Source organism: Microcaecilia unicolor, chromosome 8, assembly GCF_901765095.1.
Source record: "Microcaecilia unicolor chromosome 8, aMicUni1.1, whole genome shotgun sequence".
Lineage (NCBI taxonomy): Eukaryota > Metazoa > Chordata > Amphibia > Gymnophiona > Siphonopidae > Microcaecilia > Microcaecilia unicolor.
Window position 1 is genome coordinate 231,387,421 of NC_044038.1, and position 72,089 is coordinate 231,459,509.

Genomic DNA, 72,089 nt, shown 5'->3' on the forward strand with positions numbered 1-72,089 from the left:
GGCCACCTCCCCCCCCCCCCCCCCCGCGAAAGGACACACCTCCCCCCCCCCGGCGAAAGGACACCCCCCCCCCCGGGTGCATTTTTACCTGCTGGGGGGGTGCCGCACGCCTGTCTGCTTCGCTCGTTTCATGCTCCCTCTGCCCCGGAACAGGAAGTAACCTGTTCCGGGGCAGAGGGAGCACGGAACGAGAGGAGCAGACAGGCGCGCGGCACCCCCCCCCCCCCCCCCCCCCCAACGGCACCCACCGCCCCCTCCCCCCTAGGAACGCCACTGAGCTCATGTCGTGAATGGCCTATGGTTAGCCAACAGATTCAGGGTACACTACCAGTCTCTTCTACCCTGAACTGGATGCAAAGTATTAGATTTTCCAAACTCACAGGTGAAAGGAGCAAATAAAGAACATGAGGCCTCTCGTGAGGATGAAAAATATTATTAATAAGAATATGAAATAAAGCATCCCAAAATGCGATGTTCTGTTCTCCAGAAAGTCTTAAAAGCTAAATGCAATGAGAAGTTGTACAGTTGAAAGAATAGCTTGATAATTACCAACAGTTGGATTCAAATGTAAATTCATCAATTTTAAAATAAAGAGCACAATAAATTAATTGTTTTCATTGCAGCCTTGCTTGAATCAAAACAGTAGAAGAGTGGAATGGCACAGCAGGCAAACGCAGCTTAAACATAACACATCTTCTGTCCATAAGCCGTGGGAATATTGAGCAGGAGACCTTTCTAAAAGAAAGAAAAATACCATGTTTAAGTGTAACTCTCCTACAGTGCTGAAGTTTTTCTGTACATCGTTTTGTCATTTTAGTTTGATTTCTATCATTGTACGTGTTTACCAGAGGAGAAACGAAAGGGATCTTTCAGAGCTTCACAGGAAATAATTATCTCTGCATTTTCATCCGTATGTTGACATCTAGGGGGCTAATTTTGTAAATACAGGTCCTAATATTTATATGCTGAATACGGATATGAATGATTAGAATACCAGCATTTATGCGTGTAAATGCTATTCTGTCAATTTCCCTCTAATTCTATAAAAGTCGCCAACCATTGTGCATGCGCCCAATTTGCACGCACAATTTAATTCAATAACAACCTAATTACTACCAATAATTGGCTTCTTAGCAAGCACTTATTGGCACTAATTAGAATTCATTGGAATTTGCGCATATAAATTTAAGCACTGGATCTGTGCCTAAATTTTACACAAGTAAAAAAAAAAAAAAGGGGTGCGTAAATGTGTGGGTCATGAGTGGAATGGGGGCGTTCCTAGCATTTACATGTGTTGCTGTAGAAAAACGGGGGACACAGACCCAATGTAAGCATGTACATTTGCTTCACATTTCAGTTGGAGCAAATGGTCACTCCAAAGTTAGATGCAATTCCCGGGCGTAAGCACTATTCTATAAACCGTGCCTAACTTTAAGCATTGCTTATAGAATAGCGCATTTTTCAGCGCCAAAGTTTTTGGTGCCATATATAGAATTCACTCTTATGTGTATTAGAGAGTTGCACGGGGACAGAAATCTAACCCGTCCCTGCTGGAATCTAACCTGTCCCCACCCATCCCCACTGGAATTCTACCTGTCCCCACCCATCCCTACTGGAATCTTACCTGTCCCCACCCATCCCTACTGGAATCTAACCTGTCCCCACCCATTCCCACTGGAATCTTACCCATTCCCACCAGTCCCCACTGGAATCTTACCCGTCCCCACCCATCCCCGCAAGAATTTAACCCATCCCCACCCATCCTTTCAAGAATTTAGTGGTACCTAAAGAAAAATTCTGGTCGGCTCTCTGTCTGAGTTCGAGCCGCACCACTGCAGGCAAGGAAGGAATGGAAGTTGGAGTTGGAACACTCTGGTGCGCACATGTAAGACTCGTCTCTGATTCGCTGGCACTGTGTGCTGAGAGGTTGTCACATGCACATGCCAGTGGGTCTGGTGACCTCTGATACCCAAGCCTGTGTCAGAGCTGGGGACTGGCATCAGCCTAGGAGCAGAAAGGATTAATGGAAGACTTTCCACATCTGCGCTGTTAAAGTAAGGAGAAGGAGAGGCAGCACTCAAAGAACTTGGTACTTGGTAGGTGAGAGGCTGTGGTGGAAGTGCAGCTTCCATTTCCACAGGAACCCTGCAGGGACCGCTTCCATCCCCATGGGAACCCTGCAGAACTGCTTCTGTCCCCAAGGCAAACCTGCAGCCCTGGCGGGGATTCATGCAGATTCCGCAGGATTCCCAACGAACCCTGTTCCCCTGCAAGTCTCTAATGTGCATATCTTGCACGACACATATTTTACAGGTGCATAGATATACACAAGGGAGGAGCCTGAGCAGAGCACGAGCAGGACTCACTCTTGTGTGTATAACTTATCTCCGGCATTTAGGTGCGTTCACTTATGCCAACTCCATTGCTGGTGTTACTGCTTGTACCTAGATTATAGATGCTAGTATTTCTATAAAGCAATGGTGCTCAAAAATGTTTGGTCTTCAAGGTCTGCAACCCAGTCGGAATTTCAGTATTTCCCCATTGAATATGCATGAGTTCTATTTTCATGCATTGCATCTATTGTGTGCAAAAAGATCTCATGCATATTCACTATGGACATCCAGAAAACCTAACTGGATTTCGGCCCTTGAGGAATGATCCCGAGCACCCCTGCTGTAAAGGAAAGTAAGTACCTAATTCTCTTATAGACTAAGTGGCATATGGGCACACTCTAGGCACTTTAAATATACATTTTTAGAATAGCTCTTTCTGTTGTGCACCAAAGGCTATGCATTTTTCTTTATAGGGAACATATGGGGCATCTTCTAGCCTTCATAAAACCAGCCAATTTTCAAACATGTTTATATGTTATTAACATGAGCTGTAAATCAATGATATTGGCTATACTGAGCCACTCTGACCAATGTTCAGCAATATTTAACTGGCCTGGAATGGCTCCAGGCCAATTAAATAGCACTTAACCGGCTTGATAGCCAGTTATCTCCCATTGAGTATTCGCAATCAGTGGCTAACCAGCTATATTGTGTGATATAACTGGCTATCCGTGAATATTCAGTGCTTTGCCGGCCGAGTTATGTGGCCAAATTGGCCTGCCAAAATAGCAGGTCTATCTTTGGCTACTATAAACTGTGAAGAATAAGGGGCTGTCCCATCCTGGGTAGGCCACTAGGTGGCGCTGTTCCCATAGAAATGGGGGGAAATGCCCAGGATGAGTCACTAGAGAGAGCCAGTAGGGGAATGTATAGTTGGAGGTTGCTAGGACCATGGAGAGTTCTGGGCTGGAAACAGGTGTAGGGGGTTATGGGCTGGGTCCTGCATGGAATTAGGAGGAAGAGCCTAAAGGGATGGAGAAGCTAATCAATGGGGGAAAATGGAGGAGTGGCCTAGTGGTTAGAGTGGTGGACTTTGGTCCTGGGGAACTGAGTTTGATTCCCACTTCAGGCACAGGCAGCTCCTTGTGACTCTGGGCAAGTCACTTAACCCTCCTTTGCCCCATGTAAGCCGCATTGAGCCTGCCATGAGTAGGAAAGCGCGGGGTACAAATGTAACAAAAATAAAATAGATACTATTGGAAATTCTACATGGAATGTTGCTACTATTGAGATTCTACATGGAATGTTGCTGCTATTCCACTAGCAACATTCCATGTAGAAGGCTGCGCAGGCTTCTGTTTCTGTGAGTCTGATGTCCTGTGCAGGATGTCAGACTCACAGAAGCAGAAGCCTGCGCGGCCACATTGGTGATCCGCAAGGGCCGACTTCTACATGGAATGTTGCTAGTGGAATAGCAACATTCCATGTAGAATTTCAAATAGCAGCAACAGTGGAGGAGTAGCCTAGTGGTTAGGGTGGTGGACTTTGGTCCTGAGGAACTGAGTTTGATTCCCACTTCAGGCACAGGCAGCTCCTTGTGACTCTGGGCAAGTCACTTAACCCTCCATTGCCCCACGTAAGCCACAGTGAGCCTACCATGAGTAGGAAAGCAAGGGGTACAAATTTAACAAAAAAAATTAACCACCTTATACCTGCCTGACTGGTGAAAGAGAGGAGAAAAGAGCTGGCAGCTGGAGAAAGAAAATCCCCTTGAAGGTACTGGCTGGATTCTGTGGACTTTTGATGAACTGTGTGTAAATAGAGCTATTTATTAAGAACAAGGAACTAGCAGCCAGGGGCTGGAGGACAGAGTTGTACCCTCAGAGTGAGGGAAGAACATCCTGTTCAGGCCAGAGGGGCTGTTAGCACTGGGCCCAGGTGTCTGTGTGTGAGGGCTCAGTGGGGAGATCGCTGTGAAGGTGTTTATGCTGGAAGAAGTGTGCCCAGGGGGCTGGAATAAAGAGCTGCCTGATAAATATGCTGTTGTTGAGAACTGTCTAATCTACATCTATTTTGCATATTAAGAACAAGGTCACCCTGAGTGAACAAGGGACCTAGGCTCCTGAAGGTTGGTGTGTCCAGGGTGCATCTCGGTTCATATTGGGCAATCAATTTCTTATATACTTGGACATTGCATTTTAAAATACAAATCTGTAACAGCCCCTTTTCATCTTTGAAATTTTACACCTCTTTATGAAATAGAAAATGCCGACGATGGAGTGAATAGAAGCAAAAACACAGTAACTTCAATCCAGGTCAATATTCTGATCATAAAACATGGTCTGACTTACTGGAGTATACTGGAGAGCTCCATTTGGACCAAGTGGGAATGTAGCTATATGGAGAAAAAGAAAAGGCATTAAAACTAGGAACAGACTGCAACTGCTGCATTGCATTTACTAGAATCCTTAGGTATTATAATTATTGGGATATTGCTTGAGGGGAATCATTTGAACAGATTAGGCAATGTGATTTTATCTTAACTATTACTGAGGAGTATAGGTGACATTTGTTCTCAGTAACAGTGGCATAGTCGCGGGTGAACGTGGGTCGGCAGAGGCCCACCTACTTTGAGTGGGGCCAGGGGCGAGCCCATCCAGCAGTTCCACACACCACTGGAGAAGCTGGCAGGGATTCCCAAGCCCCGGCAGCTGAAGACCTCCTCCTCCAGATCCCCCAGACCGTCTGAATGCTGTGGCTATTGGTGGCCGTGCTCCCAGCTGCTGACGCGGGCACCCTCGCACTTGCTTATTTCTTGCACATGCTCAGTTCATGTGTGAGAGCTGAGTATGTGCCGATGCTGGCATCAGCAGCTAGGATTGTGGTCGCTGGCTGGCACAGCATTCCGATGGAGGAGGTCTTCAGCTGGCGGGACTTAGGGATTCCCACCAGCCAAGGTACTCATTTTTTACTTTTGGAAGGAATTGCCATCCATTCACTCTGTGGGCCCACCTCTTCCACCCGTAAGTAATATATTAATATATAGCAGAGAATGGCTAGTCTACCCAGCAACATGGCTAGAATTGTACCTGCCAGGTTACCTCTTCTTGCTAGATAGAACTTCAGTTACTGTTTATGTGTCATGAAACACTTTGTAAAGTTTAATTTACCTTCACTCCTTATCCCTTTTTTTTTAGTAAAATTTCTGTTTTATTCTGCTTTTTATAATAATTATCAAACAAGTTGTTTTTCTCTCTAGTTAAAGGTCACATAGGTTGGATTGTTATAAGGTTTAACCGACAATGTTCATGAGGTAACTAGTAAAACCTATCCTTGCTCTAAGCTCTACAAATTTAACGGTTGTACGGGGCTCATTTTCAAAGCTCTTATAGGTTACTATGAAACTTTGTAAGTCTAAGTGCTTGGAAAATACGCCCAACATTGGTTTGATTTGGTAAACTATACCAACACCATTAAGAAGTCTTATTAGTAAATAGGTCCCATTGGATAAAATGGGACCTGCGATGAATAACATGTATTAAAACATGTTTAGATATGTCCTGCACTAGCCTTAATTGTACAAGGTGCTGAAGAGGCACATTTATAAAGCTTTTCGACTTACAAATTTAGCTGCTGGCTAAATTAGACCCAGATATTCAGTGTCAGACCCTGTCTGGATTCCAGCACTGAATATCTGGGGTTTTGGCATGCCCAAAAGCTATCCAGGCATGCCATACCTGCATAACTGCACAAAGTGGAGGGACAGTCAGTCCCTACGTGCGTCAGCACGAGAGAACCCAAGGAGTAGGGTAGATTGGTTCTTCTAAAATCCCAATGGAGACACTTGTTCAAAAGGTGATCTTTATTGACATAACCCAAAACGACTCAACACAGCAGCTCTGTTTTGGCATCGAAACGCCTGCTTCAGGAGTCTCGCGGTGTCCGTTGTGCGAAGCAGGCAGTAATACCAAGATCACGTACGACCTTAAATGAATAGAGTAGGTCCAAAGTTTGTGAACTCGAATGGAACTTCTGTCAACTGGAAGCCAAAAGAAGTTACATGCGAGTTCACAGGCTATGGACCTAAAGTTTAAGGTGGTACGTGATCTTGGCATTACTACCTACCTCTGCACAACAAACGCCACGAGAGTCCTGAAGCAGGCGTTTTGATGCCGAAACACAGCAGCTGTGTCGAGTCATGTTGAGTTGTGTCAATAAAGATCACCTTTTGAACAAGTGTCTCCCTTGGTTTTGGAAGAGCCAATCTGCCCTACTTCTTGGATTCCCTCATACCTGCATAACTGACCAGACATAGTTAAGACTTGCTCCATGGTGACGTTATCCACTTTAATTTGTTTCTTCTTCTATGCTGGATTTTTGGTGTCATTTTTGTTGCAAATAAAAGTAATACAAAAAAAGGCTGTATTTTATTGGCAGTGCTGGTTCTGCCCCTAGCACTAACCAGAGAATGCCGTGGCAGTCAGAACAGAAATTCAATGGTGTTGTATGGTTAAGTGCACATGAATTTCAGCTCCTGGAATGGTTAGTACAATTTACCCGGGAAGGAGCTTCTCCTGCCAGGTTCAATCTCTTTGAGTATCCACCTGAAGAACTTTACATTATCTTCTGTTGTCTAGCAAAAACGTTCTAGAATTGTAAAATTATTTTTATAATGCATTGTCTTACATCACATTCAAACAATAGGCATATATGAGACAAGAAGAGTCATCGTTTAACGCCTCCATATCCTATAACATTCTAAAACAGCAACAAACGATATCTTTGATTTTGTGTAAATATTCTTTCTTAGGGTTTGAAAAGTGGATTTTGAAGGAGAGGTTTGTCGTCCACACTTCCTTTTTTTTTTTTCTTTCATGTTGTTAACTTTTCAATTTAACATTAATGATGGACAATAACTCAACTATGTCTGGGCACCATTTTTCTTAGCCACTGGAGGGCTGTATGCAGGGCCGTGCCTAGGGTCTCCGGCGCCCCCCTGCAGTTGGCGCCTCCGGCGCGCCCCCCGTTGGCACCGCGCCGCTCCCCCCCGAAAAGAATCGCTACACTGCCCGCCCTCTTCTCCCCAGATCCTTTTCCTTTTTTTTTTTGTTTAAATTTACCTCTGTCCAGCGGTGTAGCGTCAGTGAGAAGGAGGCAGCGCTCCCCCGCCCCGACGTGTCTACTAGACTTCTTCCCTTCGCTAAGTGTCCCGCCTTCTTCTGACGTCATTTCTGACATCAGAAGAAGGCGGAACACAGCGAAGGGAAGACTAGTAGACACGTCGGGGCGGGGGAGCGCTGCCTCCTTCTCACTGTTGCTACGCCGCCGGACAGAGGTAAATTTAAACAAAAAAAAAAGGAAAAGGATCTGGGGAAAAGAGGGAGAGGTAAGCATGGTGCGGCGCCACCCCAGAGGATGGCGCCCTCCTGCCATGCTTACCTCGCTTACCATGTTGGCACGGCCCTGGCTGTATGATTCCTTTCATCTTATGTATTCACATTTGCAAAGACTGGAATGAATGGCCGCTTAGAATGCAAGTCTGTACTAAAGAGATATACAGCAGAATGATAAATCACAGAGGCTAAAAGAAGAGCATGTCAAAGTGAAGACCATACCGCTCACAACGCTCAGCATTCCATTCAGGAGAGCAACCATGATGTCAGTCACTGGGCACATCTGCATGAAAAGAGATTGTAGTAAAATCAGGGGAGTAGCCAGACTTCGGCGGGAGGGGGGTCCATGGCCCGAGGTGAGGGGGCACATTTTAGCCCCCCCCCCAGCGCCATTGCCATTGCCGACCCCCACCGCTACCGCCAACAACAACAACTTTGACCCCCCCCCCCACCGCCGCCCCTCTCGACCCCCCTCCTGCCGCTGCCCCTCCCCCGCCTACCTTTGCTGGCGGGGACCCCAACCCCTGCCAGCCGAGGTCCTCTTCTTCCCGCAAAATGGCTTCGTTCAGTTTCTGAGTGACCTCCCGTTTCGCGGGAAGAAGAGGACCTCGGCTGACGAGGGTTGGGGTCCCCCGCCAGCAAAGGTAGACAGCGGGTTGGCGGCGTGAGGGGGGGGGTCGAGAGGGTCATCAGCAGGGGGGTCCAGGGTCAAATCTACGGGGGCCCCACGTAGCTACGCCCCTGAGTAAAATGTTCCATCGATGAGACTATAGACTTTCGAATGCCCCATTAATAAAGTTCTCTGCATCAACAGGCCCTACAAAGCAGTGGTAAGCCCAATATGGGCTTACTAAATGCTATCCCAGAACTACTGCCAGACCAACGCAGCCACTGGCGATAGTTCTGGGTCGAGTGTTTACCATTTCCGGCATGCCGGGAAATTTTTTTTTGTAGTGTGGCACTAACCTGGTGCTAATCGGGCATCGCTGGGTTACTTCAGTGGGTGGCGGTAAGTGCTTCCCGCCACGTGGTAAGAGTTATCTTATCACATGGCTATTTTTTTTTTGTGTGTAGGGGGGCATTTTACCTGTTGCAGAAAAAAGGGCCCTGGTGCACAGGAGAAATGGCCCTGCACCATTACTACAGGGTCTGTTTTCCCACAGCTTAGTAAAAGGACCCCCTCCTGATGAATTTTGATTCTCTGAATATATTAAGGCTTTCCGATTTATGGTTTAATTAGGCTGAGAGAGTTTCAGCTTTCCTTGACAATATCATATGCTGCAGGACGACGATTAAGCATATTTCAACCTTCCAAGTCAAACCAAATCCGGAGGGATTTTCTCCATTTAACAATTGGATATACACTCTACTGATAATAGAATGTTTTTTAATGGATTTACAGTAAACCATATTGTAAAGGGAAATCCAGGAATAGTCAAAGAGGGTCATAAGCTACTACAGTAAAAATATATTAGTTTATAGTGTTTTGAGCCTCCTTTAGTAATGTGTTAACCAGTGACCCCTGGATTCTGTAAATGGCGACTAAAGTTGCGTGCGCAAATCAGTGCATGTAGCTGATTTGCGTGTGTAACTTAAATGCTTAACAAGCCAATCAGCACCAATAATTGGCTGCTATCAACTAATGAAGATCCTATTATGACTGTCTGATTTTATAGACCTGAATACATTAGACCTGAAGTTGAGCGTAAATATAATGAGTAATTGAATGCTCCCTTCACTATTTGAAATTATAAGTTGCTGTTGTTGACTTGATCAACTAATTATTGGCATTAATTGGCCTTAATTAGGATTTACACACAGATTGTATTCTATAATGATCCGTGCGTCAATCCTAAAATGTGTAAATTTGGGGGGGGGGGGGTATAGCTAAGGGTGTTCTGGGGGCATTCTAAAATTTTCTGCACGTAAATACAGAATTCAGCCAAACCATGCCTAAGTTAGTTGCCGGCATTGATTTAAGCTTTTAGCAGGTATATTTTCTGGCACCTGAAGTTAGGCGCAGTTTATTCCCTAAGTGCTAGTCTATAAAGGACGTATACCCTTAATAGAATGGTACTCAGCATATAAAATGGTCATCAAAGATTTTTAGGCACCACTTATAGAATTTACCCCCCTAACATCTTAACACACATTAGTCTAGATCAGGGGTTCTCAACCCAGCCTTGGGATACACCCATCCAGTTGGGTTTTCAGGATCTCTACATTTGCATACAACAGAGGCAGTGCATGAACATCTATCTCATGCATATACTTAATGGAGATCCTGAAAACTTGACTGCCTGGATGTGACCCGAGGACTGGGTTGAGAACCCCTGGTCTAGGTTAATATGAATTAACACATTTTAAATAATTTAAGGCTGTGAACTTAACTCAAATTAACACGAGTTAATGAGCATTAACACAAAAGAAGGCGCTTTGTTAAACTTGGTTACATCGATCTTAACTTGGCACTGTTAAAAAGGGGTGGTTGAAATGGTTTTGATTAAATCAGAAATTAACTGGTGCAGAGAGGAGTTTGGATAATCAAAGCCAAGCTAAGGCATGGTCAATGCAGATAAATTTAGACCATCTTTCATTCAAGTTTGCATATTTGTAACAGACGTCAGATGCCGCTATACACTCATTTCCGGTTATATGAATTTATCAAGGTGAATATCCACATAATCCAATACAAAGGAAATTTTAATATAATAAAAATAGGTTCTATTTAGATAAAGGTGGAATGAATGGCAACGAATATCAGTGCACATGTTCACAGAGCGTAACTTGGATTCAAACTGGGTTACAGACACCCCATTCCTGTCCGGGAGGCTTTCCTTTTATTTCAGAGAAGATGAGGACGAACTTACCACCTCTGGCAAGACCTTATTAAGAAGGGGCTGCAGTAACTGTGGAACATTTCCTTGCACACTGTATAGAAAAGTAAAACAAGGGTCAAAACGGCAGGTGGAAAATGTATAAAGCCCAAAGAGCATAACTGGGTTTCTTTATGCACTATTTCTGCTTCCATCTGAACAGATAACTTACACCGTTGCATTTATTTATTTACAGGCATTTGATACACCGCTAAGCGCAAAGAAGCATCAAAGCAGTTAACAAAATACAATTTCAGAGAGAATAAGGACATAAGAATAACCATACTGGGTCAGACCAATGGTCCATCTAGCCCAGTATCCTGTTTCCAACAGTGGCCAATCCAGGTCACAAGTACCTGGCAGAAACCCAAAGAGTAGCAACGTTCCATGTAGAACCCCAAACAGTAGCAACATTCCATGTAGAACCCCAAAGAGTAGCAAGATTCTAGAATTCTAAAGAATAACAAGATTCCATGCAGAAACCTAAATAGTAGATCACCCAGAACCGCACGTTCAAGTATCTTGGATAGGAAAGGGAGGAGGGAGAAACAGTTTATGCAGGACCCTGCTGAATATTGGCCAGGACTCACATAACTTTTTTAAAAAAATTCCCCAAGCCTCCTCACACCCCTGAAACAGCCCCCTCCTTCCTGTCCACCTCCTCCAGCCCATGAGCCAAACCCCCACCCCAGAATGGCTCCCCAACTCCCAATCAAGATGAGTCCCCTTGGGCCTACTTGTATCTCTGGAGGTCCATGTGAGGTCAAAGGGGGCAGGAGCAAAGTCATTAAGAAATGACTGCCACGACTTCTCACAGCAACTTGAGGTACTACAAAAGTACCATGAGAGGTTGCAGCAGCCATTTTCTTATGCAGCTACAAGGGGCAGGAGCGAGTAGGCTTCGCTCCTGCCCCCTTTGCCCCACTTGGACTACCAGGGATACAGGTGAACCTGGGGGGTGCCTATCTGGACCAGGGGTTTAGGGGAGCCATTCTAGTGGGAAAAGAGGTTGTGACTCGCAGGCTGGAGGAGGGGTCAAAAAAGGAAGGGTCTGCTTCAGGGAGGCAGAAGGAGGCTCAGGGAATTAAAAAAACAAAAAAGAGTCACGCAGGTCTCAGCCAATATTCAGTGCCAGAACCCACGTAGTTAAACCAGCCAAGTGAGGACAGCTAAGTTTAGTTGTGCAACAGATGATATTTAGGTGTGGGCCTTTGACATGGTGTAAATGCTCGCCCCTAAAGTTAGACGCTCAAATACCAACTTACGCTAGCATTATATAACGACCTCTGTTCCCAACTTGTTATAGAATTCTTGCTTAGTGCTCAATTTTTTTTGCAATCAACTTTTGGTACCCTTTCTTGAATCTACCCCTAAGCAACTTGTGCACATGCATTATTAGAATAATGCTGAGTCCTCACAGAGCATTTACACACGCATAAATGCTAGTATTCTAGAATTCAAATACATATTTGCCCTCTAATTATATAAAAGTCTTCAATAATTACACACACAATTTAATTGAATAATGAGCCAATTAGCGCCAATAATTGGCTTTTTAAGGAGCAATTATTGGTGCTAATTGAAATCAATGAATATGTATGTGTGTAAATATAGGTGTGTGATCTGCACCAAAATTTTACGTGTCCCGGAAAAGGGGGCATGGAAATGAGGGGATCATGGGCATCTTGGGGTGGAGCATGGGTGTGGATTCGAGTTACGGGCACAATTATAGAATAAAGGAGTTCCGCACGTAAATTTAGGTGGAGCACTTGCACCATGTTTTCTATAGATTTGAAGGTTTGCATAGAGTACCATCTTTGAATATTTCTTAAATTTGACTTGATTGAATATATTCCAATCCCCCCAAAACCCAGTTTTGTCTAGGATCATCAAGCTAATAGAACCCTGTAGAAACAGTACCTATCTAAAGCAGTTGTCTTCATTAATTTTTAAGCTGGGGGTGACTATCCAGCTTATTTTCGAAAGAGATCGCCGGCCATCTTCCGACACAAATCGGGAGATGGCCAGCCATCTCTCAAGGCCGGTGAAACCAGCATAATTGAAAGCCGATTTTGGCCGGCCTCAACTGTAGTCCATCGCGGAGCCGGCCAAACTTCAAGGGGGCATGTCGGAAGGGTAGAGAAGGTGGGACAGGGGCGTGCTGGGGCGTGCTTAAGAGATGGCCAGCTTCGCCCGATAATGGAAAAAAGAAAGCCGGCCCTGACGAGCATTTGGCCGACTTTACTTGGTCCCTTTTTTTTCAGGTCCAAGTCTCAAAAAAGTGCACGAACTGACCAGATGACCACCGGAGGGAATCGGGGATCACCTCCCCTGACTCCCCCAGTGGTCACTAACCCCCTCCCACACTCAAAAAAACAACTTTAACAACATTTTTGCCAGCCTCTATGCCAGCCTCAAATGTCATACTCAGGTCCAGCGCAGCAGTATACAGGTCCCTGGAGCAGTTTTAGTGGGTGCAGTGGACTTCAGGCAGGCGGACCCAGGCCCATCCCCCCCTACCTGTTACACTTGTGGTAGAAAATGGGAGCCCTTCAAAACCCATCCGAAACCCACTGTACCCACATGTAGGTGCCCCCCTTCATCCCTTAGGGCTATGGTAGTGGTGTATAGTTGTGGGGAGTGGGTTTTGGGGGCTCAGCACCCAAGGTAAGGGAGCTATTCACCTGGGAGCTATTTTTATTTTTTAATTTTTAGAAGTGCCCTCTAGGGTGCCCAGTTGGTGTCCTGGCATGTCAAGGGGACCAGTGCATTACAAATGCTAGCCCCTCCCACGACCAAGTGCCTTGGATTTGGCCGGCTATTAGATGACCAGCCTCGGTTCCCATTATCGGCAAAAACTGAGGCCGACCATCTCAAACCCGGCCATCTCTGACATTTGGCCGGCCCCAACCGTGTTATTGAAACGAAAGATGGCCAGCCATCTTGTTCAAAAATACGGTTGGCCCCGCCCCTTCGCAGCACCATCCTCGGAGATGGGCGCCTTTAGAGATGGCCGGCCCCATTCGAAAATGCCCCTCCACGGATACAAACAGAAGTATAGCTGCCAAATATTTTCCCACGTGGGGCCCATGAATCTGCCGACCAGCATATGCCCATGATATTTAGTCCACCTTGAAACGTTTCATGGTTGATTAAATATCATTTTTATTTTGCTGAAGCATCATAGATTACATGACTCCTGAAGCAGGTGATTATTCGCTGAAACACGGCCCCGTGTTGTGTCTTGAAATACCATTGACACACACTGGTCGGCAGTGTCACCTCAAGGAGGTAGGTCTTTCCAAATGCATTCTCTTTTTCAAGCATTGACCTTCCAGCATACAGTCCCCCCCCCCCCCCCCCCCCCCCATTCACTTCTCCCTTTCTGTCACAAATTTGGGTATAGAGGCAGAATAACAAAAGAGAAAAGAATTAAATAATACTGTAGGAAGGAAATCTCTTCAGCCCACCCATTCTGAAGCTTGACGTTAATGTCTCCAAAGGTAGCCTGACAATTCTCCGCAATTAACTTGGGGCTTCCGTCTTTGTCTGTAGTCATGTGGGTCACTGCTGTAATGCTTACACCCACTGAGGTATGCAGGTTCTGACCCATAGGGCTGAAAGAAGTAAAAACAAAACAAAACAAAAATCAAGTTAAATTCTCTTTTGTTGACAATGACGACTTGACAGCTTAAATCAGTTTGAACAAACACTGGACCGGTAAGCAAGGCTTCCTATTGAATGTCTATAGGATTTCTACTTGGATGTCGGGACTAATTTTTGTAAATGGACAGAGATGGGACAAAATTCAAAGAGGACTGAGATAAATAAGGCAAAAGGATGGGATCAAAGGAAAACATCACATAGACGGGTTTCATCTGCATGGAGGGACAGGAGCCATCCTAAACAAACCCATAGAGGAGGTAACCTGCATGCTTGGCACGGACTAGATGGACCTTGCTGGTCTTTATCTGTCATTACTACTACTACTGCTTATCATTTCTATAGTGCTACTAGACGTACGTAGCGCTGTACACTTGAACAGGAAGAGACAGTCCCTGCTCGATAGAGCTTACAATCTAATTTCTGTTACTATGGGGCATAAATATCTGGGGATAAAGTCAGCGGTGACCAGAAAAACACAGATTGCCACCGGCTGAATATCAATCCCTCCATTTTTTAAATTTCTGATTTAATTTTAAAGAACTGAGAGGTAAGCACAATTGCCACCTCGGTCATTCATCCAAACTTTAGGTCAAAGCAAGTAGTTACCAGGCATTTATGCTTTCCTCAAAATAAGCGCTAATGCCGATGATTAGATTTATATTTTTTAAGTACGTATGTATTACCATTGTAAAACTGGAAATATGTGCATTCTTTTCTGGCCTATCCAAACAAGATGTAGAAAGGTAGTGGGAAGTAGGCCTTGAACTCAAGAGACCAGGACAATAATGTTAGGTCTTAAAAAATCTTTATTAATCAAAGACTCAACACAGTACCTGCCTCAGGAACCTTTTCTAATGAATATTTATCAAAATTTCCAATATCGAGTCTTTCTTGGGCAATGGTACAAAAGATTTGTCTTTGACAGATGTTACTGATAGCGTTAAATTGTGCATCTGTTTATGAGACATACAGATTTAATGCTATCAGTAGCATCCGTCAAAGGTCTTTTTCAAGATTCGATATTGGAGATTCTGACATATATTCATGTAGGAAAGACTCCTGAGGCAGGCCAATGGCCAAAACATGAGCTTGTGGTCTACTTCCTACTACCTTTCTACTTCTACGTCTCTCTCATAGGATTTTAGTGTTCTTCTGCCGAGGTACATTTTCACTGGATCTATCCAAACAAGATCCATAACACACCCCCTTCTAAACCATGCACGCTATTGACACGTGTAGGGCATTAAAAATGTGAATATGGTGCAAATGAACTCCTACACTACTCACTTCTGGCCACCAACCTCCATTTGACTTTGTAGAGACAGCTGCATCCTGTTGCCAAATAAAGGTATCAATGACACTTTGGGTGCCGTAATATCAAGGATTTTTAAGCTGAATGAAAAAAAATTGGAAATGTAAAAAGAGAAATGAATTCATTGCAGTAACTTCATGAACATTTATAAGGTGCATTTGTTTGTTACACTTGTATCCGGTGCTTTCCCACTCATGGCAGGCTCAATGCAGCTTATATGGGGGTATGGAGGGTTAAGTGACTTGCCCAGAGTCACAAGGAGCTGCCTGTGCCTGAAGTGGGAATTGAACTCAGTTCCTCAGGACCAAAGTCCACCACCCTAACCACTAGGCCACTCCTCCAGTGTTGCTGCTATTGGAGATTCTACATGGAATGTTGATATTCCACTAGCAACATTCCATATAGAAGTCGGCCCTTGCAGATCACCAATGTGGCCGCGCAGGCTTCTACATGGAATGTTGCTAGTGGAATAGCAACATTCCATGCAGAATCTCCAGTAGTAGCAACATTCCATGTTGAATCTCCAGTAGTATCTATTTTATTTTTGTTACATTTGTACCCTGCGCTTTCCCACTCACGGCAGGCTCAATGCAGCTTACATGGGGCAATGGAAGGTTAAGTGACTTGCCCAGAGTCACAAGGAGCTGCCTGTGCCTGAAGTGGGGATGGAACTCAGTTCCTCAGTTCCCCAGGACCAAAGTCCACCACCGTAACCACTAGGCCACCCCATTTTCCCAATGACTGCATTAATCTGTATACTGTAGGTTCCAGAAATGCAACATTGCTGTGGCACTTGATAATTGGAATTCACTACTCTTATTCTAAGATCTGATCTAAATGCTTCCACACAGAAAGAATAGTGAAGTAAACTTAGGAACCCTTTTACTAAGCCGTGTTAAATGCTAAAGTGTGCCTAACCGCGCGTTAATTATTTTTCTTTTTGCGTATATGTGGGGGCATGCCAGAGGCAGAGAGTAAGTGTTCCTGCACAAACCAGCTACCCCGGATTCTATATATGGTGACGAATGCTGCGTGCACAAATTGGCACCAATTTGCCTGAGAAACTTAATTGTTTCCTTTGGGCGCCATGGTGGCAGGCAGCCGAATACGACAGCAATAAGTTTAAAGTGGTTCCTCCTGAGGAAGTGTAGAGAAATGCGATCCAGCATTGAGGAACCATGCTGTACATGAAATGAAGTTTTCTGCCTGATAAGGTGTTAACATAGTAACATAGTAGATGATGGCAGAAAAAGACCTGCACGGTCCATCCAGTCTGCCCAACAAGATAACTCATATGTGCTACTTTTTGTGTATACCCTACTTTGATTTGTACCTGTGCTCTTCAGGGCAGAGACCGTATAAGTCTTCCCAGCACTATCCCCGCCTCCCAACCACCAGCCCCGCCTCCCAACCACCGGCTCTGGCACAGACCGTACAAGTCTGCCCAGCACTATCCCCGCCTCCAAACCACCAGTCCCGCTTCCCACCACCGGCTCTGGCACAGACCGTATAAGTCTTCCCAGCACTATCCCCGCCTCCCTACCACCAGCCCCGCCTCCCAATATTGACTAAGCTCCTGAGGATCCATTCCTTCGGCACAGGATTCCTTTATGCTTATCCCACACATATTTGAATTCCGTTACCGTTTTCATTTCCACCACCTCCCGCGGGAGGGCATTCCAAGCATCCACCACTCTCTCCGTGAAAAAATACTTCCTGACATTTTTCTTGAGTCTGCCCCCTTGTTTGTTCGTGCCGCTTTCTTCCTGAAGCTACAAAGTGGCTATACATTTAAGTATTTTCAGCGTCGTCCATGATTGGAATTGGAACATAACAACGGAGAAAAGAAACTCACTAACTCTTGGGATGTATTACTAGTGACAGTGAGAGATATTAGCTTGGACATTTCTTGTTACAGTCCTTTTTTAAGCAAGGAACGACATTTGAATATTTTGTCTATATGAAATATCTATGATATAAGATCTGTGTTTAGATATCATAGGATGTTGAACAATATTAGATAACCGCATGAAAATCAGATTGAGTTCACATACATTTTTTTCATATTTGTAGCATGGTATGTAAGTGGTATGAATGGTGTTGAATGAGAGTGGTTACTTATTAGTAGATGTCATTTTGGTGACATATTGAAACAATAAAATAAGATTTTTTTAATATATTTGTTTCACTAGAGTCTTTTTGGTAACGCAAAACTTAATTGTTTAACAAGCCAACCAGCGCCGATAATTGGCCACTAACAAGCAATTATTGGCACTGCGACCAATTAGAATTTACGCATGCAACTTTCTAAGTATATTCTAAAAAGTGGTGCATGCAAATTATAAAATATGATCTCAAAGGGGGTATGGCCATGGGAGGGGCATGGCAGGTCATGGGCATTCCTAAAAATTACGTGCATTGTTATAGAATATGCTCGATCTGCACCTAGGTTAGGCATGGGCTTTACACCAGGTTTTAGTCGGTGTAAATAGCCACACCTAAATATTAGTTACGGTGATGAGTGCTACATGTATTCTATAAACCACACCTAACTTTATGTGGCTTATAGAATAACATTAAGCGCATTTTTTGGCTCTGATTTTTAGGTGCCCCATATTGAGTCTGATCTTTAGTGCATGTACATTACTATGAGCTAACTAGTTAGTGAACAGTTAACGTGAGTCCTTACCACCTCCTAAATAGGTAACATTATCATACGGCCATTAATGAAAGTAATAGAAATAAGGAGTTTTTACGGTCTTGGTAAAAATGGACTAAGCACATTGGAAAGACCCATGTAAAGACGCCCTAAGGCTATTTTGTTACCTTAGCTTAGTAAAAGGCCCCTTCATTATCACTGAAATAAACAATAATTTAGTAGGGATGCTTGGTAGAGATGTTTTGTGTTCTTTCCTTTGGTTTTTATGTTTTTTTAGTTTTCTATTTCATTGATTTTTTTTTGTTTTGTTTCAGTTTTTGTTCTATCAAGAGATTAAATGAAAAATGAAATGACATTGTATTACGTAATTGTATTGTTTTGATTTCCTACTTTTTCTATTAATGGCCATGTGCTGATGTTGTCATTAGCGTGTGGCCATTAAACAGAATTACCGTGGGAGCTCTTACTGACACCTATTTTGTAGGCGGTAAAAGCTCATGCGGTAATCCTGCACTACCCCACACCCTCCCCCAGCCCCCTTCCCCGGAACTACCAAGAGCAACTTTGGCATTCAAGTGAGACCTGGGCAGCAGTGATCCCCATCTGCTGCCATCCTGGTCAGAGCTAGAAATCAAAATGGCAATGATGACCCTTAGCAGTGGTTTTGCAATATTACTTCTAGGGGGGTCATCGTCCATATTCACTTCATATATATGAAAAGATATCCCATAGCAGCAGTACCACAAGATTACCTCTAGGGGTCATCAGCACCATTTTGAAACCTATTGCCTACCTAGATGGCAGCAGAGGGAAATTGTTCCTGCCCTGCACCCACTTGAACATCAATGCTGCCCTGCTAGATCCTGGGAGTTTCAAGGGTGTGTAGAGGTTAGAGCACTGGGCGATGGGGTTTCACTGCAGGGCAGGGTTTGGAGTCAGCAGGCAAGGTGTTGTGTCTGGGAGTTTGGGTTTGTCTGGGGACTCAGGTTTGTTTATCTGGGGGGGGGGGAGTGCTGTGGTGTTGATCAGGGGTTGGGTTTGTCTAAGAGGTTGGGTGTGTCTAGGGGGTTGGGTTTGTTTATCAAGGGATGTCTGTGTGTTGATCGGTGGATCAGGTTTGTCTGAGGGAGCGTCGGGGTCTCAGTCAGGGGGGATGTTGTGGTTTTGATCAGGGGATTGGGTTTGTACGGGGGAGGGTCAGACTATTGATTGGGGGGTGTTTGGTTTGTGGGAAAAGGGCGCCTGATACTGTGGAGATAGATCTGACCTTGGGAGAAATCAGGAATGGGTGGTTCAGGTAGCTGTACAGCCTTTTAATGCACTGCCACAGTGTTACATGGCTGAGCCAATAGCACGAATGGTCTATATTATCAGCCCAAGCATATACTTGCCTAATTTAGGCGCATACATTTGCACCACATTTCAGTTGGGACAAATGGCCATGCCTAAACTTAGGCACGATTCTCCGGCATAAGCACTATTCTAGAAATCACGCCTAACTTTAAGCATGGCTTATAGAATAGCACTTTTTCAGCACCATATATAGAATTCATTCCATAATCTGTATATAAATGTGAGCACCTTGGTTACAGGATTGTCCAGGAAGTGCCCAAATTCTTTCTTCTCGAGTCAGTCCAGAAGGCGGCTACAAAATTGGTAAGTGGTCCTGGACATAGAACATATAGGGACAGGCTTATGAACCTCAACGTGTATACACTGGAAGAGAGGAGGGAGAGAGGGGATATGATAGAGACATTTAAATATCTTGGGGGCATTAATGTAAAGGAAGTGAGCCTTTTTCAAATGAAGGAAAACTCTGGAACAAGGCGGCATAAGATGACGCCAAGAGCAAATAGACTTAGGAGGAATCTAAGAAAGTATTCATTCATGGAAAGGGAAAGGAAGCATGGAATGGCCTCCTGGTGGAGATCGTGGAGATGAAGATTGTGTCAGAATTTAAGAAAGCGTGGGACAAGCATGTGGAATGCCTTTGAAAAAGGAAGAGTTAATGGTTACAGAGGATGGGTAGACTGGATGGAGCATATGGCCTTTATCTGCCGTCATGTTTCTCTGTTTCTATGATATGTGCTAACCCATCTCACAGAAGTGATTTATATAATGTCAGAAAAATGTTTTAATACATAGAGGAACCTCATGCACAAGTTTGGGGGTGTGTTTAGGTTGAGTGCCCTCCCAAATGTGTGAGGCAGCCCACAATGATTTGAAGGTGTAAAATATTGTGCTTATGTCAGTCTAGGTAGCCGGAAGGGAGATGATAGCTTGCTCCTGTTGACTGGAATTCAGACAAGATGCCATGCTTGTATCGACTTCTGCAAATTGCCCTCCCTCAATGCGATTAAATTTAAGCAAATTGTTCCACAACACACTAATTGGAGTCATTAATGGGTGATACTGCTGTACTAAACCAGTTGCCGCCATCTGCGTGTTGAACTGAATTGCTGCTGCCTTATTTGGATAATTGGATCATCTCAAAGAGACTTGCACGTGATCACTGTGATTTTCATTGTAGACCCCCTGACGCAGCCAGTGAGCGAGCAAAATGGGGGAGATTCTATATATGGCACCTAAAAAATCCATGCGGAAAACATTGCAGACTAAGAGTATTCTTTAAGCAGCGCCAAGATTTAGGCACTGTATATAGAATACACCTAGTTAATATTACAGTGCCTAAAACTATTCGCCTCCATTTGCAACAACAAAAATGTGGCGTAAATCTCAGCATGTAAATGTTACATACACTGGGCCATATTCTATAACTATGTGTAAATTTCAGAGCACCAACAAAATGCTTGATTCCCCGACCATAATCACACTCCTTTCTGCCTGCGCACATTATAATTTAGGCGCAGTACATTATAGAATACGCTTAGGGAGTTGTGTGTGTAAGTTCTAATTATTTTCAAATTAGTGCTCATTACTGCTTGTTATGTGCTGTTAACAACGCTGATTGGCTTGTTAAGCCAATTAACTTGCGCATGCTTTTGCAGAATATGCTTGGATTTTGGAGCAGATCTCTAGGTGCGCTATATAGAATATGGGGGAACGTGACCACATCAGCCAATTTTTATGCGAGACTATAGAATCTGGGGGAACGTAACCACATCAGCCAATTTTTATGCGAGACTATATAATCTAGGGGAGCGTGACCACATCAGCCAATTTGTATGTGAGACTATCCAGCTTATAATCGAACGAGAAAAACGCCCAAGTTCCGACCTAAATCGGGAGATGGGCGTTTTTCTCACAAAAACAAATAAAGCGGTATAATCGAAAGCCGAACTTTGGACGCTTTCAACTGCACTCCGTCGCGGATGCGGACAAAGTTGACGGGGGCGTGTCGGAGGCGTGGTGAAGGCGGAACTGGGGCGTGGTTATCACCCGAACAGAGATGGGCGCCTTTCGCCGATAATGGATGCGTTTGTAGCTAGAATTTAGGGCACTTTTCCTGGACCCTGTTTTTTCACGAATAAGGCCCCAAAAAGTGCCCTAAATGACCAGATGACCCCCAGAGGGAGTCGGGGATGACCTCCCCTGACTCCCCCAGTGGTCACTAACCCCCTCCCACCACAAAAAAATGATGTTTCACAACTTTTTACTTTCACCCTCAAATGTCATACCCTCCTCCCAAGCAGCAGTATGCAGGTCCCTGGAGCAGTTGTTAGGGGGTGCAGTGGACGTCAGGCAGGTGGACCCAGGCCCATCCCCCCCTACCTGTTACAATTGTGCTGCTTAATGCTTAGTCGTCCAACCCCCCCAAACCCACTGTACCCACATGTAGGTGCCCCCCTTCACCTCTTAGGGCTATAGTAATGGTGTAGACTTGTGGGCAGTGGGTTTTGAGGGGGATTTGGGGGGCTCAACACCCAAGGGAAGGGTGGTATGCACCTGGGAGCTCTTTTACCTTTTTTTTTGTTTTTGTAAAAGTGCCCCCTAGGGTGCCCGGTTGGTGTCCTGGCATGTGAGGGGGACCAGTGCACTATGAATCCTGGCCCCTCCCACGAACAAATGCCTTGGATTTATTCGTTTTTGAGCTGGGCGATTTCATTTTCCATTATCGCTGAAAAGCAAAAACGCCCAGCTCACACCTTGGCGAATAAAACATGGGCGTCTATTTTTTTTTGAAAATACGGTTCACTCCGCCCCTTCACGGACCCGTTCTCGGAGATTAACACCCATGGAGATAGGCGTTTCTGTTCGATTATGCCCTTATATATAATCTAGGGGAACGTGGCCACATCAGCCAATTTTTATGCGAGACTATAGAATCTGGGGGAACGTGTCCACATCAGCCAATTTTTATGCGAGACTATAGAATCTGGGGGAACATGACCACATCAGCTAATTTTTATGCGAGACTATAGAATCTGGGGGGAACGTGACAAAATCAGCCAATTTTTATGCGAGACTATATAATCTAGGGGAGCGTGACCACATCAGCCAATTTGTATGTGAGACTATATAATCTAGGGGAAAGTGGCCACATCAGCCAATTTTTATGCGAGACTATAGAATCTGGGGGAACGTGCCCACATCAGCCAATTTTTATGCGAGACTATAGAATCTGGGGGAACGTGACCACATCATCCAATTTTTATGCGAGACTATAGAACCTGGGGGAATGTGGCCACATCAGCCAATTTTTATGCGAGACTATATAATCTAGGGGAACGTGACCACATCAGCCAATTTTTATGCGAGACTATAGAATCGGGGGAAACGTGACCACATCAGCCAATTTTTATGCGAGACTATAGAATCTGGGGGAACGTGGCCACATCAGCCAATTTTTATGTGAGACTATAAAACCTAGGGGAACGTGGCCACATCAGCCAATTTTTATGTGAGACTATATAATCTAGGGGAGCGTGACCACATCAGCCAATTTGTATGTGAGACTATATAATCTAGGGGAACGTGACCACATCAGCCAATTTTTATGCGAGACTATAGAATCGGGGGAAACGTGACCACATCAGCCAATTTTTATGCGAGACTATAGAATCTGGGGGAACGTGGCCACATCAGCCAATTTTTATGTGAGACTATAAAACCTAGGGGAACGTGGCCACATCAGCCAATTTTTATGCGAGACTATAGAATCTGGGGGAACGTGCCCACATCAGCCAATTTTTATGCGAGACTATAGAATCTGGGGGAACGTGACCACATCAGCCAATTTTTATGTGAGACTATAAAACCTAGGGGAACGTGGCCACATCAGCCAATTTTTATGTGAGACTATATAATCTAGGGGAGCGTGACCACATCAGCCAATTTGTATGTGAGACTATATAATCTAGGGGAACGTGGCCACATCAGCCAATTTTTATGTGAGACTATATAATCTAGGGGAGCGTGACCACATCAGCCAATTTGTATGTGAGACTATATAATCTAGGGGAACGTGACCACATCAGACAATTTTTATGCGAGACTATAGAATCTGGGGGAACGTGTCCACATCAGCCAATTTTTATGCGAGACTATATAATCTAGGGGAACGTTACCACATCAGCCAATTTTTATGTGAGACTATAGAATCTGGGGGAACGTGACCATATCAGCCAATTTTTATGCGAGACTATAGAATCTGGGGGAACGTGTCCACATCAGCCAATTTTTATGCGAGACTATAGAATCTGGGGGAACGTGACCATATCATCCAATTTTTATGCGAGACTATAGAACCTGGGGGAACGTGGCCACATCAGACAATTTTTATGCGAGACTATAGAATCTGGGGGAACGTGTCCACATCAGCCAATTTTTATGTGAGACTATATAATCTAGGGGAACGTGGCCACATCAGCCAATTTTTATGCGAGACTATAGAATCTGGGGGAACGTGACCACATCAACCAATTTTTATGCGAGACTATAGAATCTGGGGGAACGTGGCCACATCAGCCAATTTTTATGTGAGACTATAAAACCTAGGGGAACGTGGCCACATCAGCCAATTTTTATGCGAGACTATATAATCTAGGGGAGCGTGACCACATCAGCCAATTTGTATGTGAGACTATATAATCTAGGGGAACGTGGCCACATCAGCCAATTTTTATGCAAGACTACAGAATCTGGGGGAACGTGACCACATCAGACAATTTTTATGCGAGACTATAGAATCTGGGGGAACGTGTCCACATCAGCCAATTTTTATGCGAGACTATATAATCTAGGGGAACGTGACCACATCAGCCAATTTTTATGTGAGACTACAGAATCTGGGGGAACGTGACCACATCAGACAATTTTTATGCGAGACTATAGAATCTGGGGGAACGTGTCCACATCAGCCAATTTTTATGCGAGACTATATAATCTAGGGGAACGTGACCACATCAGCCAATTTTTATGTGAGACTATAGAATCTGGGGGAACGTGACCACATCAGCCAATTTTTATGCGAGACTATATAATCTAGGGGAACGTGGCCACATCAGCCAATTTTTATGCGAGACTATAGAATCGGGGGAAACGTGACCACATCAGCCAATTTTTATGTGAGACTATAGAATCTGGGGGAACGTGACCACATCAGCCAATTTGTATGTGAGACTATAGAATCTGGGGGAACGTGACCACATCAGCCAATTTGTATGTGAGACTATAGAATCTGGGGGAACTTGACCACATCAGCCAATTTTTATGTGAGACTATAAAACCTAGGGGAACGTGGCCACATCAGCCAATTTGTATGTGAGACTATATAATCTAGGGGAACATGGCCACATCAGCCAATTTTTATGCAAGACTATAGAATCTGGGGGAACGTGACCACATCAGCCAATTTTTATGCGAGACTATAGAATCTGGGGGAACGTGACCACATCAGCCAATTTTTATGTGAGACTATATAATCTAGGGGAGCGTGACCACATCAGCCAATTTGTATGTGAGACTATATAATCTAGGGGAACGTGGCCACATCAGCCAATTTTTATGCTAGACTATAGAATCGGGGGAAACGTGACCACATCAGCCAATTTTTATGTGAGACTATAGAATCTGGGGGAACGTGACCACATCAGCCAATTTGTATGTGAGACTATAGAATCTGGGGGAACTTGACCACATCAGCCAATTTTTATGTGAGACTATAAAACCTAGGGGAACGTGGCCACATCAGCCAATTTGTATGTGAGACTATATAATCTAGGGGAACGTGGCCACATCAGCCAATTTTTATGCGAGACTATAGAATCTGGGGGAACGTGACCACATCAGCCAATTTTTATGTGAGACTATATAATCTAGGGGAGCGTGACCACATCAGCCAATTTGTATGTGAGACTATATAATCTAGGGGAACGTGGCCACATCAGCCAATTTTTATGCGAGACTATAGAATCTGGGGGAACGTGACCACATCAGCCAATTTTTATGCGAGACTATAGAATCTGGGGGAACGTGACCACATCAGCCAATTTGTATGTGAGACTATAGAATCTGGGGAAACTTGACCACATCAGCCAATTTTTATGTGAGACTATAAAACCTAGGGGAACGTGGCCACATCAGCCAATTTGTATGTGAGACTACAGTATATAATCTAGGGGAACGTGGCCACATCAGCCAATTTTTATGCGAGACTATAGAATCTGGGGGAACGTGACCACATCAGCCAATTTTTATGTGAGACTATATAATCTAGGGGAGCGTGACCATATCAGCCAATTTGTATGTGAGACTATATAATCTAGGTGAACGTGGCCACATCAGCCAATTTTTATGCGAGACTATAGAATCTGGGGGAACGTGACCACATCAGCCAATTTTTATGTGAGACTATAGAATCGGGGGAAACGTGACCACATCAGCCAATTTTTATGTGAGACTATATAATCTAGGGGAGCGTGACCACATCAGCCAATTTTTATGTGGGATTCCCTGTTTTGAATAAAAGATTTTATCCTATTGAAGTGTCATTTGTTCTTCTTTCATTCCTGCATAATATCTACAGAAGATTATCAGTCCTCTTTTGGTTACTATTATTTGTAGAGAGAGCACTTTTTTGGGGGAGAAAAGTGAGCACACGCACAAACGTTTAGAAAGAGTACACCCTCCTCCCAAATGAGTGCTCACTATTTGCAAAGAGAAAGAACCCAGCCACACCTCCTAAAGGGAGGCTGGGCACAACCGGGCCGATGGCCTGCGACGGGGGGGAGGGAGGGGGGAGGCGGGAGGAGGGTGCAGGGAGAATAGAAAGGTAGAGATAGGCAGGCAAAGGGTTAAAGCAGGGAAGGGGAGGGGCGGAGAGAAAAGAAAAATTAAAGGAAGGGAAGGAAAGGGGAATTTCCTTTCCATTCGGGACAGCAAGGAGAGAGCAGCGTTCTTACCTTGATCCATTCGGAGAGTACAGCTGTATTCCTTCTAATCCCCCGTCGCCGCGTGGGTAGACAAGGTCGAGGCAGGCAGGGAGCAGCGCAAGCGTGCCTGGGAAAAACTCGTAGTCGCTCCTCTAGGCGGGCTACGAGTACCGACATCGCGATTCGTGACGTGAGCAACTATGCCATCACAACGCGCCAAGAAGCAAGGGGCAGCGAGGAAAGCCACCACGAAGGCAGCATCGCACAAGAAGAGCAAGGCTATCCAGGAGCGAGATGGAGAGGCGAGCCGAGCGATGCCGCGACGGAGCAGTCGATCAGGAACTACGCAGCGGGCGCAGGCAACACAAGCACAACCAGCAACAGACATGGATGCTTTGATGGTCGAGCTCAGAAGGCAGATAGAACAGCATGGCGTGTCCACGGTTACGCAGCAATTGAGGGACATGGGAGTACCGGAGTCGACTGAGGACAGAGCTGATATGGAGCGGGCATCGCAGCTGCAAGATTCCAGGTTGCAGCAGATGCAGGCACGGACACCAGCACAGATGGCGGCGATTCAGAATGCCCCGCAAATTCCTGCAGGGGGTAAGTCGCTGGACAGCGCCGTACTACACATGGCACAGAGCCAACACACGGCCTTCTTACAGGTCATTAGAAACGCTGTACAAGATTATGAGGCAGCATTGGTCGTTCCTGCGGCAACAGTGCAGAGGGGACAAGCAGGTGCCCTGGGTGCCACAGAGTCTGGGGCGCGGCAGGGCGGGCACCCAGCGATGGGTAGCGCGCCGAGCGCCGCCGAGTCTGGGGCACAGTCCATAGTCACACATGAAGGGGTAGGCCAAGTATTCAATCCTAGCAGTGACGCTTTATGTGGGGTCTTTACCCTTTCCACTTGTGTTCCCAAGGCTATGAAAGAGAAAATTTGGAGGAATGAGTTCATAGACATTTTTTCTCTGTTGCTACGGGATACCGACGAGGAAAATAGCCTTGGGAAGGACAGCCTTATCCCGCCATGGGAGCGGGAAAGAAAGCCAAGAATTTATAAATCCATTAGCAATTGGTTATCGGCTTTCCACATATTTATGACGGTTATAATTGAGAGGGAGCCAGAATTGGGGCCATACTTAGTACGATATATGGATACCATTAACAGAGCACATAAGCGCTATGGGGGTTGGGCTTGGCTCAATTATGATATTAAATTTCGTAAGAGTATGGCAGAAAACCCCGCTATCTCATGGAAACACAGGGTATTTGACTTGTGGATGGATGAGATGGCAGTCAATAGACCTTTTGCACAAGACAAGGGCTTCAATATGGCCGATAGCACAGGGAATCGGCAGGGGCACTCCTTTCAGGCATTTCCATCAGGGCAGCGCCAATATAGCGGTCAGGCAGGAAAAAGAATATGCAGGCAATTTAATAGTGGGACGTGTACGTGGCATCCCTGTAAATTCAGGCATGCTTGCACAAACTGTGGGGGAGGCCACCCAGCGACATACTGCAGGAACACAAGAAATAGGAGACAACAGAACTCCCAGTCAGGACACGGGTCAGATGCAAATGGCACCATCCCCCATCAGGCTTGAGGCCATGGAGTGGTGGTTATCACACTACCCGGATAAGGCCAGTGCGCAAGCCATAGCTTCAGGTTTCAGTTCAGGTTATGTAATTCCCTATAGAGGTCCCAAGCCCATGTCCATCACGTGCCCGAAGAATGCAGCCTCCATTAACACGCATTCACAGGTAGCGGAAGAAAAGATAGCTAAAGAATTGTCGCTGGGTAGAATGGCGGGCCCGTTTATGGACCCGCCATTCTCGCCCATGATAATATCTCCAATAGGGATAATTCCGAAAAAAGAGCAGGGAAAGTTCCGCCTGATCCAGAATCTCTCTTATCCGCTAGGCGCCTCTGTCAATGACTATTTGGACCCTGATAGCTGTACGGTTCATTATGCGTCAGTAGATAAAGCTATTCAAATAGTCAGGCAGCGGGGAAGGCAGGCACACTTAGCAAAAGCCGATGTCGAGTCTGCTTTCCGCTTGCTGCCGGTGCATCCAGAGTCCTTCCATTTGCTGGGCTTTACTTTTAAAGGCCGCTTCTACTTTGATAAGTGCATACCGATGGGTTGTTCAATATCTTGCGCGTATTTTGAGCAGTTCAGCTCATTTGTACACTGGGTAATAGAGCAGATAGCCACAGAGGGAGCGGTGGTGCACTACTTGGATGATTTCCTGTTCTGCGGCACGGATGCGCAGGAATGCGCTGCCGTGTTGCAGGTTTTTATGCAGGTAGCGCAGAAATTTGGCATCCCTTTAGCGGCAGATAAGACAGTGGGCCCAGTGCAGGTAATTACATTCCTAGGGATTGAGCTCGACGTTAGAGAACAGTGCTCTAGATTGCCGATAGACAAAATTGTTAAGCTGACTGACGCGGTTAATGCTATGATGCAGGCCAATAAAGCAACATTGAGGCAGTTCCAGGAGCTTTTAGGGCTATTATGTTTCGCCACAAGGGTGATGCCCATGGGGCGTATATTCGCTAGAAAGCTGGCCTTAGCGACCGCCGGAGTATCACGGCCGTATCATCACATAAGAGTAACAAAATCCATTAAGCAGGATCTAGAAGTCTGGAGGCGCTTTTTAGTAAATTTCAACGGGATTTCATTTTGGCATGATGCCCCCATCCAAGCAGACGCGTTACAGTTCTTCACAGATGCAGCAGGGGGGGAAGGCTTCGGCATTTACTTCCAAGGGGCATGGTGTGCGGCGCGATGGCCAGAAGCTTGGGTGGCAGCAGGGACCACTCGCGATATCACATTCTTAGAACTGTTCCCGATAATGGCGGCTTTCCACATTTGGGGACACGAGTTAGCGGACAGGGCGATTATTTTTCATTCCGATAATATGGCGGTAGTGCACGCCATAAATGGCCTGTCTGCGCACACAATCCCTACCATTAATCTGATTCGGGAGATAGTTCTGCAGTGTTTGGTACATAATGTGGCCATAAAAGCAAAACACATTGCGGGTAAGGAGAATGTACTAGCTGACGCTCTCTCTCGTTTCAAGTTCGCCGACTTCAGATCCCGGGCTCCCGGTGCGGAACCGTTCCAGACCCCGATCCCAGACAGTGTATGGAGTTTTGGACCGCGGACGTCTGGGAATTGATTCTGCAATCCTTGTCAGATGCCACGCGGAGGAGGTACATGGCGGCATTGCGGTCCTATGCTAAGCAGCTGAAAGAGATCGGACGCGCGGATTTCTTCACGTCCTCAGCAGTAGTGCAATTTGTCATGGCATCACGCAAACAAGGGCTCAGTAGAACACATGTATTAGTCACTCTAGCTAGCATCGCATTCTTTACCAAGGCAATGGGAATAGCTAACCCAACAAAGCATTTCGCAATAACCCAGATGATGAGAGGTTGGCACAGGACAGTAGGGAAGACAGCCGATAGAAGGCAACCAATTTTACATCATCAACTGGTCAGTCTTTTTGCTGCTTTAGAGGCGATTTGCGCCAGTGCCCCGGAGGTCCGCTTGTTCAGATGTGCTTTTGCGCTGGCTTTCCATGGTGCCTTGCGCGTCAGCGAGGTAGTAGCAAGATCAAAGAGTGCCAGCCCGGAGATCGGTCTCCTTCTGCGTGATGTCACCATCACGGATTCAAACGTTGAGTTGCTGATACGCAAATCCAAGACCGATCAGCGGGCGCAGGGGACCCGCATCAGGCTGGGCCGGAAGAGCCAAGATATAACATGTCCAGTATTGAATTTGAGGGTATACTTAGCAGATAGGCCCAGGGGGGAGGGTTGGCTGCTGGTTCACGCGGATATGACACCGCTGACCCGCTTTCAATTCACAGCCATCTTGAAGCGGTGTGTGCAATGGGCAGGCATGCCAACAGATGTCATTAAGACACACTCATTCCGGATTGGAGCAGCCACCGAAGCAGCAGCTGGCGGCATGCATCCGGAGGGCATCAGGCAGCTGGGGCGGTGGAGGTCAGACGTATATAAGCGTTACGTTCTGCCCGCGCAGATGGTGCAACCGAGGCAGCTGTTCTGATGCGCTTGAAGTGGCACTGTGTAGGTATAGTCGGTATGCACATGTTAATGTTTTTAAAGTTTTTGGCTAACATCTCATTCTCCCCTGTGCGTTGCAGGTCACCAGGGAGAGCCACGGCAGATTTGGATATGCGGTCACTCCTATGTACACTGGGCGCATAAGAGGGCGGCAGCAAGACCCGCTGGACTGAATCTGGGTTTTAACACTAATAAGATAGCGATAACTTGGCTGGGTAAAAGGGGAATGTGCTGGGCGCAGCTCATCCCAACCGTGCTGTGGACGTTAAGGTCCATCGGGCAGCCTGACGTGCTCATTGTGCATTTAGGAGGCAACGATCTGGCCATGGTTAATAGTGTGCTGCTATGGAAAAATATGCAGCAAGACCTAGCGAAGTTGGCAGGCTGGTTCCCACGGTTGCGTTTGGGCTGGTCCAGCATCATTCCACGGAGGGTATGGAGAGAGGAAAGATCACACAAGGCAGTGGATAGGGTGCGAAAGAAAATGAATATTGGGATGGCTAAGTTTATGATATCAATTAAAGGGCATACGATAACGCACGAATTAATCAAAGAGTCATGTGCAGGATTATACAGGGCAGATGGAGTACACTTGTCAGACATAGGGCTCGATATATTTAATTCTGACTTACAGGGTTATATCGAGGCGCTTATGTGCTGAGCAGGTCGCAGTCAGGAACAATGGGGGACCACGGCGAACGAGGTGTCGTGGCCGTGGTCAGTGGCGGTAAGAGGAGAGGTTGACGCAATGACACCAGGGGGTACACAGCAACATACCAGTAACACTACTAACTGAGATGCTGATTACAGGGGCAGAAAGACCTCTTGCAAAGTGATAAGCATAAGCAACAGTACGGCTGCATAGTGGCAGCAGGAAAATCTGGACAGCGTGTCTCCTGGCTTAGGCGGCCGGGGGGCCAGAACGCTGTTTTGGATATTATGGCTGGGCATCCTTAAGCGGGATGCACCAGGAGTCTACGGGTGCTGGTAATTGGCACAGGGAACCCACAGGCTGCTTGGGCGGCAACCTGTGGGGCATACTAAGCATTTGCGAGACCCGAAGCTGTGTACCCCCAAGTTATTAATTGATGATAAATGTTAGTTATGTGGTTATGACAATAATTATGTTATAATATGTTATAATGTTGTTTTGAATTGTAATGTAAAACGTTCCTGGCTGCGGCCAAAAATAAATCCAACATTCTTTAAGATGCGTTTTGGTGTAGTGTGTGCGAGTGAGGCGGAGCAAGTGCCGAGTGCACGAGTTGTGTACTCTTGATGACTTTACTCCCGTAACAACAAAATGGAAAGAACACTCCTGGAAAATTATGTTTTCTTTGAACCAGATCAGTTGGAAAGAATTTTAATAGGGAAGTTAAGTAATGAGATCATAAGTGGTTTATGTTTTTAATGCCTTTAATTAGCCTTTAGGTGGTTGAGTAGAGGAATAGTCTAGTGGTTAGTGCAGTGGACTTTGATCCTGGTGGAACTGGGTTCAATTCCCCGTACAGCTCCTTGTGACTTTGTGCAAGTTTACTTATCCCTCCATCGCCCCAGTTACAAATAAGTACCTGTATATAATACGTAAACTGCTTTGATATACTTGCAAAAACCACAGAAGGGTGGTATATCAAGTCCCCTTCCCCTTTCCTTTATTGATTTGATTCTTTGTTTCATGTGGGATAATGTTTTCTTTGTGACTGTAAAGGAGTAGCCTAGTGGTTAACCCTCCATTGCCCCAGGTACAAATAAGTACTTGTATATACTACGTAAACTGCTTTGAATGTAGTTGCAAAAACCACAGAAAGGCAGTATATCAAGTCCCATTTCTCCCTTCCTGTGATGTGGGCTGGATTGATTCTTTTTGTTGTTGTGGTGCTTGATGTACATATATTGAAAATATTTGCAAATTAAAAAAAATATGTATCATGGGCCACGTTTTAACGCAGCTTAGTAAAAGGACCCCTAATTGTTCTATTAAGTACTTTTGTATAATTTCAACATGTGTTATTTTATGCTTTGAGGATCTATGATTGCGCTTGAATGCCACTCCTGAAAATTAATATGGAGGCTCTTTTTATGATGGTCTATAAAAATCTTTATAGATTTATGCTTAGATGATTTTTACCTTTATAAAAATAGATACAACATATGTAATTTAACAACCTAGGCACCTTGTAATAAAACTGGTCTCATCATTCAAAACTTGCATACTTTTACCTGCAAAGGGGGAGGGAGGGGTAATAAATCAGATAATTTTTTTACACAGGTAAACATATATTTACTCACGTAAAATTGTGTTCTCATTGATCTTTAAATATGTTGAATGCTTTTAGTCTAATTGCAAAGAAATGGGTAGTATGATTTGCATATATCTGAATACATTCCAAGATTATTATTCAGTGGTTTCCTATTTATGAGGTCATTCTAATTTATTAATCTGTACCTCAGGAGCGTAGCCAGACCTGCCATTTCAGGTGGGCCCGGAGTTAAACTGGGTGGGCCCTTCCCATCCTCATACATATATACATGTTTTTAAACCTTTCCCTCTGACCCTGCAGCCCATCTTTCCTCCTTCTTCCCATCCTTCCACCTGCTCCTACTCACATCCATTCTTGCCTCAGGCCCACCCAGCTTGGAGGTAGACTGTTGAAGGGGCTGTTCAGAGAGAGAGAGAGAGAGAGAGAGAGAGAGAGAGACAGGTAGATGCTGACAGTGTGTGTGTGGGGGGGAGGGAAGGGGCAGATTCGTTGCTGCCAGCGGAGAAGAGAAAGAGAGAGAGAGGATGAGGTACTGCCAATGAGGTGTTTGGGGGTGTATTAGACTTGGTGGGCCTGAGGCAAGAATGGGGGGGCCTGTGCCCACCCAGGCCCACCCGTAGCTACACCACTGTTGTACCTCTGGTAGAGTGGCAAAGAAAGCCATAGTCTGTGTCAACTTAAAACAAGAAACCTATGTACTCAGGGAGGTCATTCTATAACCAGGTGCCCCTTTTTAGATGCCCCAGTGCTGTACAGTGAGGTCCTAGTCTATAATGCCATCTGGGCACCTCAATTTCATTATAGAATAATAGTGTAACCTGACACTAGCATGCCAAACAGTTAGGTACCCACATAGCTTCAGGTGTGTAAATAGTGGAGGAGTGGCCTAGTGGTTAGGGTGGTGGACTTTGGTCCTGAAGAAGTGAGTTCGATTCCCACTTCAGGCACAGGCAGCTCCTTGTGACTCTGGGCAAGTCACTCCATTGCCCCATGTAAGCTGCATTGAGTCTGCCATGAGTGGGAAAGCGCAGGGTAAAAATGTAACAACAAAAAAATACAGCAAGGCTGCACATAACATACAGGATTCTTTAAGTTGCACAAATAAGTGGTAGCTCCACCCATGTACTTCTCATTCTTTATCACTCTTCCCTCTAAGTAAAGCGGGAGTCCTCCACCTATGGCCCTTCCAGTGGGGGGTGCTGTTTCAATATCACATTTTTCATAGTGAGGGACAGGCAAGCTTGCAGAACTCCAGGGAACCTGCCTGTGCTTAGCAGCTGAAAACACAATATTGAAGTACCACCCCCTACTGGTAGCAATGCAGTTGAAGGGCTACCTCTCAGCTTAGAGGGAAAAGTGTTGTTCAGCCATGTGAACGTTTCCTTTGCATTTATGCTCTATGCCGCTTACCGTGTGCATGTGTAAGCTTAAACTTAGCCCTGAAAGTGATTGTATTCTGCACACTTAAGTGCACAAGCTGCATATAATTTTGGGTGCACAGTTATAGAATTGGCCTTTACTTTGCAAACTTATTTTGCAGATAGGACTGTCTCTCTCTCTCACACACACACACACACAAGTGAGCAAACTGATATGAAATGCAGCACAACACTATGAAGAGAGGCTGAGAAGGCTAGGGCTTTTCAGCTTGGAGAAGAGACGGCTGAGGGGAGATATGATAGAAGTGTATAAAATAATGAGTGGAATGGATCGGGTGGATGTGAAGCGACTGTTCACGCTATCCAAAAATACTAGGACTAGAGGGCATGAGTTGAAGCTACAGTGTGGTAAATTTAAAACGAATCGGAGAAAATTTTTCTTCACCCAACGTGTAATTAGACTCTGGAATTCGTTGCCGGAGAACGTGGTACGGGCGGTTAGCTTGACGGAGTTTAAAAAGGGGTTAGATAGATTCCTAAAGGACAAGTCCATAGACCGCTATTAAATGGACTTGGAAAAATTCCGCATTTTTAGGTATAACTTATCTGGAATGTTTTTACGTTTAGGGAGCGTGCCAGGTGCCCTTGACCTGGATTGGCCACTGTCGGTGACAGGATGCTGGGCTAGATGGACCTTTGGTCTTTCCCAGTATGGCACTACTTATGTACTTATGTACTTATTTTCCTATGAAAAGCTCCTTAAATCAAGTTTTGCCCTATTAACATTCATAATAGTTCACCACATGTACATTTTTAAAATTCAAAATCAATGAACTGTTGTAATGCAAAATTAGGCAAGAATTTTGAACATAATGAAAAATGGGCATGCAAAAAAAAAAAAAAGCCTGTTTTCACAAAACAATAGCTACAATAAAAGAATGTTGTCACCCTGTTCAGGCTGTCTTCTGTTGGCAACATTTTGTCTAATTGTATGGGTAGTAAAGATGTATGTGAACAGGAAAAGACACATAATCTTTGTTCTAAGTATGAAATCAATGTCACTTATTTTTGTGTGACAAAATGGTTTTTAGCAACGTTATTTTTGTACTGTAGTACTTCACTCACCTTGGGATGTCTTCAAGTGGGCCAAGTTCACCTCCTTTGCCAAGTAAGCCACGTTCAGAAAGAAGCAGTTTGGTACTAAATCCAAGTAGGTGTCCTAGAAGTCCATCTTTACCAAGTAACTGTCCTAGAATGCCATCATTGCTAAAAAGTTGCCCAATAAGACCATTGTTGCCAAGCAATTGTCCTACAAGCCCATCCTTTCCAAGTATAGCTCCAAGGAGCCCATCATTACCACCAACAACACCACCAAGAAGGCCTTTAGGGCCAAGTAGGCCATCAAGAAGGCCACCCTCACTGCCAAGAACACCTCCAAGAAGGCTTTTTTGGCCAAGCAGGCCATCAACAAGGCCATTCTCACTGCCAAGAACACCCCCAACAAGGCCTTTTGGACCAAGTACACCATCAAGAAGACACCTCTTACCACCAAGAACACTTCCAAGAAGGCTTTTTGGTCCAAGAATGCTACCAAGTAAACCCTCACCACAAAGATTGCCTCCAAGAAGACCTTTTGGGCTACGTATAGCCTCAAGAAGTCCTACAAGAAGCCCATCTGACCCAACTAGACCACCAAGAACCTTTGGAAGAATGCCATCTGAACCTAGTAGTCCTCCAAGCAGGCCACCATCACCATCAAGAATTTTACCAAGAAGGCCATCTTTGCCACCAAGAATATTTCCAATAAGACTATTAGAACCTACTACACCATTAAGAAGGCCACCTTTTCCACCAAGGACATTTCCAATGAGGCCACCATTCCCACCAAGAATACCACCAAGAGCTCCACCAGGCCCAACTACATTGCTAAGAAGGCTATCTTTGCCACCAAGAATATTTCCAACAAGACCATTTGAGCCTACTACACCATCAAGAATGCCTCCAGTAGCACCACCTATTAAATTATTAGTTAATCCACCCAGAGCTCCTCCAGTAAGGCCACCAAGTACACCATTAGTAGCACTGCCCAGTAATCCACTGGAACCACCACCAAGTATACCATTAGTTAGCCCATTACCTGGTCCTCCAGTAACACCATTGAGTGCAGCTCCAGCAATATTACCAACTACACCATTAGTAACACTATCTAGCAAACCTCCAGAACTACCACCTACTAAATTATTAGTTAATCCACCCAGAGCTCCTCCAGTAAGGCCACCAAGTACACCATTAGTAGCACTGCCCAGTAATCCACCAGAACCACCACCAAGTATACCATTAGTTAGCCCATTACCTGCTCCTCCAGTAACACCATTGAGTGCAGCTCCAGCAATATTACCAACTACACCATTAGTAACACTACCTAGCAAACCTCCAGAACTACCACCAACTACACCATTAGTTAGCCCGCTCACTGCTCCTCCAGCCACTCCATCAACTAAACTTTTAGCAATACCATCCACCACACCTTCAGCAATACCACCAACCACACCATTAGTAACACTATCTAGCAAACCTCCAGAACTACCACCAACTATGCCATTAGTTAGCCCACTTACTGCTCCTCCAGCCACTCCATCAACTAAACTTTTAGTAATACCATTCACCACACCTTCAGCAATACCACCAACTACACCATTAGTAACACTATCTAGCAAACCTCCAGAACTACCACCAACTATACTATTAGTTAGCCCACTTACTGCTCCTCCAGTCACTCCATCAACTAAACTTTTAGTAATACCATCCACCACACCTTCAGCAATACTACCAACAACACCATTAGTAACACTATCTAGCAAACCTCCAGAACTACCACCAACTACACTATTAGCTAGTCCGCTTACTGCTCCTCCAGCCACTCCATCAACTAAACTTTTAGTAATACCATCCACCACACCTTCAGCAATACCACCAACTACAGCATTAGTAACAGCACCTAACAAACCTCCTGAACCACCATTAAGTGCACCATTAGTTAGCCCACTTACAGCTCCTCCTGTCACTCCATCAACTACACCATTGGTAACACCACTTAGTACACCTTTAGCAATTCCACCAGTTGCAGCATTAGTAACACCACCCAACAAACTTCCAGAATCAGCTCCAACTGCACTACCAGTCAAACCACCAAGTAAGCCTCCATTACCACCAAGTAGGTTACCAAGTAAAGCAGCTGTTTTAGGAGCACTAGCAGCACTCACAGTAACATCATCTAGCGTGTTTCTGACACTGCCACTGCCTACACTACTAAGCACATCTTTATTATATCCAGTAAGTAAAGTGCCAGAATCAGCTCCAGTAGCACCAAGTGTATTAACACCTCCAAGTAACCCACGAGCTATCCTTCTAGCACGATGACTATTCAGTAATAGAGAAGTTAAGCTTCTAGTCCCATCTCCAGCATGTTTTGCAACATTTACAGCACCAACAGCACTAGGTTGATCTTTACCACCATCTTGATTTCTATCAGCATTGTATTGTTGACTTCCAGGAACATTGAATTGATCTCCAACAGCACCATATGATTTTTCACTAGTAAGATGTCCATTTCCAAGATTTTGAACCTGTGGTCTTGCAGTAGCTGAAAAAAAAAAATAGAGACACGTTTAATACGCTCACTAAAGAATATTAGCACCAGGCACTAGATCATACTGAAATTTCTAGCATTTCTAGAAATACATGGATCCCAAGGAGCCTATAATTTCATTACGCACTGAGTAATATAATGTAACACTTATCTTTTGAAATGAGCTATGAGAAATCAGATCTATTTTTAGTGATTTGTTGGGTACTAGTGACCTTGACTGGACAGGTTGTTGGGTTTGATGACCTTGGCCTGACTCAACATGGCTTATCTTATGTTCTTGTTTATTGAACATTAGCATAAACAATAGGTGTAAAGTCTTCAAATGGGTTTGTTCTACACGTACTGTGAAGAAAATGAACATCACTCCCATGCCAGAGTATATTGTAGATGTAAGACTAATGGGTGTCTCTGCGCATACATTGCATCAAAGAGATCTACCCTCTAAAGGTCAAAAAAAGGCCCACTCCTTCACAAAACAGGAAGTTGCATCAGAACAGCCAAGACAGTTCAGGGAAGAAGTCCTGGAGCAGACCGCAGGCAGCCTATGAGTGCCGCTGCCACTTCCCAAATGAAGACTAAAGTCAGGAGGATTTTATTGTAGAGGGGGTACGGTGGTGGCACAAGGGACAGCACAGGGGGGGGGGGGGAAGATGCACCCCCTGTAAAACGTTCCTGGCTATGCTACTGGCCTCTAGTATTTTATAAAGACACACAAGCCCCAAAACATGTACCAACTTATTCCACCTAGGCAACCAATTAGAGAATACCCTCCACATGTACAATTTTTTCCCAGTGTGGCTTGACATTGAAACATAGAAACTTGATAGCAGAAAAGAGCCAAATGGCCCATCCAGTTTTCCCATCCAGGGCAACCACTTTCTCCTCCTCTCCCTAAAAGATCCCACATGCCTGTCCCATGTTTTCTTAAATTCAGACACAGTCCTCGACTCCACCACTTCTACTGGGAGGCGATTCCACGCATACCACCACCCTTTCCTTGAAAAAGTACTTCCTTAGATTACTCCTGAGCCTATAACCTCGTAACTTCATCCTATGCCTCCTCATTCCTGAGTTTTCCTTCATTTGAAAGAGGCTCACCTCCTGTACATTGATGCCATAGAGGTGTTTAAATGTCTATATCATATCCCCTCTCTCCTGCCTTTCTTCTAATGTATACATATTGACAGGGCTTCTTTTGAGGGGGTACTTGGGGGTACTGAGTACCGGCACCTTTTCCATTGTCTGCTAAAATTGACCCAGGGACCCCAAATTTGAATGAAAGAGCTCAGGCTCTACACACCAATTCTGCCTTGTCATAGATACTGTGACTGGTTTCATGGGACCTGGCTATTGTGGGGTGGGTCCCATAGTGATCACTCCACCCCTGAAGGGTGACCTAGCATTTGAGTACTGGCAACTTTTTTGCTAGAAAAAAACACACTGCATATTGAGATCCTTAAGTCTGTCCCCATACGCTTTGTGACTGAGACCACTGGAATGAGTTTGACACCCCTGTTCTAATCACAATAACTGTACGAAAGCTGAACTAACTCCAGGAATAGATTTTTTTTTCACAATTGAAATTAAGGTACAAAAATCTTTCTGAGAAGTTGAAGACGATTGATCTTTTTTGCTTGTGTGAAGCTCGTCTGGTGAAGTGCAAATAAATCAAATCTGTTTGCAATGAATTTGGAATACCAAGAGGCATATTTTCAAAGCACTTAGCCTCCCAAAGTTCCATAGAAACCTATGGAACTTAGCCTCCCAAAGTGCTTTGAAAATATGCCTCTTGCAAGTCATCCATAAAGCTCTACAAGAGGTTTACTGAAGAGATTATGTTCCCTTTATGAGTGGCCATCTATGGGTCAATATTCATCCTGTGGGCTGACCGCCATGGGAAAAATATGACTTGGATATTAAATGCTGGATCTAATTCACCCGGGATAACGAAAACAAAAAAATCCCAAAGTCACTGGTAATCATACAGATACTGCTAACAAAAACCAGGACAAATGCTACTAATTCTTCATATTATTTTTAATACTTTTTTTTTGAGATTTTTAAAGGTGTTTTAGGAAGAGTACCCTCAGAGATATCCACTGCTTTAGTAGTTAATAATAACGTATGCCAAGTGGAATAGCACTGCATTCATTGGGTTACTCTTCATAATACCAACGTATAACATGCTATTTGTATCTCAAGTGTTGATGCAAACAATCAAAAAATCAAAAAACCTTCACCAAACTTATAACCAACTCTCACTTTTCAAAAATTGCCAAAGCAATAATTAAAGCTGGACTTACCTGTAGAGTCTAATTCAGACACTGATAGTGAATATCCAAGTCTGAGCCAGCCAACAGAAATTATCTGGGGGCTGGGATAACTTGCCAGATAAAGTTAGGACATTGTTGATCAGGTACATCTCTGCTTCTCCCAGAGTCCATCCCTGGACCACCCCTGCACTAAGCAGTTTCCCCAGATTTTCAGCTGCGCTTCCCCATTGTGTGCCACTGAAAATCCGGGAATCAACCAGTCAGCATGAGTTAATGGGCCAGAAGCCTCTCCTACGTGGTTAATTTGTTTTAAATATCAGCTCAAAACTGTTCTGTTCAAACTGGATCAAAAAAGGATGAACTCTAAGCCAGTCAACCCTTGAGTAACTGGTTAACAGCCATACCTGAGTCTAGAAGTGTAACACTCTGGGCTGGGATCAGAAGACCATAGAAGAGGACCATAGTCCATAGTCGGTACATCTTTGTATCAGACACCTGTTGGGGATATTGCCCGTTAGCGCCGTATATCAAAATGAGAGAAGTCCAAGCATTGCCAACAAGAGGAAATTGGAAAAAGAAAGGAGCAAAGAAATTAGAATAAAAAAGATACGTCATTACAGAAATAGCAATTAAGGCATCAATATTCAGAGTGATTTAAGCAGGCAGAATTGGATACTGTCTGCTTAAATTGCACTCAGTGGACTGGTCACCAATATTCAGTGGCCCTTAAACGGTCACTGCTGCTGAATATCAGCTCCAAAAGTGTAAGATAAGGTTGGGTAGTGGGGACTGAGTCAGGGAGGAGCTGGGAGCTATACAGGTAGTGGAGGTACCCAGTGCCGGTGCCTGGCGCCAGACTACCATAGGAATGCACAAACGGCTGTTCTATCTTTGGTCAGTTAACTATGTAGGTGCCGCTACTGACCATCAGCCAACACCCGCATAACTTCCAGGTTAGTGACCTGATAGGTACTGTGCCCTCCCTCCCTACCCTCCTGAACATGAGCCACCCCCTCTTGGATCCCCTCTCCGATCAAGCACTCACTTTCAGACCCCCTACTCGATCAAGTGCTCAATACCAGACCTCAGCCCCCTTCCCGATCAAGCACTTCCTCTTGCCACGTCCACTTATGGACCCCCCCCCCCTGCAGCCACTATGGGCAGGAGCGAGTAAGGATCACTTTTGCCCATATTACCCTGCTGGGCACGTAAGATAGGTCCACGTGGATGGAGCTTCAGGTGAGTGGGCAGCTTTAGGAGGGAGCACTTGATTGAAGAGGGGGTCCAGACGTAAATGCTTGATTGATGAATGGTGGCCAGGAGAGAGCACTTGCTCAGGGAGGGGGGTCGAGAGTAAGTGATTGATCGAGAAGGGGGTCCAGGTTTAAGTGCTTGTGGGGAGGGGTATCCAGGAGTAGCGTGGGAGCCCTAACCGCCACCTAACTAGGTAAGGGCTCCCAGCGGTAATGGCCATGCGCTAATGAGGAAATTAGCATGTGGCCATTAAAAAAAAAAGCCATGCTAGGAAGTGACTAGAGCACACGGCAAACTCATGTACTAATGACAGCATCAGCCACTTTGTAGCATGCCTTAGTAAAAGGACCCCATAAAGTTATATTCCAATTTTATTTTCTTCTTTCTAATGTTAGTGAACTTGTGTATCAAAATTTTGTTGTGTAAATATTTTCTTTTTTATAATAAAATTAAAAAAAAAAATCTGAGTGATTACAAGATCCAAAGCAACATGGTTTTTTTTTTTAAGTTCCATAAACTTTTTATTTAATCAATAAATTAGTTTCTGTCCAAACAAAGGCAGGGTCAGTAAACATCATCCTTGTGGAAAGAAGTTTGTTGAAGACTCCATGTTTTTAAGTGACAAATACCAGTGGCTCAGTTGTCTTAATATAAGTAGCTGAGAAATTGTTCCTGTATGTTGAAAATCAGGAACCTGAATAGAAATATTTCACACTTCATAGAACATTTTGTTTCTGCCTAAAGCTAAGGGCAGTGTTATGTACTCAGAATCCTTGACAAATGTGTTGATTTATTTGAACACAGTTTTTTTATTTATTTATTTTTATTTATTTATTTATTGCATTTGTATCCCACATTTTCCCACCTCTTTGCAGGCTCAATGTGGCTTACAATACATCATGGATAGTGGAAATATGAAGAGAATAGATATTTGGTATTACAGATGGATTTTGGGTTACATGATAGTAATATAACAGAAGGCATTATTAAACATTTCTGGATATATGTGGGGAGTTTCACAAGTGTTGATCTCTGTGGTATATCTTGTCAAAGAGATGGGTCTTCAGTTGTTTGCAGAAGTTGGTCAGTTCATAGATCGCTTTTAGGTTGCGTGGCAACAATAGGCATAGACTGGGGGGGCGAGGGGGGGCAATGCCCCCCCAAACGACGACGAGGCGCCGCCGCGCCATTAGTTTAAAAAAACAAAAAACACATGCAGGCACGCACTCCTCTCCATCCGCTTGGCTTCCCTGCCCTCTCTGTCTGCGTCCCGCCTTCCTCTGATGTCGGAGGAAGGCGGGACGCAGACATAAAGGGCAGGGAAGCCAAGCGGATGGAGAGGAGCGTGTCCGTCTACCCCTCTCTCTTCCTCCCTCCCTCTGGCGCAGGCAGCAGTCTTTTTCAGCGTTCCTAGCAGCGGTAGCGATGTACACGCTGCCTTCGGCTCTGCCCCAAAGCCTTCTCTTCAAGTTCCTGTTCCCGCATAGGTGGGAACAGGAACTTGAAGAGAAGGCTTCCGGGGCAGACCGAAGGCAGCGTGTACATCGCTACCGCTGCCAGGAACACTGAAAAAGCTGAAGACTGTTGCCTGCGCCGGAGGGAGGGAGGAAGAGAGGGGGTAAACGGAGTCACGATCTTGGACCTCGCGGGGGGGGGGGGAGGGCAGTAGAAGGAAGATGGATGGAACTGGGAGGGGTGGGGAGCAGAGGGAAGATGGATGGTACTGGGAGGGGTGGGGAGCAGAGGGAAGGAGCAAGAGATGGATGGGACTGGGAGGGGTGGGGAGCAGAGGGAAGGAGCAAGAGATGGATGGGACTGGGAGGGTGGGGAGCAGAGGGAAGCCTACTGGAAAGAAGACACTGCATAAAACAGAAGACACTGGGACCAAAGCGAATAGAAAAACTAAATGATCAGACAACAAAGGTAGATAAAAGTATTTTATTCATAATTTATTAATTGAAATGTGTCAGCTTTTGAAATGTGCATCTGTGATATTTTGCCTGTAAATTTCAATTCCTTCCTCCATATTAGCATATTCATTTGCATATGTATATATGCAAATGATATGCTAATATGCTCCGCCCATTCTTTGCCCCCCCAAATGAAACAGTCAAACTACGCCTATGGTGGCAACGCGTTCCAGAATTGCGTGCTCATATAGGAAAAGGTTGATGCGTGCATTAATTTGTATTTTAGACCTTTACACAGGGCCGCCGAGAGGGGGGGACAGGGGGGACAAAATTCCCAGGACCTGGGCCTCCAAGGGGGGCCCGGCGCCACAGTCCCACCCGCCTCCGCCACCGGGCCGGGCCCCTTCCACCCGAACCCCCGCCAGCAGAAGTGCTGTCTTCTGACTCTGGCGTGCATGGCCCACACAGACGCGCTCCTCTCAGCTGATCTTCGCTGTACTGTGCAGGGCTTCTGTGCGTCTGACGTCCTGCACGTCAGATGCACAGACGCCCTGCAGAGAGAAAGTGCGTCTGTGTGGGCTGCGCACGCTGGAGTCAGAAGACAGCACTTCTGCTGGTGGGAGTTCGGGTGGAAGGGGCCCGGCCCGGTGGCGGAGGCGGGTGGGACTGTGGCGCCGGGCCCCCCTCAGGGGGGCGGCGATGACAACTTGGGGGGCCGGGGGTGGCCTTGTCCCGGGCCCAGCCCAGTCTCTCGGCGGCCCTGCCTTTACAGTTGGGGAAATGGAGATTAAGGAATGTGCGAGATGATTATAGATGTTAAGCTCCACAAACGACAACTAAATGCTGTCCCTCTAATAGGGTTCCTTTCTTTTGGTAAGGGTAGAATTCTTTGCTTTCAGAACTACCAGTTCAGCTCCATTATCTTCCAAATTCACGACTCGCCAGTCAGAAGAAGGAAACAACCTAATTTCCCTTCTATTATTTTCTTTACTTGTATTCCGTGGCTGCCAAACTGAATATTTTGTAAGGTTTGTGCTGAGGTGAAGAAAAGGATAAGACCTGACTAATTTCCAGTTTTTACCTACACAACCTTAAAGAAGTATAGCCATTAGGATAATGTTTTTAAGGGTTTGCCTGTAACAAAATAGGGCTGGTTTGGTATGTTCTAGAGACCTGTTTACTCTAGTCAAAAGGTTTTATACTTAATGAGCATATTTTGTAATATTCTGTGAAGTCTGCTGTTAAATTTGTAATAATTTAATAGTGTGACTACTTAACTATCATCTACTTTAGCTTTCGAAGGTTGCCCTTCTTCCTCAGATCGGAAATAAGCAAATGTGGTAGCAGATAGTATATATGAGAGAAACATCAAAGCATTACTTTGACTGTCTGACAGAGTGGGAGGGTGGGGGTATGCATGGGGACATCAAAGCATTTCATTGATATTCTAACAGAATGGGTGTTGGTAGGTGAGAGGAGGGTAATAAACAGAGAAATAAACAGAGAAATACAGCTTTATGTTTTATAATGAGTTAGGAAGAAGGGCAACCTTCGAAAGCTAATCAAGAAATGTATTACGTTATGTCCAATAAAAAAGGTATCATCTTATTTTCTTTTCCATGTTTTCTTTTGTTTGATTTCAATAGATTCTACATGGAATGTTTCAATTCCACTAGCAACATTCCATGTAGAAGTCGGCCTTGCGGATCACCAATGTGGCCGCGCAGGCTTCTGCTTCTGTGAGTCTGACGTCCTGCACGTACGTGCAGGACGTCAGACTCACAGAAACAGAAGCCTGCGCAGCCTTCTACATGGAATGTTGCTAGTGGAATAGCAACATTCCATGTAGAATCTCCAATAGTAGCAACATTCCATGTAGAATGTCTAATGGTATCTATTTTACTGTCATAGTAATGCTTGAATGTTTTCACTTATATACACTGTCAGCTAGCGCATTTGCTTATTTCCGATCTGAGGAAGAAGGGCAACCTTCGAAAGCTAATCAAGAAATGTATTACGTTATGTCCAATAAAAAAGGTATCATCTTATTTTCTTTTCCATGTTTTATTTTGTTTGATTTCTATAGATTCTACATGGAATGTTGCTATTCCACTAGCAACATTCCATGTAGAAGTCGGCCCTTGCAGATCACCAATGTGGCCGCGCAGGCTTCTGCTTCTGTGAGTCTGACGTCCTGCACGTACGTGCAGGACGTCAGACTCACAGAAACAGAAGCCTGCGCAGCCTTCTACATGGAATGTTGCTAGTGGAATAGCAACATTCATAAGTACATAAGTACATAAGTAGTGCCATACTGGGAAAGACCAAAGGTCCATCTAGCCCAGCATCCTGTCACCGACAGTGGCCAATCCAGGTCAAGGGCACCTGGCACGCTCCCTAAACGTAAAAACATTCCAGACAAGTTATACCTAAAAATGCGGAATTTTTCCAAGTCCATTTAATAGCGGTCTATGGACTTGTCCTTTAGGAATCTATCTAACCCCTTTTTAAACTCCGTCAAGCTAACCGCCCGTACCACGTTCTCCGGCAACAAATTCCAGAGTCTAATTACACGTTGGGTGAAGAAAAATTTTCTCCGATTCGTTTTAAATTTACCACACTGTAGCTTCAACTCATGCCCCTCTAGTCCTAGTATTTTTGGATAGCGTGAACAGTCGCTTCACATCCACCCGATCCATTCCACTCATTATTTATACACTTCTATCATATCTCCCCTCAGCCGTCTCTTCTCCAAGCTGAAAAGCCCTAGCCTTCTCAGCCTCTCTTCATAGGAAAGTCGTCCCATCCCCACTATCATTTTCGTCGCCCTTCGCTGTACCTTTTCCAATTCTACTATATCTTTTTTGAGATACGGAGACCAGTACTGAACACAATACTCCAGGTGCGGTCGCACCATGGAGCGATACAACGGCATTATAACATCCGCACACCTGGACTCCATACCCTTCCTAATAACACCCAACATTCTATTCGCTTTCCTAGCCGCAGCAGCACACTGAGCAGAAGGTTTCAGCGTATCATCGACGACGACACCCAGATCCCTTTCTTGATCCGTAACTCCTAACGTGGAACCTTGCAAGACGTAGCTATAATTCGGGTTCCTCTTACCCACATGCATCACTTTGCACTTGTCAACATTGAACTTCATCTGCCACTTGCACGCCCATTCTCCCAGTCTCGCAAGGTCCTCCTGTAATCGTTCACATTCCTCCTGTGACTTGACGACCCTGAATAATTTTGTGTCATCGGCGAATTTAATTACCTCACTAGTGATTCCCATCTCTAGGTCATTTATAAATACATTAAAAAGCAACGGACCCAGCACAGACCCCTGCGGGACCCCACTAACTACCCTCCTCCACTGAGAATACTGGCCACGCAATCCTACTCTCTGCTTCCTATCTTTCAACCAGTTCTTAATCCATAATAGTACCCTACCTCCGATTCCATGACTGCAATTTCTTCAGGAGTCTTTCGTGCGGCACTTTGTCAAACGCCTTCTGAAAATCCAGATATACAATATCAACCCGGCTCCCCATTGTCCACATGTTTGCTTACCCCCTCAAAAAAATGCATTAGATTGGTGAGGCAAGACTTCCTTCACTAAATCCGTGCTGACTTTGTCTCATCAGTCCATGTTTTTGTATATGCTCTGCAATTTTATTCTTAATAATAGCCTCCACCATCTTGCCCGGCACCGACGTCAGACCTCACCGGTCTATAATTTCCCGGATCTCCTCTGGAACCCTTCTTAAAAATCGGAGTAACATTGGCTACCCTCCAGTCTTCCCCGGTATTACACTCGATTTTAGGGACAGATTGCATATTTCTAACAGTAGCTCCGCAAGTTCATTTTTTAGTTCTATTATACTCTGGGATGAATACCATCAGGTCCCGGTGATTTACTACTCTTCAGCTTGCTGAACTGACCCCATTACATCTTCCAAGGTTACAGAGAATTTGTTTAGTTCTCTCCGACTCCCCCGCTTCAAATATTCTTTCCGGCACCGGTGTCCCCCCCAAATCTCCTCGGTGAAGACCGAAGCAAAGAATTCATTTTAATTTCTCCGTACTGACTTTGTCCTCCTTGATCGCCCTTTAACACCATTTTCGTCCAGCGGCCCAACCGAATCTTTGGCCGGTTTCCTGCTTTTTAAGGTTATCTAAAAAAATTTTACTATGTATTTTTGCTTCCAACGCTAATTTCTTCTCAAAGTCCTTTTTTGCCCTCCTTATCTCCCGCTTTGCATTTGGCTTGGCATTCCTTATGATCTATCCTGTTACTGTTCAGTTGGTTCTCTTCTCCACTTTCTGAAGGATTGTTTTTTGGCTCTAATGATTTCCTTTATCTTACGTTTAGCCACGCCGGCTGACGTTTAGTCTTTTTCCCTTTTTTCTAATACGTGGAATATATTGTCCTGAACCTCCAGGATGGTGTTTTAAACAGCATCCACGCCTGATGCAAGTTTTTACTCTGCGAGCTGCTCCTTTCAGTCTTTTTTCACCATTTTTCTCATTTTGTCGTAATCACCTTTTCTATAGTTAAACGCTAGCGTACTTGATTTCCTAGTTTCACTTCCTTCAATGCCAATATCAAAACCGATCATATTATGATCACTGTTATCAAGCGGCCCTCGTATCGTTACCCCCTGCACTAGATCATGAGCACCACTAAGGACTAAGTCTAGTATTTTTCCTTCTCTTGTCGGCTCCTGAACTAGCTGTTCCACGAAGCTGTCCTTGATTTCATCAAGAAATCTTATGTCCCTTGCGTGTACAGATGTTACATTAACCCAGTCTATATGCGGGTAATTGAAATCCCCCATTATTATTGTGTTGCCCAGTTTGTTTGCGTCCCTGATTTCCTTTAACATTTCCGCATCCGTCTGTTCGTCCTGGCCAGGCGGACGGTAGTACACTCCTATCACTATCCTTTTCCCCTTTGCACATGGAATTTCAATCCACAGTGATTCCAAGGAGTGTTTTGTTTCCTGCAGAATTTTCAATCTATTTGATTCAAGGCTCTCGTTAATATACAATGCTACCCCTCCACCAATCCGATTCACCCTATCACTACGATATAATTTGTACCCCGGTATGACAGTGTCCCACTGGTTATCCTCCTTCCACCAGGTCTCAGAGATGCCTATTATATCTAATTTTTCATTTAGTGCAATATATTCTAACTCCCCCATCTTATTTCTTAGGCTCCTGGCATTCGCATATAGACATTTCAAACTATGTTTGTTGTTCCTAAGTACATCATGCTTAGTACTTGACAGTATTAATTGGCAATCTTTTGTCTGATTTTTATTGTTATTTAAAGATACCCGATCTACTACAATCTCTTTTGCAACCTCACTATCAGGATACTCTATCTTCCCTGTTATGGTGATATCTTTGAAAGATACCTTATTCCATGTAGAATCTCCAATAGTAGCAACATTCCATGTAGAATGTCCAATGGTATCTATTTTACTGTCATAGTAATGCTTGAATGTTTTCACTTATATACTGTACACTGTCAGCTAGCACATTTGCTTATTTCCGATCTGAGGAAGAAGGGCAACCTTCGAAAGCTAATCAAGAAATGTATTACGTTATGTCCAATAAAAAAGGTATCATCTTATTTTCTTTTCCATGTTTTCTTTTGTTTGATTTCTATTGATAACCTTTAAGAGTGGACTAACATGGCTACCACACCTCTCTACTATCATCTACTAAAATAATAAAGCTTTTCTATATTAAAAAAAAAAAAAAAGCAACATGGTTTTATTGGTAGGTCTTGTCAGATGAATCTAATCAATTTCTTTGGATGATGGAACAAGGAGCTGGACTGGAGAAAGAGCTAGATGTGGTACGCTTTGATTTCAGTGAAACCTTTGACGTGGTTCTACACAGAGATAAATAAACTGAGCACCCTTGGAATGGGCCCTAAAGGGTCTTATTCTATAAAGGTTATGCTCCTAAATTTATGCTCCAAAATAGATTATGCTCGTAATTTAAGAGCATACATTTAAGAGTATAACATGTATAGAATAAGGGCCAAAGTGATTGACTCGGTTAGAAATTGTTTGAGTGGAGGTACATGGAGCTCACTCTGATGATAGAGGTGTTAGCAGTGATGGACCACAGGGATTTGGTCCGCGGTCTGGCTCTTTTTAATATGTTTGTGGTGATATTGCAGAAGGGCTACTGAGAAAAATTTGCTTCTTTATCGATGATATTAAAATCTGCAACAGAAGAGAGCAAGTTCTTAACAACCTTGCTCCCATTGCAACACACGGAAAAGAGAGCCAAACAAAATGAACGTTCCTGAAATTATGATATAGAAAATGACACAAAAAGGAACATTTTCTGTCTGCATTCCCCTAGTATGCATAATACGGGTTTGCAAGTATGCAAGATCTAACCATCTTCCGAAGGCTAATGAAAACAGATCTCTTCAAGAAGGCATACCATAAACATCCATCTTAAATACTAATTAATAACACTACACACGAGCTATACAAAACCGAACTCTTATCACATGACAGACACCACCACCCTAAACTACTACTACTACTAACTAGCATTTCTAAAGCGCTACTAGGGTTACGCAGCGCTGTACAATTTAAACATAGAAGGACGGTCCCTGCTCAAAGAGCTTACAATCTAAAGACAAGAGAACAATCTAAAGACAAGTGAACAATCTAGAGGACGAGTGAACAGTTAATCTGATAGGGTGGATAGATTGGGGCATTCTATCTATCTCGAGCGGTTAGGCGCCGAAGGCAGCATTGAAGAGGTGAGTTTTAAGCAGAGATTTGAAGATGGGTAGGGAGGGGGCATGGCGTATGGGTAAAGGAAGATTGTTCCAGGCATAGGGTGAGGCAAGGCAGAATGAGCGGAGCCTGGAGTTGGCAGTGGTGGAGAAGGGTACTGAGAGAAGGGCTTTGTCCTGTGAGCGGAGGTTACGGGCGGGAACATAGGGGGAGATGAGGGTGGAGAGGTAGTGAGGAGCCGCAGACTGAGTGCAGTTGTAGGTAAGGAGGAGGAGCTTGAATTGTATACGATATCTGATCGGAAGCCAATGAAGTGATTTGAGGAGAGGGGTGATATGAGTATATCGGTTTTGGCGGAATAAAAGACGTGCTGCAGCGTGCTGAACCCTATGTAAAACAAGATCTCTCTACAGTCGATGACCTAATGTAGATTATAATGCAATTTATCACTCTGAAACCTCCAGGCAATACCATAATTATTCTTCTCTACCATGTATATACGCACATGGTATATATATATATATATATATATATATTCCATATATGTTATGTTCCATGTATGTTTTCATGTATGTATGCACCATACGCAATAACCTTTACTATTCTTCTACCCGAAATGGCATCCGCCTTTACGGCAAATGTAAGCCACATTGAGCCTGCAAATTGGTGGGAAAATGTGGGCTACAAATGCTACAAATAATAATAATAGTAGTAAATGAAATTCTCTTCTACGTGAAAAAAAGGAGCAGGATCTGAGGGTAACCGTATCTCATCATCTTAAGTTAGCCAAAGACCTGGGCAAAGGCAATGTCAAAAGTCAGAAGGATGCTTGGGTACCTAGGGAGAGAAATAGCCACACAAAAAAAGAAGAGTGACAGTGCCTCTGATAAGTCTCTACTGAGACCTCATTTGGGGGCTCTTCTACAAAGCGGTGGTAAGCAGGGGCGTAGCCAGATTTTGGGTGGGCCTAGGCAAGAAGTGGGTAAGCATCAAGTGTTCTCCTCCCCCCCCCCCCCCCCCCCCCACACCAAGAAAATATCTCAGCTGGTGGGAAAACACTTTTTTCCACCTTGGCAGATTGCAGCAGGCATTCGCTGAAAACTGAGTATGTGCAGGTGCCGGTATCATGGACAGTAACGTTTTTGTTACCATCAGAGGGGAAGTCTTCAGGTGGCAGAGTTTGAGATCCCCAGCAGCTACCAGTAAATGTGTGCTACTGTTGGGTGGGCCTGAGCCCTAAGTAGGTGGGCCCTGGCCCACCTAGGCCCACCTGTGGCTACGCCACTGGTGGTAAGCCCACCGCAAACTTACCACACGCTAAAACGAAACTACTGCCAGTCCAACGTGGCTGCTGGTGGTAATTCCAGCTGGAGCACATGCCATTTCTGGCTCTCCAGGAAAATTTTTTCCCCTCCCGCCCGCTACAGGGTACCATACCTGAAGAAAGCAACTGGTTTTCCAGTGGATGCTTCGGGGCAGGCAGGAAAAATCCCCAGTCTTGCCTGCCCGCTGCCGGCGCTGACCCTCCCCCGCTGCCAGATCGCTCTTTAAAAATGGCCGCCGAGACTTCCAGCGGCGGCCTCGCAGGACGTCTGCTGAACTCTTGGAGGCCACCCTTGTAAGTCTTGGTGGCCATTTTGAAGAGCGATCCGGCAGCGCTGCGGGAGAGTCAGTGCCTGCAGCGGCCAGGAAAGACTAGGGATCTTTCCTGCCTGCCCCGAAGCATCCACTGGACAACCTGGGTGGCTGGAGGGGAGGGCATGGGGAGAGGAGGGTTGCTGGACATGGGTGGATGGAAGGGAGGGCAGGGGAGAGAAGAGAATCGCTGGGTATGGGTGGCTGTAGGGGGGGCACGGGAGAGAAGAGAATCGCTGGGTATGGGTGGATGGAGGGGAAGGCAGGGGGAGAAGAGGGTTGCTGGACATGGGTGGATGGAGGGGAGGGAAGAGAGAGGAAGGAGATGAGATGAGAGGGAAAAGGAAGAGAGGAGAAAAACTGCACATGGATGAAGAAAATAGGCAGCAGCTGGATCCACTGGACAGTCAAGTCTGCGGAGGACCCAGCTTTTACTTACGGATGTAGGGCAAGAAATGAAGAAAGGCTGAAAGTAAAGAAATAAATGGAAGGGAAGCCCTGGAAACGGAGTTAAGAGGACAGATAGCAGCAGAATCGGATACTGGGCCAACATGATCAGAAAAACAAAGTCACCAGACAACAAAGGTAGAAAAAAAATCATTTTATTTTCATTATAGTGTTTGGAATATGTCCACTTTGAGAATCAGGTGCTCAGCATTAAAAGTTTATATTTATTTACTTATTTATGGCATTTTATTCCACTTTAAACATGAATTAGATTGGAACCTGGGATCATTTAATTTTTTTTTCCTGGAGTAATGCATTGCCCCTCCCCCCCAGGCTCACTCCCCGGCTATATCCAGCTCTGCAATTTGGACCGGGGTGAGGCAGAGGTGGACGGGGGGGGGGGGGGGGGGGGGGGGGCGCAGGGGTGGACGAGGGGGGGGCGCAGAGGTGGACCAGGGAGAGAGCCTGTTGTTAAACATTTACCAGCACACCACTGCCTACTACCCACAATTATGTGTTCATTGTCCTCTAGTATCTATTACTGTTCTATTCAGCCACCTTCCTTTCATTAATGTGTTGTGCTTATTCTCTGTTTCCTGCCTACCGGTATTGTACACCACTTTGATATAGACTTGTAAAGCAGTCTATCAAATCATCAAATAAATAAAATGAATTCTTATGAGGTGTTCAGGTACTGGAGGAGGGCTTATTTCAACGGAAAGACATGTATGGATAAAAGGCAAATGGGAACAGACTCAGGAGCAGTCTAAGAAAATATTTCTTTACAGAATGATAAGGAACAGCCTCCCAGCAGAGGTGATTGAGACAACAGTATTTGGATTCAAGAAAGCATAGAACAAGCACAGAGGATCTCTAGGTAGAGGAAGGATTAGCGAGTTTAGTAATTGGTATGGATGGCTGTATGTTTTTAATTGACTGTCATTTTCTTTATTTCTTTGTTTATTTATTTATTGCATTTGTATCCCACATTTTCCCACCTATTTGCGGGCTCAGTGTGGCTTGCAATATATATTGTGAATATGAACATACAATATGTAACAGATCGATTATGGGTTAACATTGTGAGAAGTTAAGCGAAGACAAAGTCAAAGTATCGTTAGGGAATAGGACAAGGAAAAGAACAATGGAACAGTGGAAAGAGACAACGGGAAATTGATAGGGTAATGTGATAAAATTTCGGGGGATGAGAGTTCAGAAGAGAATGTATTGGTGTATTTCTGAAACTTTTCTTTATTTTTTGTTTATATCTATCTGTTATTTGGGGAAATGTTTCACTATTTTCCTACTTACATAAGCTAAAGGATCTAGTGTAGCATTTGTATCTCCAAATAAGAAAGACATTTTAGAATATCTGCAGATCATCATTAGGAGACCTTAAAGTCTATAAGAAATACCTGAAATCCACTTTCTCTATAGCATTTAATAGGGATAAGCACAGACAAAAGATTCTGCTTTTGTGTTTGAATTTTTTTTCCCATATTGTCAGGTGTTTGATTTGTCTGTTTCATACATTTGTTTTAATAAAAACTTGTAATACACGTTAGAATTTTTAATACATGCAAAATCAATTGTAGACGTGTTAATTCAAAGGTTAAGTGTGCATTAAATTGTCGCTGTGTGTACTAATGGCCTCTTTTATCCAACCACATTAGTGGTCCCCGGTGCGGTAATACCGACAAAGCCCATTCTTTGAATGGGTTTCGTCACCATTGCTGCGTGAGAACCGCTAGCGCAGCCTGATAAAAGAGGTCCCAATTTTTATGTGGTACCTTAAAGAGTATGTGCATGCGATTGACTCTTCGGAATTTAACATTAAACTTGTGCAATACACCTTACTCCATTCAAAGATTCTTACCTTGACTAGTTCTTGATAAATGAATTGTTTCCGAGGACGTAGCTTATAAGTCTTCTCCCATTTGCTTCAGAAAATCATATGCTTTAGATGTTCCTTTTTATACTTAAAAGCTTCTGGGGAAGAGGCAATGAGGAAAATGAAACGAGTGAAAAATCTAGGTCAATGGTTTGGGCGTCAACAACTCATTTGTGGTTTTTGATGTTTTCCAATGTCAATACTTACAGGTGAATTTGAAATCTAGTTAAATATTGAGCAACAGGTATCAAATAAACTTGCATATGCTCTGCCAAAATTCATACTTAACCTTTACATCGTAAAGTGCTTTTGCTCAAAAACATTCAAATGTTCGTTTCTGAGAGACCTGCATGACATCTGATACTGGTGAAGGCACTTTGTAATGCAGATACATGGCCCAGAGGACATAGTAGAGGTGAAAATTAAAACAAAATTCCAGAAAGCCGGGATATGCACCAATGATCTTGAATAGCAAAGACATGAAGGCCGAGACAGAGAGCAGCTGGATTTTATAGCCAGATTAAGCAGACTTTATTGTATCCTGATCTGATATAGCGTCCGTTTCTGTTTCCGGAATACGTTAACTGTAGCAGAAAACAGCCCTCGGAGAGTTCTGGTATTCAGTACTTAAGTAAACAGCTAAGATTAGAAAAAGCCACTTCCGTACTATACCTTATAACGAGCTATTTAGCAGCAATGTTATAAACCAATCTGAAGAAAACAAATATACCAGGTAGAATACATTTATCAATTATTGTCAAACACTCTCAGACTGATAGGACATACCCTCAGATAGATAGTTACATATACAGACACACTTAATTTAACATGAATAGACATCTAAGTTCCAATTTTACAAAGACAGGATATGAATGTCTAAAACTGAGGAATGTCCAAATGGCTGGGGGGGGGGGGCATAGTCTGGGGGGCGGAGCTAGGATGGGCCTAAAACATAGACATTTATTCCCCATTTCAGAAGGGAAATGGACATCTATGTCCAAAAAGATGGACATTGACCGTTAGACCTGCTACCCGGGATATCCGGGTTTCATAAAGTGCTCCTATAGAGCGGCGCTGCACTGGAGGAATTATTTATTTATTTATTTATTGCATTTGTATCCCACATTTTCCCACCTCTTTGCAGGCTCAATGTGGCTTACAATACATCACGAATAGTGGAAATTTAATAGAAATAGAAATCAGTGGAAGTCACCTCCTTCATCCCTCAGTGGTTGATGCCCCCTCCCCCAAAAGCGAAACTGGATTCTGGGACAGTTTCCGGAGAAATAGCTGTCTATGGGGCCCCTGTTACTAACGCATAGTGTATGCAGAATGCAAAGGAGCCCCATAGGTATAAAATGGGCCCCTATGGAAAATGGCTGACATTAACATCTATGTTGTCATTTCATAATGGGGTGGCATCTCTTACTTCTGAATTACAACTGTCGTAGCGACATACTGCTCATCGCTACTCTTTCCCCTTTCCCCTCCTTAGCTATTACCCTCTCTCTCTCACGCTCTTATGACATGGTATGTTTGTTTGTTGAATTGTTGTATGCTTTCGTAGACTGTTGTACGCCACATTGGGCCTGCCCATGGGTGGGAATATTGTGGGATATAAATGCTATAAATAAATAATTAATGTAGTCATTCACTTACTGCCACAGAGACATTTATGAACATGAATATCTGTTTCACCATGTATTTTATAAAAGACTCTATGTTGACAGATTCCGCTCTAAGTGTAGTCACGGCCACTTATGCCATGTTTCACTTGACGTAAACCCCAACACCTAAATTAGTTGCAGAGCGGGTGTATTCTATAACAATGTGCATAGATTTTAGAAATGCCCATGCCCTGCCCATGGCCACACCCCCTTTTCAACTATGCAACTTAGAATTTAGGTGCACCACATTCAGAATATGCTTAGCGAGTCTTGCGTGTAAATCTTAATTAATGTCAATTACTGCTGGTAATTGCTTGTTAACATCCAGTAAGCAGTGATGATTAGCTAGTTAACCAATTAAGTTACGTGCCTTGTTATAGAATACGCTTTGCTTTCTGTGCCGAAATTAAGGTACCATATATAGAATCCCAGGCATATTGGGAAAACTTCTATAAATGCCACCAAAAATTAGGTGCCAAAATAATCAGTTCTCAACATTATTCTATAAAAAGGCAATTCTGGTCACCGCATCTCAAAAAAGATATAGTGGAATTAGAAAAGCTACAGAGAAGGGCGACGAAAATGATACAGGGGATGGGACGACTTCTGTATGAGGAAAGGCTAAAGCGGCTAGGGCTCTTCAGCTTGGAGAAAAGACAGCTAAGGGCAAGGCTTTTTTGAGGGGGTACTTGGGGGTACTGGGTAACGGCACCTTTTCTATTGTCTGCTAAAATTGACCCATGGTCCCCAAGTTTTCATGAAAGAGCTCAGGCTCTACACACCAATTCTGCCTTGTCATAGATTCTGACTGATTGCAGGGGGCCTGGCTATTGTGGGGTGGGTCCCTCAGTGATCACCCCACCCCTGAAGGGTGGCCTAGCATTTGATTATCGGCACCTTTTTTGCTACAAAAAATGAACTGGCTAAGGGGAGATATGATAGAGGTATATAAAATAATGAGTGGAGTGGAACGTGGAGAATTGAATCGCTTCTTTACTCTTTCCAAAAATACCAGGACTAGGGAGCATGCAATGAAGCTACTAAGTGGTAAATATTTCTCCACTCAACATGTAGTTAGACTCTGGGATTCATTGTCAGATAATGTGGTAAAAGCAGTTAGCTTAGCAGGGTTTAAAAAAAGGTTTGGCTAACTTCCTAAAAGAAAAGTCCATAAGCCATTATTAAGATGGACTTGGGGAAAATCCTCTGCTTATTTCTAGAATAAGCAGCAAGTATTGTGCTGTCTTGGGATCTTGCCAGGTACTTGTTGGAAATAGGATGCTGGGCTTCATGGACCTTTGGTCTGTCCCAGTATAGCAACTCTTATGTTCTTATTTAAGGATGCTCCAGGGTGAGTGCTCTTTATAGAACAGCACTGAGTGCTGAACTGCACACTCAACTTTGGGCGTGAGGTCTTACGCCAGCTGAAACCTGCTGTAAATCCTACTGTACAAGTCGGGCACAGATCCCTGCTATTCTGTAACACTGAATGCATCTTTAGAGATACACCCCTGACCCACCCATGCCCCCTATGGCCACGCCTCCTCTGGAGTTGTGTGCAATCTAATTTAGGTACCTATGGTTAGAGAATAGTGCACAGCCAAATTAACACCCAATTAGTGCCAATTAAACGCTTGTTAACGCCAATAATTAAATCATTGGAACCCATGTACTAATTATTTTGGGCACTGATCTGGGATCTATGCCCTTTATAGAATCCAAGGGATTTTTGCAAAGCCTGTTGGAATCCCACCCCTAGAAACTCCTATTCTCAAGAGAGAAATGTAAGCAGAGATGAGGTGGAGGAGTGGCCTAGTGGTTAGGGTGGTGGACTTTGGTCCTGAGGAACTGAGATCAATTCCTGGCACAGGCAGCTCCTTGTGACTCTGGGCAAGTCACTTAACCCTCCATTGCCTGCCGCATTGAGCCTGCCATGAGTGGGAAAGCGCAGGGTACAAATGTATCAAAAAAATAAAAATATGCTAGATGCAAATGGTTTAGTATAAATGTTTACATCTCGGGCAATTTGATGAACACCTATTTCTGCATGTGAAGGGGGTAGTTCCATAAGGTGGTGCCTAGATTCAGGCATGAACACAATGCATGCAAATGTTGGTATTTTAGTCATTTGCTTGCAAAGAAAATGTTCCACTCAATGTGGAAGCGCAAACACGTGAAGCAATTCTTCCCGAGGGAAACATTTCGCAACCCGGTACAATCAATGGTACTAAGCCATGTAGACTACTGCAACGGAATTTATGCGGGATGTAAAGAACAAACCTTAAAGAAACTTCAGACCGCTCAAAACACGGCAGCTAGGCTTATCTTCGGGAAACGCGATTTGAAAGTGCAAAACCCCTCCGCGAAAAACTACACTGGCTCCCAATCAAAGAACGCATTGCTTTCAAAATCTGCACTCTGGTTCACAAAATTATCTACGGTGAAGCCCCGGGATACATGACAGACTTGATCGACCTACCAACTAGAAATACATCCGAATCAACACGACGTACCTAAATCTGCACTACCCAAGCTGCAAAGGACTCAAATACAAATCAACTTACGTGTCCAGTTTTTCCTACGTAAGCACACAGCTGTGGAACGCATTACCAAAAGCCTTGAAACTACGAACGACCACCTAAACTTCTGGAAAACACTAAAAATTAACCTGTTTAAAAAGGCACACCCTACCGATTCAACATAAATGCCTGATCTCTGCAACACAACAAAACTAAAGTACGGAATAACACAACTCTTCCATTATACGATGCCCTAATGTGGCTGTGCCACATGAACTTTATCTTACCACCACATCACTGTGTATTTGTTCACACCAGAGTCTGCAAACGCCTCTCCGGTACTATGTGAGCCACATTGAACCTACAAATAGGTGGGAAAATGTGGGATACAAATGTAACAAATAAATACAATAAATAATTGCCACCCTACAAGCATAAAATTTGAGCTAATGTAACATACATGCATTAGTTTTATGACGTGTTCTTTTCTGGGGGGGGGGGGGGCATGGGCAGTGCGAGCAAGGTTGGACATGGATTCTAAAATACTATCATTTATGCTCATTGCTTTTAGCGGACTGGTGTAAGTGATCACACCTTAAGTAAAGGTGCATTTATGTCTGCTTACACTAGTATTTTATAAAGAAAAATAGGTACCTACTTTTCATGGATGGTAAATAATAAGAATACTATAATGCTTCTGTACTGCTCCATAGTGTGACCTCACCTTACATAGTAACATACATAGTAGATGACGGCAGTAAAAGACCTGCATGGTCCATCCAGTCTGCCCAACAAGATAAACTCACATGTGCTACTTTCTGTGTATACCCTACTTTGATTTGTACCTGTCCTCTTCAGGGCACAGACCGTATAAGTCTGCCCAGCACTATCCCCGCCTCCCAACCACCAGCCCCGCCTCCCACCACCGGCTCTGGCACAGACCATATACGTTTGCCCAGCACTATCCCCGCCTCCCAACCACCAGCCCCACCTCCCACCACCAGCTCTGGCACAGACCGTATAAGTTTGCCCAGCACTATCCCCGCCTCCCAACCACCAGCCCCGCCTCCCACCACCGGCTCTGGCACAGACCGTATTAGTGTACCTTGAGTAAGTATTGCATTCAATTCTGGTCACCATATCTCAAAAAAATTGTGGAATTAAAAAAGGTTCAAAGAACAGCAAATAAAATGATAAAGGGGATGGAACTCCTCTCATATGAAGAAAGGCTAAAGAGGTTAGGGCTCTTCAGCTTGGAAAATAGATGGCTGAGTGGGGATATGATTGAAGTCTATAAAATCCTGAGTGATGTAGAATGGGTAGAAGTGAATTGATTTTTTACTCTTTAAAATTTTATAAAGATTACTCAATGTAGTTACATGGAAATATTTTAAAACAAATAGGAGGAATTTTTTTCACTTGTTTCCAGAGGATGTGGTAACAGCGGTTAGCATATCTGGGTTTGAAAAAGATTTGGATAAGTTCCTGGAGGAAAAGTCTATAATTTGCTATTGAGATGGACATGGAGAAGCCACTGCTTGCCCTGGGATTGGTAGAATGGAATGTTGCTGCTAATTGGGATTCTGGAATCTTGTTACTCTTTGGGGTTCTACATGGAATGTTGCTACTATTTGGGTTTCTGCCAGGTATTTGTAACCTGGATTTGCCTGTATTGGAAACAGGATACTGGGCTAGATCGATCATTGGTCTGATCCAGTATAGCTATTCTTATTTATTTATTTATTGCATTTGTAACCCACATTTTCCCACCTCTTTGCAGGCTCAATGTGGCTTACATTCTGAAGTTTATCAAGAGTAAAAACCTGATGCACTTTGACAATGTACAAAATATAGATAACTAGATTAGAACATTTTCACTGAGAACGTAACATAGGCAGGCTGCATGCTCTCTCACCCCCTCCCTCACTTTTACCCCTAAAGCACTCACAGACCAGGCATGAGACAGATTTTTGGGAATAATTGGCCACAACTTATTGAAACACACATTAAACAATCCCTAGGAAGCACCCGAGCCTTGAGTTTGACGTTGCAGATGCCTCATCCCTCCGCCATGCATATCCAGCTAGAGAGCCAGCAACACCACCCACGCTGCGGCCAGCCCTGACTCCGCCTCCAGCGTGGCCGAGCATCTGCCTGCTTGGGATTGCACCCCAGACCAGAGTCCCACCTGCCATGTATAACCAGCGAGGTGATTAGTCTGCCAGCAGTGAGTGTTCCTGTCCCTTGCCTGAAGAGGGCGATTTTCCTTTCGCTTGTTGTTCCAGCACATCCCAGAGTTCCCAGGCTCGGGTGCCTCCGCCACAACCTGGGGGGGCCTGAAAATCAGGGTCCACGAACTCCAGCACCGCTCACTGCCGACAAAGAGACTCCCCTCGTCTCGGCGGTGGCTCTTGAGCGGTGCATGGGGCCACCCCCCAAAGCCCCGCCCCCTTCCGGCCTTCCAACCAATGACGAGCAGGGTCCCCCACTACGTCATCCAGACCGTCGGGGGGAAGCCGGAAAGGAAGGGTTGCTCGGGCCGGGGAGCTGCCGTGCGGCAGCCGCCATGTTATGTGCGGCTGCTCGGCATGCACCTCGCCAGCCTTCTTTTAAATAAAACGCACAGTTGGAGCACACAATTGAATCAATTGGTGTCTTTAAAGCCAGCTCATGTTATTATATATTTCTGAGGTTTTTGTATCTTTGGACAACCACTTTAAGGTTTACGTTTCAGCTATAATGAATAGAAATAAAACAAAGGAAAGGAAAACAAAATATTTTGATACATTTTTCAGGTTTATTATTGATATACCGCTAAAGGGCTAATGCCATCAAAGTGGTTCCACACAACTAAATATACATATCATTATTAAAGAAAATGGAAAAGAACTACAATGGTCAAAGGAAAGAAACAGAAAAGAAAGGGAAGACAAAGGGGCAGGGAGAGAAGAAAGGAAATTAGGAGAGTCGTTCGAGACACAGTGGACAAGAGAAGTCGGAAGAAACTAAAAGCTAATAGGCAGGGCGTCACAATCACATCCCACAGTCCCAATGGTTGAAAAAAGAAAAGGATCCAACCCATACATCAGTCTAAAAAAGTACATCTTGAGCGCTGCCTTGAACTTTAAGCCGGATTGCAATTGGCGTATCTCATTTGGGAGAGAATTCTCAGACCGGCAACGGAGAACATTGTTTTCCTAAGGGTGAGTAATGAGACCACACGGGGCATGGGAACCACCAAAAGTCACTGGTCTCTTGAACATAAATTATGGGCTGGAATGTAGGGCATTACATTACATTACGGTCTTATTGCCCATTATAACCAACAAGTTCTAAGCGGATAACGAGCTTGTACTGGAAGCCAATACTCTTGTCTCCGTTCTCTTCAGGTCAAATATGAGCAAAAGATGATGAGAATATATTTAAGAAACACGAAAAGCTTTCCAATAACAGTCTCGAGAGAAATGTATGTGCTTTTTGGGGGGAGGGGAGGTTTCAATTGGCCTCTTGGTTTACTTGTTTATTCGTTGTTTATTTTTATTTCAAATATTTTTGTTCTTCTTCTTATTATTATTAATTACATTTGTACCCCTCGCTTTCCCACACATAGCAGGTTCAATGCGGCTTACATAGTAAATAGAATTACAACGTCTTGAAGGAGAATGTTACAAGTTGTAGTAAACATAGTAGTAGTGGGAATACTAATGGGAATTCCTCCTGACAATGAGGAATAGTAGGCAAAATCTAGGGTCCTTTTTACTAAACCGCGCAAGCGTCTACGCGTGCCCGACCTGCGCCAAAATGGCTACCATGCATATCAGACGCATGCCAAGTGGCATTTGGCGCACGTAGATCATTAGCGCCCAGTTACTGAGTGAGACTTTACCGCTAGGTGAATGGCTGGTGGTAAGGTTGCAGACCCAAAATGGATGCACGGCAATTTTGATTTTGCCGCACATCCATTTTTGGCAAAAATGTTAAACAAGGCCTTTTTTTACAGGCACGCTGAAAAATGGATCTGCAAGTGCCCCAAAAGCCACACCTACACTACCGCAAACCATTTTTCAGCACACCTTAGTATTTAAATGTAATTTTTATTGCTTTACTTATATTACACAAGTAATAACTTGTTACATGCAACACAGGGAAATAATACAAATTCAATATGTCTTCACGTACAAAGAAAAAAGGAAAAAAACTTTTTGACTTCATTTTTGTTTCGAATTTAACCCTTCCTTAGACTACAAACTTGGGGAGTGACCAAAACATTTAAGGAAATCAAAGTGGAATACAATGAACAAGGAAAGGCCCAGCCCGCCCTACGTTAAATCATACAACCTATTTAACAGCTGTTAATTCCTCCGATACCCTCTTCAGGTCTATGAAAGCCCTAAGCCGATCTGGTACAAAAAAAGCATATTTGATTCCCAAATATTTAAGTACGCATTTACAAGGGTAAGCTAAAAAAAAAAAATAGCCCCCAACAATTTTGTTTCATCTCTCATATCTAAGAAACTTTTCCGTTTGTCTTGAGTAGATCTAGTGACATCTGGGAATATCCTTAATTTTTGACCACAAAATTTTTGGTTAACATTCTTAAAGTATAACTTCAATGTGGCATTAAAGTCTTGTTCAAATACGAATGATACCAATAATGTGGCCCTTTTTGTTACTTCTGATAATGAGTCCTCAAAAATCAAGGAAATATTTCTTAAATCATCCAATTTCTCCTCTTCCTGGACCTGTTCCATTTCTTCAGAAGAACCTACTTGTCTCTTCTTTTCCGGCAGAAAGAATATCTTATTTATAGGAAGAATATTTTCAGCTGAAATTTTCAAATTTTCAATAAGGTATTTTTTAAATAGTTCTAAAGGAAGAATTCCAACAGACCTTGGGAAGTTCAATATCCTCATATTTAAACGTCTGTTATAATTTTCAATTTGTTCTATTTTTTGATGTATAAGCATATTATCTTTCATAACTGCTGAAACATTGTTCTTAATAGTCACAACATCAGTCTGATATTTTAGTACCTGATCATTGAAGTTCTGCTTTATCCATCGATTTGGAAAGCTGCTCCACCGTTGAAACTAGTGTTGTTGTTTCCTGGGTTGATTTTGTAACAGAAAAGTACAGTTTCTCAATTGCCTGCCAGAGGGCGTCAAGGGTTACCACCATGGGAGGATTCAATACACTCTTCTTATCCAAGGTCTCCACTTCCACTGCCGGCCGCCCTGATGAGGAGCCGCTACCACAGGGCCCAACTCCAGCGCCTTCCGTGTTCTTGAGACCCGTCATCTCCACCCACAACTTGGCAGGACATGGTGGTATCTCGGCTTCCGGGGGGGGGGGGGGGAATAATGTCGTTTCATGATCCAGGGGTGTCGAGGTTCCTCCCTCGGCACACACAGTGGAACTTCCCCCGGTTATAGTCCGTGGGCACCGGAGTGCGAAGCTGTCGAGGGTTTGCTGCTTCGGGAAAGACGCAAGGGCTGGAAGCAGTAAGGGCCTTACAATCCCCTTTCTTTTAGTACGAGGCATAGCGGCAGCGGTAATCAATTCACTTCAAAAATCTTCAGCAAGCCCTCCTAAACAGTCTCATTCCTCTCAGCGTGTTGGCGCCATCTTGGTCTCGCTTCCTTTCAGCACACCTTAGTAAAAGGACCCCCTAGACAAATAGCCACTGTTACTTGGTGAAACAAAAGAAAGAAAACAGGTAAGTAGCTGTGACCCTGGTGCTCATCAAGTCATAGTGCTGTCTTTGTGCTGGTAACTCAATCAGGCATTGATGTTGGAAGCCACGGTTTCATTTAATCTTCACAAAAACTGAGAACTTCATGGTACAACAAGCATAAATGGAAGGTCATTCAATCATCATATTAGCTTTTCCAAGTCATGCGCTTTGCACGATATCACTACATAACAAACCTGAATCCTACGTCAATACAGATTTCATAAATGTCACTCCTAGTATTTGCAACTCATGCACAAATTCTTTAGGATCGATTACTACACCACAGCAGAGCCCAAGCCTCTTATGACTCCTCGTCTACATTTCCAATTATTGAATCACAGAATCTGCACCCAAGACTAAGCAGGTCTTTTACTAAAATAGGCTAAAAGTTGTGCTTATTGTAGGATAATGCTCAATTTCGATATGCAGCAAGCCCAAAACTAAAGTTGCATCAAGAAAGAGCATTCTCACAATTTTTTATTTGTATTTTAAAGATATTATTATATGTCATTTGTATTTTTTTAAAGATGTAAATCGTTCTGATTTGCTATGAAAGAAGTAACGGAATAGTGAATAAATAAACGATAAATGATAAAAAAATAAGATGGTGTATTAACATTTGGATTAATACTACTACTACTTCTTATCATTTCTATAGTGCTACAAGGCATACACAGCGCTGTACACCATACACAAAAAGACAGTCCCTGCTCAAAGAGCTTACAATATAGATAAGACAGGAGACAGACAGAACAATTAAGGGTAAGGGAATAAAGAGGTGAGGATAAAAGGACAGGGCAAGTGAGCAGTGGCTAGGAGTCAAAAGCAGTGGTAAAGAGGTGGGCTTTAAGTTTGGACTTGAAAACAGCCAAAGAGGGGGCTAGACGTACAGGCTCGGGAAGTCTATTCCAGGCGTGAGGTGCAGCAAGATAAAAGGAACGGAGTCTTGAATTAGCAGTAGAGGAGAAGGGGACAGACAAGAGAGATTTATCAACAGAACGGAGTACCCGAGGGGGGGCGTAGGGAGAGGCAAGAGTGGAGAGGTACTGGGGAGCAGCAGAGTGAATGCACTTATAGGTCAATAAGAGAAGTTTGAATTGAATGCGGAAACGGATAGGGAGCCAGTGAAGTGACTTAAGGAGAGGGCTAATGTGGGCATAGCGACTTTGGCAGAAAATGATTAATATGTACATCCTGCTCCTATTTAGGAGGTGCTAAGTACTCTCATGTTAACAATGCATTAGCCAGTTAGCATGGGTTAAGTAGAACACACTAGCCACGCACACTCTCTGCCCAAGCCACACCCCTGAATGAAAATGATTGAAAAATTCAGAAACATGAGGTAACAGAGAAACCACTGTGAAGCACTTTAAGCTGTTTGCGGAGTAGCCTGTTTCTGCATGTTAACCCTGTGTTAAGGGGGATGGGATTTGATATACTGCCTTTCTGTGGTTACAATCAAAGCAGGTAATGGAATTCAAACATGCGTGGGATATACATAAAGGAATCCTGTGCAGAAGGAATGGATCCTCAGAAACTTAGCCAAAATTGGGTGGTGGAGCCGATGGGGGGAAGAGGGGTTGGTGGTGGGGAGGCGAAGATAGTGGTGGGCAGACTTATACGGTCTGTGCCAGAGCCGGTGGTGGGAGGCGGGGCTGGTGGTTGGGAGGCGGGGAATAGTGCTGGGCAGACTTATACGGTCTGTGCCAGAGACGGTGGTGGGAGGCGGGGCTGGTGGTTGGGAGGCGGGGATAGTGCTAGGCAGACTTATACGGTCTGTGCCCTGAAAAAGACAGGTACGAAGCAAGGTAAGGTATACACATGAGTTTATCTTGTTGGGCAGACTGGATGGACCATGCGGGTCTTTCACTGCCGTCATCTACTATTACGTATTATATACAGGTACTTATTTTATACCTGGGACAATACAGGGGGTGACTTGCCCAGAGTCAAAAGAAGCTGTAGTGGGAATTGAAACCAGTTCTCAGGCCGCTGCATTAACTAAGGCCCCTATTCATGAATGCATTGGGTAACTCTACCAGCAGTTAGCACATTCATTGTTTAATGTGCCCCCCCCCCCCCCCCCATTTTAGGCAATGGAGCCTGGTGGCCTAGTGGTTAAAGCACTGGTTTTGCAATCCAGAGGTGGCCAGTTCAAATTCCACTGCTGCTCCTTGTGATCTTGGGCAAGTCACTCCTCCTACTCCCCCTTTCCTCAGATTCTACTTTTCGTAGGAATTTGTGTACCTCCACCCTTGTGGTGGTTTGGCTTGCAAGTCACTTAACCCTCCATTGCCTCAGGTACAAACTTAGATTGTGAGCCCTGCTGGGACAGAGAAATATCCAGTGTACCTGAATGTAACCCACCTTGCTTGAGCTACTACTGAAAAAGGTATGAGCAAAATCTAAATAAATAATATTTTGAAATGGTTTTGCTCTTAGCTATCTGATAGGTCTTTTCAGGTCCATTGGGCTGGTTCTGTTTCTGCTTCATTGCCTCTACACTGTGGGGTCCCTTGAGGGTCTATTCTTGGACCTCTTCTGGCTCCTTTGGCACTCCTTATTCAAGCCCTGGGTTCTGTTTTCTTTATTTAGGCTAATGACAAATCTTTGTGTTTCCCTGGTCTTCTTGCAGGTTAATAGCTAATTCTTTTTCCAGTGGAGCATGCAGCTGTCTACTTAGACAGAAGGCAGACAAGAGGATTTGGAGGTGCTTAAGAGGGATGATCTAAAAGCCTCAGAATTGTTCAGTTACACAGGTTATATAAGTACATAAGTGTTGCCATCCTGGAACAGACCGAAGGTCCATCAAGCCCAGCATCCTGTCTCCAATGGCCAATCCAGGTCACAAGTAGCTGGCAAGATCCCAAAACAGTACAATACATTTTATGCTGCTTATCCTAGAAATGAGCAATGGATTTTCTCAAGTCCGTTTTAATAATGGCTTATGGACGTTTCTTTTAGGAAGATATCCAAATCTTTTTAAAACTCCGCTAAGCTAACTGCTTTTACTACATTCTCTGGCAACGGAATTCCAGAGTTTAATTACAAGTTGAGTGAAGAAATATTTTCTCCGATTTGCTTTAAATTTACTACTTTGTAGCTTCATTGCATGCCCCCTGGTCCTTGTATTTTTGGAAAGAGTAAGCTAGTAATTTATTTTGCTCTCTGTGCAGATTTATTCCACCCAATCGTCAGCTTACAGCAGTCAGTGTTTCTTTATAAACAGCAGCTGTGCTCAGCTGTTCTTGGAGGTTTCTATTCTGTGAAATACTAAGGTGGAAAAACAAATTCCACACAGAAGGAAATGTCCTTGGGGCAAATAATAAATGTGCACAGGGACAAACAATTCCAGGGATGAGTCCTATGTACGTCTAAGGACATCAGTGATATTGAGGAGTGTCACAGTTTACCTTCTGCACTTAACCTTTTTAACTTAAAAGGTCATGCTTTTTATGTCTTGTAACTTTGCAAAAACATGCACCTCGGTTTCAAAGCTTTGCAAACAGAAAGGTCCTTTAATTGGAGGTACACACAAGGGTTACATTGCTCCCACGTTCATAAGAGATGCAATTGCTTGACTTCATGAGTGTCCGCACAATATGTTCCCTAAAGCACGGTCACTCTTTTATGCCGGAGTCCTGAACTGGCCCATTTTAAGTTGGCATCGGACATTCTTTCTGTGAGAAATGATTGTGGCTAAACCTAGTACTTTATGAAAGGGCAAATATTTGATATTATAAAGAGAAGTTTTCGTTTTCCTGATACTATCACTCTAAATAGAGGTGACACAGATTCTCATAAGAGAATGCAAGTATGTATTGTGTTTGGCTAGTAAAATCAATATTTCTAATGTATTTACCATGCATTACTGTAAGTACCTAAGAAATTAATGAATGCTTCAGAGAAAAAGGTCTGTCTGTGTAGCAATCTAAAGTAAATATTTGAGATTTTACAAAGGCACGGTAGGGTCTATACGCTTGCAGCATGTATGCCAAAAACGAGACAACCGCCCTTTAGGAAGGCCAGCGAGGAGCATGCCGGGCAGCTGCACATAACATGGTGGCTGCCGGACAACAGCTCCCTGGCCAGAGCAACCCTTCCCTTCCGGCTTCCCCACCGACGATCTGGATGACACAGCAGGAGACCCTGCCTTCCGTTGGTTGGGAGGCCGGAAGGGGCGGGGCTGCAGCGTGTCCCATGCACCACATAAGAGCTTCTCGGGAAGGGCGGATGGAGAAAGGGGCCTGCGATTCGTCCAGCTGAATGCTCCACTGAGAGTTTGGCAGAGATGATGTGTGACAGGCGGGTTCTGGAGCGTGTTGTCGGGGCTTGGTCACATAGCGGGATGGGGCCCTGAAATGGTATGCGAAACCCGTCCTGGAAGCCTTGGAGGATTAGGTTTGCAGCTTGCCGGTCTGGATATCGTGCCAGCCAGGGCCTCATCGCATCTATGCAGATGGGCGTGGGCGCCTTGTGCAAGAGGTCAAGGTTTGGAAGGGACGGCGTGTTGGGTAGCAGCTTATCTAGGACACTGTGCAAGGGGGTATGGAGTACCGCATGTTGCGCACAGGTCCTTGTATTTGCAATCCTGTAAGGTGCAGCTGCCTTTGTTGTACTTCCAGCACACCTCTCGGGAGAGCGTGGCAGGCCTCCCTTTTTTATTTCTGGGGAGGGGAGGTGCCCTGAGTTGGGTGGAACGCCCGATACAGGTGCTGGGTCTGGTGAGGACATTGCGTAACCACAGACCTCCGTCGTCCATATCCCACGCCATGGTAGGGTTCGCCTCCATTTTGTCCCTGAAGTGCTCATCATACGCCAGCCAGGCATAGCCTTCGTGCTCCCGATAGATGGTGAGCACTGTTTCTAGATAGCAGAGCATGGGGTCGATCTGGTCAGGCTGTTTCCTGTGCACGATGCTCATCATGCGTGCATAGGATGTGACCCAACAGGCCAAGTTGCGTGGCAATATTTTGTTAATGCCAAGGGCGCGGCACCACGGCACAGGAAAGGGAAATGGGAGACGCGGCAAAATAAAAGGTGGCCGGGAAATCAGCTGATTAGATAGCCGGCTACTAACGTGATAGGGAAAACAAAAGGAATCAGCTGATCTGAAAGCCGGCTAGAAACGCGATAGGGAAACAAAGAAAAGCAGGTTTTACCGTGTGGGGAACCACATTGGAAACTCCCACGCCGCTCTCTGCCCGTGATGATTGCGAGATGGCCGGCTCTGTGGAAAAAGCAACATTTTTAAAAAGGCGCGACACCGCTACACCGCGATCGCGAACAAGGAAAGGGAAATGGCCGGCTTTTGTGAGAAACGGAGAAAATAAAAAAGGGAGGGAAATCAGCTGATCTGATAGCCGGCTAATACCGCGATTTAAACTCCCGCGCCGCTCGCTGCCAACAAGAGGCTCCCTAGCCCTCGTTGGCAGCTTTTATGCTTTCCCCTGTAGCCCTGCCCCTTCCGGCTTCCCAACCAATGGCAAGGGGGTCTCCTGCCGCGTCATCTCAATCGCCGATGGGGAAGCCGGAAAGGAAGGGTCGCTCTGACGCAGGAGCTGCCGGGCAGCAGCCGCCATGTTATGTGCGGCTGCTCGGCATGCCCCTCGCCGGCCTACCTAAACATGCACTTCTGTTTCAAAGCTTTGCAAACAGAAAGGTCCTTAATTGGAGGTACACACAAGCTTTACATTGCTCCCTTGTTCATAAGAGATGCAATTGCTTGACTTCATGAGTGTCACCACAATATGCTCCCTAATGCATGACCACTCTTTTATGCCGGAGTCCTGAACTGGCCCATTTTAAGTTGGCATCGGACATTCTTTCTGTGAGAAATGATTGTGGCTAAACCTAGTACTTTATGAAAGGGCAAATATTTGATATTATAAAGAGAAGTTTTCGTTTTCCTGATACTATCACTCTAAATAGAGGTGACACAGATTCTCATAAGAGAATGCAAGTATGTATTGTGTTTGGCTAGTAAAATCAATATTTCTAATGTATTTACCATGCATTACTGTAAGTACCTAAGAAATTAATGAATGCTTCAGAGAAAAAGGTCTGTCTGTGTAGCAATCTAAAGTAAATATTTGAGATTTTACAAAGGCACGGTAGGGTCTATGCGCTTGCAGTGTGTATGCCAAAACAAGACAACCGCCAGCTAGCATGCTCCCTTGGTGATAATTTCAGATTTGGCGCGCGCACATACTGCCGGGACAAATTATTATTTTTTTTTTATTTTAATTAAATTTTTAAAAATGCATCAATCAAAAGAAAAAAAAATAACATGTACTATATTGCAATACAATAAAATACACTAAGCTGAGTAAACAGAAAAGTTCTATAAAGTTAAGCCATAGATGAAAGAAAAAGGTCCAAGGTTTTCCATTTCTGAAGACCAGTATTGTGTCCGGGTATAAAGTTTATTGCTCAAGTTGCTCATATTTTTCGTATAGTAAAATCCAGTTCCATCACAGGACAACATTAACTGGAGAATTATCTTTCCAATGTGACATTATTAGTTTCAACACAACAGAGACTACGAAGTCAAACAATAGTAAATGGGATGCAAGTGGACTTCCAGATTATATACTTTGGTAAAAAAAAAGATTCTTGAAACCCGAAAACCCTTTTTAGCTTATCCCAAACATCTGACCAGAATAAGACTAGGTCAGGACATTCATAAGAGTTCCTGTTGTTTTTTTTTAGTACATAAGTAATGCCACACTGGGAAAAGACCAAGGGTCCATCGAGCCCAGCATCCTGTCCACGACAGCGGCCAATCCAGGCCAAGGGCACCTGGCAAGCTTCCCAAACGTACAAACATTCTATACAATCAAGCCATTGTGACATCACTAATGAGGTTGGCTCTTATTGGTAGAATGAGCCACTATGACATCACAATAGGTTAAATCACTGCTCTATGTAATAAAAGTGAGCCAGGTAGAGGACATAAGTAATGCCACACTGGGAAAAGACCAAGGCTCCATTGAGCCCAGCATCCTGTCCACGACAGCGGCCAATCCAGGCCAAGGGCACCTGGCAAGCTTCCCAAACGTACAAACATTCAATTCATATTATTCCTGGAATTGTGGATTTTTCCCAAGTCCATTTAGTAGTGCAAGACCAACATAAATCACAGTTAGAGGACCCAGACAATTTGCTCTTTCTAGGCGTCCAAAGGGCCCTGTGGTACATAAAGAAAAGCGATTGTGATACTGCAGCCGGCAGGGTACATACTGCCGGGACAAATTATTTTTTAATTTCCTACCACGTGCGACGTTTCCAGCGTTAATCGGCAGTTGGCATGCACTGACGGGTCACCGCACGTGTAGTATGTGAACCCTTAACGCTAGAGGGCATTAAGGGCTCAGGCTATAAATAGGCAGATGCTGGTTTCAGTTTTACCATAGGCAGTGGCGTTCCTAGACTGGCTGACACCCAGGGCGGATCGCTGATGCTCCCCCCCCCCCGGGTGCAGTGCGGCCCCCCCAACAAAATTACACCCCCCAGGGTTCAAGCTCGACCCCCCCCAGCAAAATTACACCCCCCTGGGTGCAGCGCGACCCCCCCCGGGTGCATTTTATCTGCTGGGGGGGGGGGTGCCGCGCACCTGTCGGCTCCGAGTCCGCTCGTTCCCTACTGCTCCCTCTGCCCCGGAACAGGAAGTAACCTGTTCCGCGCAGAGGGAGCAGCAGGGAGGGAACGAGCGGACTCGGCCAACAGGCGCGCGGCAGTCCCCCAGCAGCGTGCACCTGTGGTCGGACCGCCCCCACCGCCCCACCCCTTGGTACGCCACTGACCATAGGCCCTTTTCATGGCCCATTGAAAAAAAGCCCTTTTTTCCCAGATGCGGTAAAAACTGGCCCGGCACGTGCTAAAAACACAGGTCCACGCTACCGCAGGCCACTTTTTCCACGGCTTAGTAAAAGGACCCCACAGTGACAACACAGTTATGCTGTGACCTGCTATCCACTAGAAAATTTGTAAACTGTTAGTTTGTAAT

The 72,089-nt window shown here is 44.5% G+C and overlaps 1 protein-coding gene across 1 annotated transcript; it reads right to left on the reverse strand.

Moving 5' to 3' along the window:
* Positions 1–466: 466 nt before the first annotated feature.
* On the reverse strand, positions 467–54,221 carry LOC115476686 (uncharacterized PE-PGRS family protein PE_PGRS46-like). The gene is made up of 9 exons (XM_030213204.1): positions 54,147–54,221; positions 40,644–40,734; positions 35,443–37,960; positions 15,556–15,660; positions 14,073–14,219; positions 10,597–10,657; positions 7,949–8,009; positions 4,685–4,728; positions 467–735 (listed from the first exon to the last, which is right to left on the reverse strand). The coding sequence occupies exons 2-9, from the start codon at positions 40,717–40,719 to the stop codon at positions 679–681; spliced, it is 3,069 nt and encodes a 1,022-aa protein (XP_030069064.1). The 5' UTR covers positions 40,720–40,734; positions 54,147–54,221; the 3' UTR covers positions 467–678.
* Between the last annotated feature and the right edge of the window lie 17,868 nt (positions 54,222–72,089).

Bases quoted from the DNA above. Each gene is read 5' to 3' on its own strand.
- LOC115476686 (XM_030213204.1), bottom strand. From the start codon at position 40,719: ATGTACCGACTATGGACTATGGTCCTCTTCTATGGTCTTCTGATCCCA. The intron at 10,658-14,072 runs GTGGGCTGAAGA...TTTTCTATACAG, and splicing joins AACGTCAAGCTTCAGAATGG to TGTGCAAGGAAATGTTCCAC. The intron at 4,729-7,948 runs GTATGGTCTTCA...TTCTCCATATAG, and splicing joins AATGCTGAGCGTTGTGAGCG to CTACATTCCCACTTGGTCCA.